The following is a 71,017-nucleotide window of genomic DNA, read 5'->3' as shown; positions in this document are numbered from 1 at the left end:
GGGTGATGGTCCCACCTTCTGGATGCTCTGGGGAGCATCCAGAGCTCAGATGGAGTCAGAGCTCCAGGGGAGTCTATCCCAAGGCTCTGGGTGGCTCTGCCCCCATGGCTTCTGTGGAAGCTGTCTGGTCTGTTTGAAACCGAGGTGGTAAACCCTGATCATCTCTGAATCACCTTCAGGGTTATTCTTCCTTTGTCTTGAAGAATAAGCACACTTTTGCAATCTGTCTTCATTTCTCGTTTTAGGACTTCAGATGCAGTCAAATTGGAGGTTAGGGCTTCAACATGTTAATTTAGGGGGGACACAATTTAGTCCGTAGCAATAACTTAATTCCCCTGCAATACATCGCCAGTGGTCGGCCTAGATCTGCAGCAAGCCCAGTTATCCCCAGAACTACTTTTCATCCACTGTGTTGACATCCTCATTGCTGGCCTGACCAAGAAACACCTTGACCAGTCCGTACCTAAGGTTGTAGATCTTATGACATGCAGGAAGGGCCGACAACACTGATGAGATGCAGGGACCTGCTCAAAAGTGCAGTTTCTGGGAGCCACCTGGGCCAGTAATCAGAGGAGTATTCCTGAGAAAGTCAGCCAAAAACTGCTGTCCTTGGCAGCCCCCGCCAACAAGAAAGAGCCTCCATAACTGGTAGGCCTTCTTGGCTGTCAGAGGCAACATGTATCACATCTGGGTATTCTTTTGGTCCCTTATGTCATGGTTACTCACAAGACAGACATCCTTGGATGGGATCGCCAACAGCAGCAGACTCTAGAGGCTGTGCAAGATGCATTGGCATGGACGCTGTCATTGGGACCAATGGTGCTTGCCAGTCCTCTGGAGCTCCACATCTTGGCGATTTACTTGTGAGGATTGGAGCCTATGGCAACAAGAGACTGCTACTTGGGTACATAGGCCCCTTGGGTTTTGGACTGGTGAATACTGAAGATAGCTGCCAGATACACCCCCTTCAAATGGCAACTCCTAGCTGGCCTTTGGCCCTAATGGAAACAGAGCTCCTGACCACCAAAGCCCTGTATGTGACCTTAAGACCTGAGCTGTCCATCCTCAAGTGAGTACTCACTTATGCTACTAATAAAATAGGACAGGCTCAGCAAAGTGCTATCATTAAATGGAAATATTACATCCAAGATCAAGCCTGAGTGGGATTCCAGGGGGTCAGCCAACTCCATGAAGTAGCTGTCTTTCCAGAAAAGGCTGAACAGGCTGTAGGCTCTCGCCACTCCCTTAGTGAAGTGCAGCCCATGGTTCAAAGATGTTCCAGCTGATGGTATAGTTTGTGTTTGCACTTTTTTTTAATGAGTTGGTCAGTCAGATGCAGCCAGAAGAGGAGACAGAGGAGAGGCACAGTAGAAAAAAAGACCCAAACTTTATTATACTCACTGATCCTAGAGACAGGAGGCATGGCATTCCACGCTGGACCACATGGGTAAGCCACCAGGGTGGGGAAGAGTCAGGGGTCAGGAGTGAGGGGAAGGTTTAGGTCATGGTCTTTACAGGGATTTTCAAGGGAAAGGCAAGGCAGTGTTTGATGGGTTTGGGGCTGAAGGGGTGGTTCCTAGTTGCCTAGCACCTGGCCCTGGGATGATAAAGGCAGAGGAATATTGTCTCCTGGGGTGTATGGGCCAGTAGAGGTGGTGAGGCTCTGGACTGGTTAGTTTGCATATCAAAGACATGCCTCTGGCTGGGACATTTGCTATCTCTAAGAATTGGCTAGCCCTAGGAAGGGCAGTCTCCCCAGCCAGAATGTTTTTTTGGGGGGGATGTCAAACATCATAGCATACAGAAAATTTAAAAAAAATTAAGTACAATAAGTCCTCTGAAGTTTTGGCATCATGTTAACGAAAGTTTGGGGTGATGATAATGGACATGTTTAGAGAGTAGGGCAAAGTTGCCCTAAACAGCATAGAAAAGATTTTATTACGAGAGTAAAATAGAGGAACATTCTGTTCTAGAATGTAGAATTATAAGGAATCTCTGCAGGCCAGCCCATAAATAAGTTTCCCATTTTTTATGGCATTAGCCAAGAAAAATAGATGTGAAATTTTGGGAGTCTAAGAGCCTCAAGGTTAAGAAAAACAACCAATCATAAACAAGTCACTGGGTTTTCCCAAATAAATGCAACCACTTCAGCTATAGCCAATCAAGCAATTTCCTTGCTTTTCTTCCTTGTCCTCTCTATAAAAACCTTGCATCTAGCTCCTGTTGGTGGAGTGGTCCTAACTACTTCCAGGTTGGTGCTGGTTTGAATTGATGTTTGCTCAAATAAACTCTTAAAAATTTTAATGTCTCAATTTATCTTTTAACAGTACCAACTGTTGGTGATGTTAAAGGGACATAGAAATTGTCATGACTCCTAGTGGAAGTCCCTCTCTATCAATTCTTACCTTTGCCTTCCTCTGATCCTAGAACTGGAATAATGCCTTTTGCTGATACAGATGGTTAATGGTCCCTGAGGAATAATGGTCATGAGTCCCCCAGGGGGAGGAGAAACCTCCGGTTCCGGTTGACATGAATGTGCTTCTTCATTAGTGGTCAGATTCTATCTCTGGCTTTGACTCAATGTTTTACCAAGGCTTTTGACCCAGAATCATACTCCTGCCCCTTCCTTGAATAGAAACCAATTATCTCAGTTTCAGAAGGAAGCTGCAAAGAGAAAAAAAACACGGACTTCTTAGAACCACCTAGGCCCAAGATGGTGGAAGATTTGACTTCCAGTAGATCTTGAGCCTCATTATACACTCATTGTAATACATTAGGATGCTAAAAGACACACCCGCCAGCACCGTGACAGTTGACAGTTGCCATAACAACCGAAAAAACCCATTCAAGGACTGAAAAGGCGTGTTGCCATCAGTTCCGCATCCAAACCACACCCCTGTTCTTAGATAAGTCGTAAATATTCCTCCCACTCTTTCCAATTCCCTACCTTTAACCTCCACCCTCCTATGTATTTGGCGTTTCTGCCCGAACTGGGTTGAGAAGTTGATTTGTGAACTAGGTTTCGGGTTCTCCATTCTTTGGCCATTGAATAAAGCTTGTGCTGTTCCGGTCTCAGCATCGGTTTCATAATTGGCTGTGTGAATCTAATCGGGAAAAGAACCTCCCTGGCTGAGACAAAAGGTCGCGGGTCCAGTCAACCAATTTGGTAATACTTTGAATCCCGCTGTACCTCTTTCAGCAGCACTGAGTACAGCTGCTAATGCCTCTGGATGGTCATCTGCCTGACCCTTCCTGTATGCAAATTACCTGCATCATTTCTTTGGTCTCAAACTTCCTTCTCAGTTCAGAGGTGTTATTGTGGAGCTTAACAGTAGAACAGCCATCTTAGGCTAGGGAGGTCATTTCAAGATAAGAGAATTGCACCCTCCCCCAGTGGAAAATTACCATCAGTCACAAGAAGTTGGCGGTCCTGGAAGAGTGAGTAACGACACACCCAGCCCTAACCACCACATGGGTGGAACATTAATCCGAGGGTGACCAGAAGGGACCATAAAAAACGTCCAGTTTCTCTCCCCCAGGGGCAGACCTCCTCTTGGTCTCACCCGCTGCTCCCTTGCAGTGTACTCAGTAAATCTCGCTTTCTACCCTTGCTTCTTTTTTTTTTTTTTTTTTTAACCCTTGCTTCTGACTCGGTAAATTCTTTTACAGCTGGAGTTGCTGGCCCCATCACTTCACCCTGCGGTGGTTATCATTACATACCCCTGCCATCCAACACTTGGAATACAGCAATAAACAAAAACAGATTCCATAGTCTTTCTTCCCCATGTCTATGGCCTGACACAAAGATAGACAGATCCCTTACCCATTACCAATAGAGTTTCAACTCCCCATGAGAGCCTTCCTGATGCTGTCTCTACCCCTGCATCCAGAGGCATACCATAATCTTTTTGGAGGAAGATAGAGGAGGACTTAGGGGGGTAAGGGATGGAAGTATGTGTGTGAATTCCTGGTAAGGGAAAAGGGGCTGAATTCCATTTTAAATCCTTTTTAGTACTACTTAAAGTATCAGTATTTCTTTGATACAAGTTAGAAAGTAGTTAAAAAATTCACTTACAAACATCACTTTGTAAAAGAGAACACATTGTTTGATTTCCTGTTTTTTCCCCACAAAGAGGGGCTCAGGGTTTGTGACCAGAAAGAGTGAAAATCCCACCAGGACAATTTTCTTTCTGTCACTTGGCTACAGCTGATTCTCAGTTGTACATTCTGATCTTTCTTCGGTCACAGTCCAGACCCCCATCCTCACTCACCATACCCAAACTTACCTCTTCACATTTCAAAATAGGAGGTAAAGGAAATTCCCTGGCAGTCCAGTGGTTAGGACTCCAAGCTTCCACTGTTGCGAGCCTGGGTTCCATCCCTGGTCAGGGAATTAAGAACCCCACAAGTCTCGTGGTGCAGCCAAAAATAAAAAACTAAACAAAATAGAAGGTAAAAATTAAGGGGGAACCTTTCCCCCTTCTTTGTCAAAGTCAGAAAGCTGATGCAATTTAAATTTGAAAACACGCAAATGAACAAAACCCTTCAGTCTGTGGCTTTTGCACACTGCAGGGAATCAGGGTAAAAGGAAGGATCCTGCACTCCCGGGTTGTCAACTTTGGCTACATGTTGGGATCACCTGGGGAGTTAAAGAAGTAGGAACGCTTGGGCCCCACCCACAAAGCTTTGCGCTTAGCTGATTGTAAGGTCGGATCCTAACAAACGGCACCGCGAAACAGAGGAAAGCTTCAAGTGAGCTTTATTAGGGAGCGCTCCCGGGCGAGGTTCACTGGTCCGAGAGAAAGGGGCCAGAGAAGGTGCACCCGGGCGAGGGTTGGGCAAGATTTTATAGGGGAAGAAGGGAAAGGCGTGTGGTGAATCTGGGGGGGTGCAGGGTATTCCTTATTTGATGGTCTTTTCGGGTATCCTGGGGGACGGTTAGTCCCGCCCCTCGAAAGGCGGGAAGGCTGGGCCGGGTGCAAAGTCCCCAGGTCAGTTTCTGGAACTGGGTGGTCCGGAGAATTTCGGTCTGATGCAACCTGTGAATCTGATTGTGTTCCCCTGCCTCGGGCCAGTTGGCCTTACATCCCAACATCTTTGGTGTAATGCGGCGGCGTTCTGATCTCTGGCTACTTCATGCTGAATGGGGGCGTCGAAAGGGGAGTCGGGCGACCAGAGGTCCGAGGCTTAGGGGAGACCAGTGGGGGGGTTCTGTAGGAAGCAAGGTGTAAGGACCGAGGCGCATTTGGTTTGTGGCCACCCGAGAGACTTCCTCCATGCGCCTGCGAAGGAACCTAAGAAAACAGGAAGCAAGCATGCTACGAAGAGGGTGCGGTCCGGGTTTGAAAGAGGGGTGTCAAAGAGTCCCTCTCTCGGCGGGCGGAGGGCCTCTACGACTTGGGGGTAGGAGTGGGAAGGGGAGGTCCCGGTATCGGAGATAGGCAAGAGGGAGGCCGGGTTTAGGCGGTGGGGAGTGGTCTAGGGAGATAGCAGGGTTTTCAATGAACAGCAGGTGGAACTCCTGGATGCGGGAGGGGCCCAGGAGGGAGAGAGACTTGTGGCCTAGGAGGTCGACCAGCCGGTGGGAGGAAAACACGGTTAGTGGGTGGGCCAGAGTCAGCTTGAGTGTTTGTTTGGTCAGTTCGGCTGCCGCTGCTAGGGCCCGAAGGCATGGTTGCCATCCCCGAATGGTTGGGTCTGGCTGTTTGGAGAGGTAGGCCACGGGGCGGTAGGAAGGCCCTACAGGCTGGGCAAGGAGTCCAGTGGCTATTCCGGCCCGTTCATCCACAAAAAGGTGAAAAGGTCGGTTTGGGTTGGGCAGAGAAAGGGGAGAAGATATCAGAGCGTTACGGAGGGTGAGAAAGACCTGTCGAACGACGGAAGGAGAGGTGAGGGGTCCTTGAGGGGTTTCTTTAGCGGCTAGATATAAGGGTTTAGCGAGGGGAGCAAAGTTAGGGATCCAGACTACTGGGTGGAGAGGAATTATGGCCTCATTGATTAGTCGAAGGTCCTGGACCAGGCGATAATCCCCAGAGGCCTTGCGGACAGGCAGGATGGGAGTGTTGCAGGGAGAGTCCGTGGGGATGAGGAGTCCCTGGTTTAGGAGTCTGGTGATAATAGGTTGTAGGCCCCTAAGGTGAGTCTCAGAGATGGGAAATTGGGGCCTTGATGGAAATTTGGAGGGGTCCTTTAGGCGGATGAGGACGGGGGAATGGTGTGTTGCTATTATGGGCTTAGAAGTATCCCAGACTTGGGGATTGATTGGGTTCGGTGTGATTGGAAGAGGGGGATAGGAGGGGGAGTGTTCTAGAGACAGGCCGAGAAGAGGAAGCAGGAGTTGGGAGGAGGGGACCTTAGGTCAAGTCTAACCAGCTGGAGGGAGGCCCGTAAGTGGAAAAAGACATCTTGGCCTAGCAAGGGAACTGGGCAGGATGGTATGACTAAGAAAGAATGAGTAAAAGGGAGTCCTTCGATATGACATGAGAGTGGACCGGTCTGGATGGTTTGCCATCAATACCCACGACCGAGATCTGGGAAGGAGAAACTGGCCCAGAATAAGTAGGCAGGACCGAATAGGTAGCCCCAGTGTCCACCAGAAATGAGATGGACTTACCCGCTACCTGTAGCGTTACCCTGGGCTCGGCGAGGGTGATGGGGGTCTTCGAGTCCGGGCGCCGTCAGTCGTCAGCCAATCCCAGCAGTTCGAGTGGTAATGCCGTTGGGTCGGCCTGCCCCCCGCGTGGAGACGCTGAGGGAGGGCCAGTCGTAGGGCAGTCACTCTTCCAGTGGCCCGTTAGCCCGCAGCTGGGACAGGGCTTAGAAGGAGGTTGGGGATTGGGACATTGGCGAGCCCAGTGGCCTTCTTTTCCGCATTTGAAGCAGGCCCCCGGCGGGGTTGCCTTTTGCGGACCCCGTGGATGCTGTGATCCATGGGAGATGGCCGGCCTTAAGGCGGCTACAAGAGCTTGGGTTTGGAAGGCCACCTTCTGGTGCATCCGAGCCTGTCGCCTGGATTCTGCCAAATCCTCACGACCATTATAGACTTTAAAGGCCATTTTTACCAGATCTCGAATAGGGGTTTTGAGGGCCATCTTCTGCCCGTCTTAATTTCTTTCGGATGTCCGGGGCTGATTGGGTGATAAAATGGGTGGCTAGGACCGCTGCCCCTGCCGGGGTGTCGGGATCCAGCCGGGTGTAGAGAGTTAAGGCCTCTGTAAGGCGATTGAGAAAGATAGCTGGATTTTCGTTAGGTTCTTGGGTTATCTCTTTTAGTTTTTCAAAATTGACCACCTTATGAGCGGCAGCCTGCATGCCAGCCAGGAGGCATTGGATCATGAGGTCGCGTTTACGACGGCCATCTTGGCCATCCTGATAAGTCCAGCCTGGATCGGTGCCAGGTACGGCAGTGGCTCCGACAGGCATGGAGTTGTCGGTAAGGTGAACCTGATCTGCATGGTTTCGGGCAGCAGTTTGAATTCTTTCCCTCTCGTCAGGGGTCAGAGTAGAAGATAGGATCACAAAGATATCGTGCCAGGTTAGATCGTAAGCTTGAGAGAGATAGCGAAATTTTTTGATGTAGTGGGAGGAGTCGGCAGAGAAGGAGCCTAATCGTTTTTCAATTTGAGAGAGGTCCTGGAGAGAGAAAGGGACATGGACTCTGACCAGTCCTTCCGCTCCTGCTACCTCCCTCAGAGGGCACAGGAGATTTGAATCTTGGGAGTCGTGAGACCGTGTGCACTAATTGGCGAAGCAAGGGGCGTGGGAGGAGAAACCGTTGAGGGAGGCGGGGGAGCGGTTGGAGGGGCCGGAGCGGGTTCGGGAAGAGGAGGGACCGCTTCAGGGTAGGGTGGAGGTTGAAGAGGAGTTCTGAAGGGGGGAGTGGTAAGAGATTCGGGAGGATCGGTTAGTGGGGAGGAATCCAAGGGGATTGAGGTTTTGGATGGAGGAGATGTTTGTTTGGCAAGGAGGATTTGAGAGGTAGAACAATTGACGCAAAGGGAGGGGCGGGAGCGCAAATACCAAAAAACCTGGACATGGGGCACCTCAGACCATTTGCCCGTCCTGCGGCAGTAATTATCGAGATCACGGAGGATGTTAAAATCAAAAGTCCCTTCAGGAAAATAGCCAGGGCTGTAAAATTGGCTAGGAGACACCCCAGGGGCGTCTTAGGATCTGGTTTCGATTGTGAGGTTCCCATGACCCCCAGTCTGTCCCTGGGTGAATGGAGAGGGAGAGAGGCGTCCCTGGTCTCAGTCTCCAATTCACGGCAGGTCGGAGGGCGGCCAGGCAATTGGGACGTGTCCACAGTTGCCCGAGGCCCGGAGAGAGGACGGAGGAATCCCTGACGCGGCCGCGATTAAGGACAGGGAGTCCGGTGGGCAGGGACTCTGGGGGTCGGAGGGAACAAGGGAGGGGGACTTACCCCGTTTTCTGCCGGATCGGGTGGATGAGTAGAGGTTCCCTGGTTGTCTCCTGGGGGAGGGGAGGAGCGGCCCGCGCGGTAACCCGCGGGCTTGGTACCCCTCCCGGGTTTCGGCACCAAATGTAAGGTCGGATCTTAACAAACGGCACCGCGAAACAGAGGAAAGCTTCAAGTGAGCTTTATTAGGGAGCGCTCCCGGGCGAGGTTCACTGGTCCGAGAGAAAGGGGCCAGAGAAGTCGCACCCTGGCGAGGGTTGGGCAAGATTTTATAGGGGAAGAAGGGAAAGGGGTGTGGTGAATCTGGGAGGGCGCAGGGTGTTCCTTATTTGGTGGTCTTTTCAGGTATCCTGGGGGACCGTTAGTCCCGCCCCACGAAAGGCGGGAAGGCTGGGCCGGGTGCAAAGTCCCCAGGTCAGTTTCTGGAACTGGGTGGTCCGGAGAATTTCGGTCTGATGCAACCTGTGAATCTGATTGTGTTCCCCTGCCTCGGGCCAGTTGGCCTTACACTGACGTGCAATATAAACGCTTTAAGAGCTCCCCAGGGGATTATACTGTGCAGCAGAATTAAGAGCCAGTGATTTACATTCACAGTTCTTTGCTACTCAAAGCCTGGTACAGGAACACAACACTGCTCACACCTGTGAGTTTGTCAGACATAGTCTTTGCCCCCGCCCTCGCCTCCCAAATTAGAATCTGCAGTTTAACCAGCTAAGCCTGTTTAACCTCAAGTGATTTGCATTCCTATGCACATTGAAGTTGGAGAAGCTATGCCCAGGGCTCCTGCCAAGCAAACTGGCCCAATGTGGAAGGAGGTAAAGCACTCAGGAAACAGAGCTCCAAGAATAGGTCCCCAACCGGAGGACGGAAGAGATCTCCTTGTTACAGGCTCTGTGTTGTGGCTCTCAGGGAAATCAGGTAGTGGCCGAGGTGGGCTGAGCCTCAGGGAGCTGCGCAGGACTTCAAAACAAAGCTGCTCTCTGAGCAGAGCAAAGAGACTGCTTCTGCAGCGGTGCAAACGCTGGAGGGGCCGATCTGCTGGATCTGTTTGACCACACCAGTCTGGGTGCTGTCCATGTTAGCTGCTGTCCCGTGACATAAGCACACCCCAAACACAGAACCTGCTCGAGCTCCTCTGTGATGGGAACATTGTGTTCTCAAACAGACAAAACAAACAACTCTTTACTTTGAGTGGTTATGAATTTTCATTTCCTACCCCACCACCCCCTTCAGCCCCACCCCTACGGAGACAAGTTATCTGGAACATTATTTGTCGAACAATAATTAGTACTAAGGCTGCAAAGAACTGTTGACTTATAGAAAGACACAAAGTTAGTGTTTGAGTTAGTCTGAGTTTTATCTGGGGTCTTGCTGAGGACTAAAGCCTAGGAGAGAGCCACTCAGGTCTGATGAACTGCTCTGAAGAGGTAGGGGAGAAGCCAGGTTATATATGGCTAGGAAATAAGTGTAGTCAAGCATACATCTTGGTACAGAATTTCAAATGCGTGCATCAAAAGAAAAAGATAATGCAAATCATAAAGAACAGAAATCTCAAGTTAATAGTTTTAGTGCTTTTCTATGTATAGGAAGTTTCAGAAATCCAGGGCCATTAAAATTTTCCCTGAGATATACATCTAACTATCTGTGGGCCTGCCTGTTCACGTGTATCCAAAGCACAAGGTGCCTCATCCTGTTTTTTTCTTTAAATTCCTTTTGGAGTGCAACTGTCAGGTCAGCAACTGCAGTGGGTTATGACTTAACCCTTGCAGAATCGGGTGGTGAGCGGCACTCTTTGGCTTAGCGATCCTAATTTTTCTGTGTCCATAGAACAAAGAGCTTTATTTGGGGTCTTGGGAATTGCAAATTGGGAGACACAGATTTGGGTAAAACCGAAAGAGTGTTCTGAAGAAGAGAAAGAATCAGAGACTTATAAAGGCAAAAGCCACAAGATTGTTAAAGTTGTCTTGCAAGGATTATGATTGGCTCTAATGCAAAAAGGAAATATTTGCCCTTAAGGGATAGGCTGTCATGATTTATTTAGGGTAAGGGTCTGTTAAGTATCTTAAGTTTCTGGAACATTGTGTAGATGTTCTGGATGCCTGCCTTTATAAGTCAATAAGTGGTCAAAAGTTCAGATTCCATCCTGGCTGAGATGTGTATAAGTCCCATTTCCTCAATTACCTCCTGGCTCCCTCTGAGAGAGCTCTCTTAGCAATACTGACTCCATTTTTATTTTCCTTTCACATAGTTCAAAAGGAAATTCATGGACACATTAGGCATAGACGAGCAGTCCCCATTTTCCTTTTTGGGTATTTTGGATATTTTCCAGTGGCACCTTCCCCCGCCCCCCTATATTAACTCTTGGTTCTTCTCAACCCTGCCTTAAGACTTGGAAAGATGACCTTCTTGGACTGCCTTCCAGCTTCCAGTTGGGTTGGACCAGTGGCAGGCTCTGGCAGAAGGCCAGAGGGAGAGTCAGGTTCAGGTACTTATTCCCCCAGCTCACTTTGTATTGGACCATGGGTTGAGTATGTCCCTAAACTGAAGGCCACAGCTTCTGTCAGGTAGCCTGCTCCTACAGGTGGTCAGAGCTTCCTATTAAAAAATGAAATTCAACTGAGCAAATTTTAAAGATCTTGTTGGCCATATTCAGCAATTCATGAATCAGGCAGCATCCAACCTAGCAGATAGAAAGGAGCTCTGAGGAGCTTTGCAAAATGAAAGACTTTTATAGGCAGAAGGGAGCAGGAACAACGAAGTTATACAAGGCAAAAAAGCGGGTTGGTTATAAGGTTACTTTCCTTTACGAGGGAATGGCAGGGGTCTATCAGGCAGATTACCTAACTAGTGCTGATCAAGAAATTCCTGATGGACTGGGGCTGGTTTAAAATTCCACTTCTGGAGGAGCCAAAACTTTTTTAAAAATTTTATTTATTTATTTTGTCTGCAGCAGGTGTTAGTTGCAGTATGCGGGTTCTTCATTGCAGCATGTGGGCTCTTCGTTGCGGCATGCATGTGGGATTTAGTTTCCCGATCAGGGATCGAACGTGGGCCCCCTGCGTTGGGAGCATGGAGTCTTACCCACTGCAGCACCGGGAAATTCCCCCCAAACTTTTAGTTAAGTTTTATTTTGGTGGCTTGGCCCTTAGCATGAGCTACTCCATTTTGGGCCTGTTGCTTTGTTTTTACTGTTTCAAATATTGTTAGCCTTGGCGTTTTGTACCACCTCATGGCCCATTTCCTTAACAGTTACAATTTTACATGTCACCCCTTGAACCCTCCTCATTTATGCTGTGCCGTTGGTTTCTCTTCCATCGCATCAATAGCTCTCTGGTGCCAGGATCCATTCTCTCTTTCCATCCTTGGTGGCTGGGGCATTGACAAAGAACCTGGGGTGGTTCAGACGACTGGAACAGAGCCTCAGCACACAGATGAGCATCCCTCCTACTGAAACATCAGTTGGCAACATGCTGAGGCCTGGCACTAGGATGCACGTACCACAGGGCAACCAGGACAGCTCCCTGGCCCCTTGACACAGCAGCTTGCACGTGTCCTCCAATGGCAGCAGGTGGTCTTTACGGCATTGGCTCCCCACCCTCCAGGTTCTCTGATGCTGTCAATAGAAGACATTTGCTCCTACAGGGACTGGGCAGTCTCCTGATGTGACTTCAGCCCTTCTTCAAGCAGCCTCTCTACCCACAAACTTACCCCTCTAGAATTCTACATACTGGCAGATAGCACCATTGTTCACCCACTAGGTGAACCCTGTTAGAACTCACCTATAGGAGTTTTAAAGATGAGACAACAGGCCCAAAATGGAGTAGCTCATGCTAAGCTCCATGTGACCAAAATCAAACTTAATTTAAAGTTTTGGCCCTCCCAGAAATGGAATTTTAAACCAGTCCCATTCCCTCAGGAATTTCCTGATCAGCACTAGATAGGTAATCTGCCTGATAGAGCCCTGCCATTCCCTTGTAAAGGAGAGTAACCTTGCAATGGCCAATATCCTTTTTGTCTAGTATAACTTCCTTTTTCCTGCTCCCTTTTGCCTATGAAATCTCTTGCATTGCATAGCTCTTTGGAGCTCATGTCTATCTCCTAAATTGTGTGCTGTCTGATTCATGAGTTGCTGAATTAAGGCCAATAAGATCTTTATTTATTTTTTTAATTTTTAAAATATTTTTTTGGCTGTGTTGGGTATTCGTTGCTACGCTCGAGCTTTCTCTAGTTGCGGCGAGTGGGAGCTACTCTTCGTTGCGGTGCACGGGTGTCTCATTGTGGTGGCTTCTCTTGTTGCAGAGCACGGGCTCTAGGTGCGCGGGCTTTGGTAGTTGTGGTGCACATGCTCAGTAGTTGTGGCTCGCAGGCTCTAGAGGGCAGGCTCAGTAATTGTGGTGCACGGGCTCAGTTGCTCCACAGCATGTGGGATCTTCCCAGACCAGGGATCGAACCCGTGTCCCCTGCACTGGCAGGCAGATTCTTAACCACTGCGCCACCAGGGAAGTCCCAAGGCCAATAAAATTAATTTACTTCATTGAATTTTGTTCTTTAACAGTTTTGGTGATGACAGTGGGATCCAAGGGAGTCTACTAACATCCTCAAGGACAATGGGAAACATAGGCATTGGTACCTGCTGAACCCTTTGTTCTCTTTCTCGCTGCTTCTGAAGGCCATGGGTAAGTTTCTCTTGGATCTGAGCTCTGCTCCCTTTGCATCTGAGCTTGCTGCTCTCATTGGTTTTCCAGTCCAGGGTTAGCAGGGCAGTCTGGACTGACAGGAGGCTTTAACAGAGCACAAGTCCCTAGCTCCTGGTCAGTCCACAATACCATTTCTTTGGTTACTGCTGACATCCACAGGTCTATTTCCTGCTCAGTTATTATTGGTTTCTGCTGATATACACACAAGGTAAAAGAATGATCGATCTATTGTTAAAGGGAATCTTGGAAGGCAAATTTGCAAAAGATGCATTCAGGTTGAGCACCTAAAAGCTGTTTGAGCTCACCATCTAATCTAAGACCCCCATTCTAGGATAAATTGGTTAGGGAATGGGTTAGATCAGTACTAGGTCACCTGCCAACCTCAAGAAAATTTTTGTGCAATGAGATGCCCTGTAAAACATAAAACATCACAGAATCTCCAACCCAGTGGCACATTCCTGTTAGGGATTAATTTGGTTCCAGGAGACCAAAGGCTTCACTGAAGAAATAGGGTCCTCAAGTTCCAAAGAACTGAGTGTTCTATCTTCTGGCACACCTGCTTATTTTACGTCTAAGAACTATGGTCCTGGAAGCTATAGTTACATACAAAAATGTCAAAATCTTACTAAAGACAACCTAGATTTACAATGACCATTATGGGGAACATTCCAGTTAGACAAGGCCATTCATTCAAAAAGTACAATTGTAATCGAGTGTTCCCAAATCAAACCGACAGAATGGGATACCTGTTATTTTAACTGATATGCAGAAGCCTCCAAAAGGCTTCAAGATTCCAAAATAGCTTCATTGAAAGATTCATTGCAAAAGGCTAATGAAGGGACTTCCCTGGCGGTCCAGTGGTTAAGACTCTAAGCTGCCAATGCAGAGGACATGGGTTTGATCCCTGGTCGGGGAACTAAGATCCCACATACCGCAGGGCCAAAAATTTTTTTTAATAAAAGGACTAATGAAAAGTTAAAGACACAAGAGTTACCCAAAACCAAAGGCTGTAAGACTGACGTGACTCTTACCACTCCCATCTATCTTCTTTTACCTGAGTACTCCCAGTCTACGAATCCTCTATCTGAATCGCCTTTCCACTCTGAAGGGACTATTAGTTACCCTTTATTTTATTTTTATTTTGTGTTTATAGTAAACTTTATTTTCATTGATTTCATTTAACATAATTTCAAAGTAGGTCTGTGCTTTAAGATAAGCAAAAGAACAGATATCCTAAATCTCATTAAGAGATCTTTTTCACACTGTTCCTCTGAGCAGGACACGGGGTTTCAGGGGCCCCAGTGGTGATACCTAACATTTTATCCCTGGAGATATTACCTGTAGATACAGAAAGAACAGATAACACCAACACACAAGAATCAAACTATATGAGGGTACTACAGGAAGAAGCTCTTATGTTATACTTTATCTACCTCTTTAGGGTTGTAATGATAATGACTGACTTTTTTCTCTGCAAAGTTCAGTGTTGTTTTTTGTTGTTGTTGTTTGTTTTTGTTCAGTGTTGTTTTAAATAAAATGTCAGAATATGTGCGAATGCTGTACTCATTTATCTTAATACACTAAAAATAGTGGAAGTTTAAAAATTCTTCATGAGACCAATCTGGGCCATGACTACCACTGATGGGGTTTACCCAGCACACTAATTCCAAGTTTGGCGACCAACAGCAAACTGGCTCCCGCAATTAAGCCTGCAGGCATAAATTTTCCAGTGCGGTAGAATCTCATTCCCATAATGCCAGCCAAGGTTCCAGATGTAACGAAGAAAACCTAAATGTTCCTTGGGTCTTGAGACCCCTGATAGGCACCCGGGCCCGCTAAACCATCGAAGAGGAGCCCGGCAGCCAGAGACGGGACACTGCCTGCTTTTGCATAGCCAGTGATCCCACTTATCCCACCCGAAGCAACCAGTGCTGTGTAGCCAAAACCAATACAGTATAAAGGCACTAGTGGGCTGGAGTCCTTCTGCATTGTTCTCTTTCACTCTGTCCAGACAGATTACACCAGGCCTGCACCTCCTTCCTGAAGGTCTGCACTGGCCGACAAGGGCGCACATGCCTTGGGGTGGAGAGTTGCCAAAGTTAACTTTTAACATTTTTAAAAAATAATTAATTAATTTTTTGGCTGCGTTGGGTCTTCGTTGCTGCACACGGGCTTTCTCTTGTGGCGCTGAGCGGGGGTTACTCTTTGTTGCGGTGCGCGGGCTTCTTATTGCGGTGGCTTCTCTTGGCGCGGAAGACAGGCTTTAGTGCGCGGGCTTCAGTAGTTGTGGCATTCAGACTCAGTAGTTGTGGCTCTCGGGGGTCTAGAGCTCAGGCTCAGTAGTTACGGCGCACGGGCTTAGTTACTCCGCGGCATGTGGGATCTTCCCGGATCAGGGCTCGAACCCATGTCCCCTGCATTGGCAGGTGGATTCTTAACCCCTGCGCCACCAGGGAAGCCTTTAACTTTTAATGATCTCCTTTGGGTATCTTTAAGTCCTTTGTCACAGACTAAGGGCCACAGTTAAAGAATTTTTCCTAAACACAGGGAGCATCCCCCAAAGTATTTTGAAGAATTGAGTCCTCATCTGGGCTGTCAGATCTTCACCAGCTTGTGCACATGTAGGAAAGCCCCAGAATGGATGCAGGAGGCAGAATGGTGTAACTCTGAGAATGATACTCAAGATCCTGGATCTCCAACATGGTCCCCTTGTGGACCAGAAAAAGCTCGCAAAATAGCAGTGGATCTTTTAAAAGCTCTTCTCAAGGTTTTCCCTGCCTGAAGTGGTTGCTCTATTATTCACACCTGCAAACAAAAGAAAGATGAATTTAGGGCAGACTTTAAAGCCCATCTGGAAGCTCTCTTCCTATGGCATTCTGATTTCCATACAATAGATGATGCTGCCCAACCTGCTCTAACTGCCTTATTGGTAAATGTATTTTCTCCCCTGAGGTAAGTGGATTGATTAAAAGGCAGAAAATAGATGGGAAGTCACAGGTCTGACCAAATTTTGAGTTGTTTGTATATTTTGGAAATTAAGCCCTATTGGTCGCATCGTTTGCAAATACTTTCTCACAGTCCTTAGGTTGTGTTTTCCTTTTGCTTATGGTTTCCTTTGCTGTGCAAAAGCCTATAAGTTTAATTAGGTCCCATTTGTTAGCTGAGCACTTTGAAAGGATAACTCTCTCTCTCTTTTTTTTTTTTTTTGGCCGCGCAGCTTGCGGGATCTTAGTTATCTGACCAGAGGTCGAACCCAGGCCCCTGGCAATGGAAACATGGAGTCCTAACCACTGGAAAGGATATCTTTTTATGTGCCCTACAATCTGTCCTTGGTATAGAGAGGAAGAATTCCAGCCAAAAATCCCTAATTTAATCAGTTACCCTAATATCTGCGGGCTACCTCTAATACTGACATTGGGAGATTAAAAAGTGCAGAACCTATAAATATTCAGATAGATGTAACTAAACCTCTTCCCAAATTATCTCAATATCCATTAAAATCCGAGGCCACACAAGGCCTCACGTTAGACCAAATCACCCAGGGGCTAACCGTTCCCTGTACCAGACCCGGTGTGTTGCTGTTAGCATAACTGATGCCATCTTGGGCCCTTACAATTTCTACTGTTTTTCACTGACCCTACTCAGGACTGTACTGTGCAGTGAATCACTTCTGTACTGTACCGTGCAGTGAATCACTTCTCTGTCATCAAGGGCTTTTTAGTTAATAAATATCGTTTAATAATCATTAGGTCCAGGAAGCCTCTATGCTCTGTTAGTCCCCAAACAATGATGAAAACCTTCCCTGACGTATTCCCAGCACCCATGAGACTAGTTACCCGTTCATAAATCTTAACTTACGAATGCACCTACCGTCATATCCTAGGTTAACTATAAAGAATTGTCCCAATGGTCCTTCATTTCTATTCCCTTCTGCCTATAAAACCTCTTGCTTTGTATACTCTTCAGAGCTCCTCTCTACCTGCTAAATTGGATGCAGTCTGAATCAGGAATGTCATGGTCCCAACGCGGGTTGGGAAAGAATTTCCAGATACAAGGCAGAATGTAAAGATAGAATTTATTAAAGGGAAGGGTCGCTGCCAGAAGAGCAGGCCGGCTTCCCGATAATCAGGGAGAGCCGACCGGGAGCAAATGTTACTGGTCTGTTTTTATATCCAGGGAACAAAGGAAGTTACGAGTCACCTGCTGATTGGGCAGGGTATGCATACTAACAGTGTGGCAGAGCAGGAGAAGAACGGGGCAAATACCTTTCCTTATATGGGTTGGGAAAGGGACAGGGCATGACACTTGGGAGGAATCAGGGATATTGTAATGGTTGCTACATGACAGTGATAAGAGCCCGGTAACTCCCTGTCCCTCGATGTTGGCCCTTTGAGTTTATCTTGTCCGTTGTCCTTGGAGCACCACAATGAATTGCTAATTAAAGCCAAAAGGGCTTTAAAATTTACTCAGTTGAATTTTGTTAACGGGAGAAAACAGCTGAAAGCTGTGGCCAGGAAAAATTTTGTGTGCCTGTGGACTGGGAATGAGCAAGTGTCCCTGGTTGTGGTGGTGATGGGGGAAGGGACGGTCCTGAACGGAGTCTTCCTTAGGATTTGGTTCCCCTCCTTGAACGGGGCCCCAGAGGGTAATGAGTGGCCCCCTTTACACTCCTCCTGGCCAGCCTGGTCATCTAGATCTTGCTGGTCCCTGATTTGACCCCTGGCTTTGATCCTGTTCTTCCCTGGGGGGAGGGAGCCCTGTTGGGATGACCTGCACACAAATGGGGAGGGGTGTAGGAAAACAGGATAAGACGGATGGAGCTCTGGGGTAACAAGAGAAGGCAGGCGCCCAGTGGGTTAGGTGGGGTGTGTGGGGACCACCTCCTGGGTTGGGCTCAGAGGTCGTCCAGCAGGGCACTTGGTCCCGGGAGAAGCCGAGACGTCGGCCCTCCCAGCTTCCTAGAGAGGCCGAGAGGCCCGGGGCGGTGACGCGCTTGCGCGATACGGGCCAGCGGAGAGCCGGGCGCGGGGCTACTGGCGCGGCCTGGGCCGTGTGGTCAGGGCACCTAGGAGCTCGCGGCCGCGGGAGTCGGTGAGTGGGGCGGCAGGGCGGCGGGGCGGCGGGGCGGCGTTGGGGGGAGCGGGGCGGCGGGGGTTGTCTTGGGGGCGCGGGGTTCCCGGCGGGCGGCCGGTGAGGCTCGGCCTGGAGGCTGCGCCCGGGCTGGGGTCTGGCCTGGGAGCCCAGCCGCCGCGGTGAGGGCGTATCTGCCTGCGCTTCGCTGCCCGGGGCGGGAATCTGGAGTAATGGTTTCTGTGTTTTATCACTTCTTCCAATTATGCAAACAAAGCGTATTCATAACATGTAATTAGATGACGCGGGTGAGCGTTAGAAAAGTGAAAGTACCCGCAATCCGTTGTTTTCGTTCGGAGGCTTCCTGACCTTTTAAAATTTGTGCACGATTATGCAAACTCTTATACATGTACAAATATATATTTTTAAGAAGTGGGATTATTTTACTGGTTTTTAAAGATATATAATCCATATATTTTATTTTTAATTAAAAAAATTGAGGTGTAATCCACATAGAACAACATAGTGGTTTTAGGTGTACAACATGATTCCGTATTTGTATACTGTTGCTTTTAAAAAGCTTTTTTTAGTAGTATTGTGATAAAATGCACATAACATTTACCACACGATACATAAAAATTGATCATTTAAGCCATTTAAAAATGTATAATTCAGTGGCATTATGTACATTCATATTATTGCTTTTTGAAAATTATATCGTCTTCAACTTGTGGAATGCATTTGTTCATATATTGGTTAAATTTGGGGCCAGCAGTGTGACACCACTGAGACATATTTTTGCAAGTATAATTAAAAAAAAACATTTTGTTTTCCATAGTACACATTACATGAGCTGTAAATGCTCAACAAGTGATGTGTATTAGGTTGATTGTTTTCAGAATGAAAGAGTACTATATAAAATACAGTTTTTAAACACAAGGTAAAGCTGTAACCTAAAACCACTCTACTGTCTTCTCACTTATATTGGCCTAAGAAATCAGAGAATGTTCACCTTCTTAAAAGTGTGGCGCAGTGGTTGAGAGCCCGCCTGCCAATGCAGGGGACACGGGTTCGTGCCCCGGTCCGGGAAGATCCCACATGCCGCAGAGCGGCTGGGCCCGTGAGCCATGGCCGCCGAGCCTGCGCATCCGGAGCCTGTGCTCCGCAACGGGAGAGGCCACAACAGTGAGAGGCCCTCGTACCACACACACACACACACACACACACACACAAACCCTTTTTATTTTGAATAATTGCAGACACAAGAGGGTGTCAGGAGTTCCCTTATATCTTTACTTGGTTTACCTAAGGTAATGTCTTGCATAACTACAGTACAGTCATCAAACTTAAAAAATTTGCAGGGATCCAATACTATTAATTAAACTGCTGATTTATCCAGAGTTCATCACTGTCTCGCTAATGTTCTTTTTCTGTTCCAGGATCCAGTCTACAATCCCTTATTCCATTTAGTTATCACGTCTTCTAGTCTCCTTCAGTCTGTGACAGTTCCTCAGTTTTACTTGTTTTTCATGATTTTGAAGTATTTTGTATTTGTAATTTTAGAGTGACCCTCTCGATTTGGTTTTGTCAGATGTTCTGCTTAGATTGAGGATGATATCGATAGGTCTTCTTACTGGTATACTACTCTCTTTGTTTTTGGTTGTGTGGGGTCTTAGTTGCGGCTCGTGGGCTCCTTAGTTGTGGCAGGCGGGCTCCTTAGTTGCAACTCGCCAGCTCCTTAGTTGTGGCATGTGAACTCTTAGTTGTGGCATGCATGTGGGATCTAGTTCCCTGACCAGGGATCGAGCCCCAACCCCCTGCATTGGGAGCGCGGAGTCTTATCCACTGCGCCACTAGGGCAGTCACTAAATTATTCTAACTTTGGCCATTGGGAACTCTTTCAAGTTGGCTCCTGTTTCCCCTTACATGCTCCTTTCCTTTTTTGTGTCTTTCTCTGATTTTCAGGCACCACAAGCTATTCATCTTGTATTTTCACCTCCCCCAGCCCTGGAATCAACCATTTCTGCAAGGATTCCTGGTTTCGTTTATTGTAGAATGGTATTGAGAAACCAAATTTTGGGCACTAGGTTGAGTTCATTTCTTAATTGGCAAATTGGTATAAATATTATTTTAACATTTTAAATGTGTACTAGAAGCAATCTTTCTTTAGTGGCAATTGTCTTAGAAACTTGTTTGTTTATTATTAGTGTATAAAATAAACCTTATGTACCCTCTCACTGGCAGGAAAAAGATGAAAACAAGAGATTACTTAATGGGGATTTTAAAAGGAAATCAAAATTACATTGCATATTGCTTTGCAATGTTGTGTTGCTTTCTGCTGTGTAACAGGGTGAATCAGCTGTATGTATACATGTGTGCCCATATCCCCTCCCTCTTGCGTGAGCAAATATTTATTGATTACCTATTGTGTGTCAGGTAATGGGGACCTATTGTAATAAATATGGCAGTTCAGAATCCTAATCTTATGAAGTTTACACTGTAATTGGGGAAAAAGGGAACAATAGGCACATCATTGAAATTTCTGAATATATTACCTAAAAGGTATGTAACCTAAAAGGTATGTAAGAAAGAAAACAGAAATTCATAGAACACCAATGACTTAGATATAATTTAAAAATAATCCTTCTTTGACATATCTGTTGACATAGCATTTCTTAAAGATGTGTCATACTGAAAAATGGGGAATACTATAGTGCCATTCTATTGGCAGATACTCCTGGAGATTCCCAATTAATATATTACCAGGCTCTGAAAAGTTCTGAAAGTAAGATATGTTTCATTTTCTTTAAGCTTTCCAAAGCTTGTATTTTTTTTTAACAAATGCAGCTCTGTAGTTTTTACCAGATCATATAAAAATGTATTTGAAATACTATCATAAAGAACAGTATAAAGAAGCAAATATAAATCATCTGAAGTCACACCATCCTGAGATAACCACATAAACATTTTGCTGCTGCCGTTCCTTTCTTTCATCCCTCCACATCTGTATAACGACACAGTCAAATGTGTATTTAGAGATTGTTCTAAAATACTGTCCTTATTGTATATGCACTTTTCTCTTTTTTCCTTTTCTCTCACCTCTCCATCCTCCATCCTCCATCCTGAAAATCACTATTAAGGATCTGGCTGTTACTTTGTTCCATATTCATATTATCATGTACAAGTTTTTTGTGTAAGAAGATGTTAAATGGGATTGGTCCTGTACTCGGAGTGGGCTGAAACCCTAAACAGAAATGGTGAATGATAAGTGTCAAAACATTCTAACCATTTTTAGAGAGAGGCCCCAGACGCATTTTCACGTGACTTATTAAAAGGTGAACAAAATTGGGCCTGTGAATCTTAGTCACCCCCCAACTTGAGCCTATGTGTGAATACTTATTTATATGAAGAGTGTTGGTTGGCCTGACAGTGAGCCAGCATTTCCTCTTCCTCATATAGCAGGGGATGCTCTCTTCCCAGGTGCCAATCCAAGTGCAAGAGTAGGGAGTGAGGAAGGCAGTAATAAAGTCCTTTGAGAAGATTAAAGGAGGCTTGCATAAGAAGATTCTGCCATGTTATTTTCTGACTGGATGCTTGTTGACCTAAGGAAACTAACTCATCAGCCCAGCCAGCACCACATCCACTTCTATTTACAAAAGAATTCTGAGAATATTATATAGTCCTACAAGAGTTTGGGGAATATGCCATAAAATCAGAGGCTGCTAAAATTCCCCTGACATCAGCATAAGAAGAGAAGATTGTGATGGGAGTAAAGTACACTTCCACAGATGTGGGGCAAGAGGGTAAGTTTTCCGTAAGTCAAATGATACCATAGATGTAAGTAGGCTGAAGCTGCCTTAAAAGAATCCCCTTTCAGGGTACCTGGCAGAAGGAAACGACCCCAAATATAAATCCTTTGAAAAGGAGGTAAGAGAAAAATTTAAAAGGATAAACCAAAAGTGCATCACGCGGGCTTCCCTGGTGGCTCAGTGGTTGAGCGTCTGCCTGCCGATGCAGGGGACGCGGGTTCGTGCCCCGGTCCGGGAAGATCCCACATGCCGCGGAGTGGCTGGGCCCGTGAGCCATGGCAGCTGAGCCTGCGCGTCCGGAGCCTGTGCTCTGCAGCGGGAGAGGCCACAACAGTGAGAGGCCCGCGTACCGCAAAAACAAAACAAAACAAAAGTGCATCACTCAAATTAGGAAAAGGTGGACTATAAAAGGCCACTTCATCAAGGTGCCTGGGGTAGGGGTGCCAACGAAGAATCTACAAATGCATTCTCAAGAGGAGCTAGCAGCAGTTGGATGTCTGCCATAACAGACAGCATATAAGAGCCAAGAAAGAACTCCAGACAGCATCAGATTTTGCCTGGTTGCCTCTCATTTCTTTTCCCTGCTCTGACACTGGAAGAATCAGCAAGAAAGTGAGGAAGGCAAGCAGAACAAGATAGAAAAACAGTGAAAGAATAGATGATACTGCATCACTACTCACCCTGTCCCTTCTCATCTTCCTCACTGCCGCTTTGCAGAAGTAAGAATCCAGCCTGAGCTAGGGGTAAGGGAGAAGATTTGAATTGGTTGAGAGATTGAAGTTTTGGTATTAAGTTAGACTGGGTTTTTTATCTTTTTAAAGAAATATTTATTTATTTATTTGGCTGCCTCAGGTCTTAGTTGCAGCACACAGGATCTTTGTTGCCGCACCTTTTTAGTTGCAGAATGCAGGATCTTTAGTTGCGGCATGCAGGATCTAGTTCCCTGACCAGGGATCGAACTTGGGCCCCTTGCGTTGGGAGTGCAGAGTCTTAGCTACTGGCCCGTCAGGGAAGTCCCGGTTTTTTATTATCTTAAAAAATGGGTGGAACTGCCAAGAGATCTGAGATCAAGATTAATTCAGGGACAAGGAATATCCCAGAAAGTCTGTTTGGTCATCAGTGGAGAAAAGTAAGTTATTTCCTTTTTCATTCCCTTGAGACTATCACATTTAATAAATAATATATAGATAGATACATATAGATATCTTGTATGTATATATCGTGTGTGTATCACTATTAAATATATAAAATGCAAAAAAAATTACATTGCATATAAGATGGTAGAGCAAAATGACAGAAAGAAGAAAATGTCCCTGAAAAATGCCCATATGCTTGCTTGGGATTTCCCCTGTTCTTTTTTTTATACATTTATTTATTTACTTTTGGCTGCGTTGAGTCTTCGTTGCTTCGCGCAGGCTTTCTCTAGTTGCGGTGAGCGGGGGCTACTCTTCGTTGCAGTGGGCGGGCCTCTCATCTCACTGGGGTCTCTTGTTGTGGAGCACGGGCTCTAGGCGCGTGGGCTCAGTAGTTGTGGTGCACAGGCCTAGTTGCTCCGCGGCATGTGGGATCTTCCCGGACCAGGGCTCGAACCTGTGTCTCCTGCATTGGCAGGCAGATTCTTAACTACTGTGCCACCAGGGAAGTCCTCCCCTGTTCTTTTGAAAGCCATTTTCATTTGGGAATGAAACTGGGCGGAGGGATGAAGCTCGGGGGGAGAAGAGGCCTGCTCCATCTCAGGTTGCTCCCCAGGCCTGGGGGCTCCCATTTGTGGTATAATCTTAACAAGTTGATGAATGAACCTTTTCTTCTGTCCTCAGAAGCTAGTTGGGACCTGGAAGGAACCCTGAGGCATTAGGATACCTGAATTTAATTGGGCAGTTTCAGCTCATTGGCCCCATCTCTTTACTATGCTGTGGGGCTTTCATTCAGACTTCGAAAGGCCCAGGAGGTCATTAACTATTTTTTTTCTTTTAAAGGAATGGTTTTCTTTTTTTTTTTTTTTTAATTTTTTTTGGCTGTGTCGGGTCTTAGTTGTGACATGTGGGATCTTTGTCTCAGCATGTAGGAATTGTGGTGCACGGGCTTCTCTCTAGTTGTGGCGCTCGGGCTCCATGGCGCGTGGGCTCTCTAGTTGTGGCGTGTGGGCTTAGTTGCCCCGCGGCATGTGAGATCTTAGTTCCTTGACCAGGGATTGAACCATCGTCCCCTGCATTGGAAGGCGGATTCTTTAACACTGGACCACCGGGGAAGTCCCAGGAAGTCACTAATTTTATCCATGTTCATGGTTGCAGGGGCTGGGCTCAGAGGGCTGGAATCTTTTGCCACATTCACAGACAGTTGCCCTCATTTTTCTGTTGGTCCGTCTTCTCATCACCTCTTTACAAATACTTCACTGACCTCTTCGGACATTTCTGCAGCAGCTGCTTCAGAACAGGTCAGCTTGGAGGCTTATGTTTGGTGCTGATTTTCCCGTGGGTCTCAATTTCCTGAGATAGGTCAGTGCCATTTACATTTCCCGCTGGGTGCGTTTCTTCAAAATATTTCTCTCTGGTCTCCAGTTCATTCTGTTGCGTCTCACTCCCGGATTTCTCTGCACCTGAGTGTCTTTCTCTTCCCCAGTCTTTCTGCAAGTTTGGCTGGAAAGTCTCTCGCCTCTTTCTCTGACTCTCAGCTCCCTCCTGAGCAGCTCCCGTTGGTGCTGCTGCGGCTCAGCAAGGCTGGAGCCTGCCCCTGCCGCTCCGGAGGCACCTTTCCTCTTCAGCTTCCCCTTGTTGTGTCTTCAAGTCTCTTTTTATAGGCCTTCAGTTATGTACCTTATCACTTCTCAGTTTTTCTTTGCTTTTGTTTTCTCTGTGTACTTATTTTCCTTACCCCATCCCCTTCTTTCGCAGCAAAGCTTCATTTCTCTGCCAAAACTTCAGCAGCTTCGTCAGCACGCATGATCCCAAAGTAGTTCTTCAATTGATTCTCCATCCCCTTGTAGCAGCACTGCAGTTTCTTTTATCTGGATGATGGTGGTGATATTGAATAATAGCCTCCGAACTGAGAAGAAACTTTTGAGACCAAAACGTGAAGCAGGCAACTCCATGAAGTATAATTATGATGTTTATTGTGGGTACTTACATAGGGGCAGTACGGGCGGACAACCACCAGAGGCATTTGTAGCTGAACTCTATGCTGCCAGAAGGGGCGTGGGGGAATTCATTTATTTATTTTTAAAAAATGTTTTCTTATTTATTTATTTTTGGCTGCACTGGGTCTTTGTTGCTGTGCGCAGGCTTACTCTAGTTGCGGAGAGCCAGGGCTACTCTTCGTTGTGGTGTGCTGGCTTCTCATTGCGGTGGCTTCTCTTGTTGCAGAGCACGGGCTCTAGAGCACAGGCTCAGTAGTTGTGGCACACAGGCTTAGTTGCTTTGCGGCATGTGGGATCTTCCTGGCCCATGGCTCGAACCCGTGTCCCCTGTATTGGCAGGCGGATTCTTAACCACTGCACCACCAGGGAAGCTCTGGCATGGGGGAATTTAAAGGGACCAAAGCTAAAGATAGAATCTGACTACTAAGCGAGAATCACATTCGTGCCAGTGGGAACTGGGGGTTTCTCCTCCCTTCTGAGGTCTCATGAACATTATTCCTCATGGACCATTAACCATCTGGACTAGCAAAATGCATTCTTCCAGTTTTCGTATCAGATAAAGGCAAGAATAAGAGTTCATAGGGAACTTACCTGGCTTTGGGTGCATTCCTTGTGAGTAGGCTAAAGCTCAGCAAGGGGACTGTGGGCCTAAGATGGAGCTGACAAAGTGAAGTCAGTGTGGTCCAGCCACATAGATGGCATGCTTTCTTCATCCCATCTCAGTTTACAGTCATCTGTTTGGAGAGTCCTAGCAGTACTTGCTGAGTTCAGGAGATGTTTGTAGGTGATGATGGCTTCTGGTTGAAGTAACGGTTTCTTTAAATTTTCTTAACAGTGGTGGGAGGTGGAAGGTTCCACCCTTTCAGGGGAAGATGACCATCATCTGTGACTTGGTGCACTGAGTAGTGGGGCCACTTTACAACAGGTGCCAAGGTCTGCAGTCTACCTCATACTTCAGTTGGAGGACGGAGGGAATGAAAAGTGCCCATTGAACTGAGAAGATAGCTTAAGACTGAAAAAGAAGGCAGGCAGCTCCATATAATCAATGGATCAGTTTATTAGAGGGTAATTTACTCACATGGTGAGATCAGGTGGGTGAACTAGAAGCATTTGCAGCTGCACTCCGCACCACTGAGGGGCCTCTGGGACAGTTTTATTGTTAACCTAGGTATGGGGGGGGGGTATGTGCTTGGAAATAGGAAGTGCATTTCTTTTTTCTTTTTTTTTCCGGGAAGTGCATTTCTAAGTCAAGTTTTATGAATGGGTAACTCGTCTGGTGGGCGATGGGAATGTGTCAGTGAAGGTCTTCATCGCTGTTTGGAGACTGTTAGAGCATAGAGGCCACCTGGAACTAAGGATCCTAAAACGATATCTATTAACTACAAAGCCCTTGATGACAGAAAAGTGATTTTACCTCATAGTACAGTCACAGGAAGGGTCACTGGAGGGGCAGGAGGAATTGAATGGGCCCCTGATGGTGGCAGTTATGCTAACAGCCATATATACTTCTTTGTAGACTCTTGGTTTGATTTGTTTTAATATGCTCTTTCTTGCTTTTTTCTTTTGCATGTTGTGGTTTTGGGCAGCATTTTACTCTCTTTTGTTCTCTACCTCAGTTGTCAACTTTTGTCTTACTTTGTTCTCAGTTCAACCAGCCTTCTTTGGTTTGGTTGTTGACTCAGTGGCTAAAACAGAAGAAGGGTCAGCAGGGTTTCTTTTCCCTTTTGCAGTTACTTGAGCTGCAGCCACCATCTACATACAACTGCCCTTCAAGGACATGTAACCTATTCTGCTGAGTGCCCACCTTTTCAGTCCTGGGAGCTGGTACTCAGTACCTTTTTTTTTTTTAATTGGCTGCACCCCGTGGCATGCGGGATCTTAGTTCCTTAGTTTCCTGACCAGGGATTGAACCTGGTCAGTGAAAGCGTCCAGTCCTAACCACTGGACCTCCAGGGAATTCCAGTTGCTTTGTTTTTTAAGCAGAATTATTTATCACTTTGCTGATTATAAAAATAATGTACAATTCAGGGAACATAGACAAATAGGAATGGAAAGCCCTCTAGTCCCACTTGCCAGAGGAGATTAACTGCTGAAAACACTTTGGTGGCCAAGGCTTAGGAACTTTTTTGTGCCTATGCAAACTGTGCTTTATTTTTATTTTGTTTAAGACATAAGTGAGCTCATAAGTATAATTTCTAAAACTTGCCTCTTAATTTACTTTTTTGGGGGGGAAATTGGGAAAAGACAAAAAATACAAAGAAGAAAATAACAGGCAGGCGTATTTCCAACACACAGGAGTAACCTCTTCTAACATTTCGGCATATTTGCAGTCATCATTGTACAATCTTAAAAGAAAAAGAGACCTTGAACATAAATGTTGTGTTAAAAAAATCAAATCACTACAAATAAAGTCTCCCTTTAACTGTTATTTCCAACCTCTCCACTTCCACAATCAGTAGGAGTTTTTGTAAATCTTTTTAGGCCATTTAAAAACCTTTCGAAAAAAATAAAAAATAAAAACCTTTCGAGTGCTTTTATGTACATCAGATCTAAGAAATTTAAACATAAATATGATTTTAGGTTTTTTCTCCAATTATACCTAAGTTCTTTTTAACTTAGCATACGTTTTTGATACTGTTGGGAAAAGCAGTCAGGCGCAGCTGCTTCTCTCTAGCATAACTCTGCAAGAGTAGCCCTGGCTGAGGACATTTTCTTGCAAAGAAATCAAGAGCCCTCATAGCCTGTGCTGTGCTTAGCCTTTTGAGGGACTATCTTTACCTGTTCAGTGCTTAATGTGTACCCCTTTTTTCTTCTTTTTTTTTGGAGAATTATGTTTTTTAAAAAAAATTATTTTATTTTATTTTTGGCTGCGTTGGGTCTTTGTTGCTGCGCGCAGGCTTTTCTCTGGTTGCGGTGAGTGGGGGATACTCTTCGTTGTGGTGCGTGGGCTTCTCTTGTTGCTGAGCACGGGCCCTAGGCATGTGGGCTTCAGTAGTTGTGGCATGTGGGCCCAGTAGTTGTGGCTCGCAGGCTCTAGAGTGCAGGCTCAGTAGTTGTGGCGCACGGGCTTAGTTGCTTTGCGGCATGTGGGATCTTCCCAGACCAGGGCTCGAACCCGTGTCCCCTGCATTGGTAGGTGGGTTGTTAACTACTGTGCCACAAGGGAAGCCCCCCTTTTTTCTTCTTAGGTGCATGTGTCAGTGGCCCCCAGGCCCTCCCTTGCTTTCTGTATTTCAGACCCCATGGGTAAGGGGCCAAGGTCCTTCTACTGTATCATGAAGGGTGGTGCTGCTATCTGTTCCACCTGCATGGCTTTGGCTGCGAAGTGGATCCGTTGGTCATGGGGGACCAATGGTTTGCAGGGGGTTGAATCATGTACACTTTGTTTTCTTCTCTTGCTCTAAGCGAACACTGTATCACTTGAGCCTCGTGTGTGTGTTGTCTGTTCTCAGGAACTTAGAATTACGCTCTGTCTCTTCTGTGGGTGGCATTGATCTGCTTTTTAACCTTGGCTGCATAGCTTGACCACCCAGTGAACAGTGAAACAATTGTATTGTTTCTTAAAGGTCTTGTACAGTCTTTTAAATTGTTGTATGGTATTTCATCCTATAAAGTGCTACACTTTTATTTAGTTGTATTGATGGGCAAGTAGGTCATTTCCAATATTGTGTTATTACAAAGAGTACTCTAGTGAACACCTGTGTAAATGCCTCAATACCTGTGCAAGTGTTTTTCCAGGGAGCTTCCTAGAACTGAAATTTCAGGGGCAGAGGTAATATGACTTTTTAGCTTCACTGTAGACTTTCAAACTACTTTTCCTAGTGGCTGTAAACATTTACACTTCTGTCCAGTGGTTTGTGCTTTTGTTCTTTTTTTTTGGACAAGAGGTTTTAAAATACTGACATAGTCATATATCACCCTTTTTCCTTTGTTTCCTTAAGAAATCCTTGCTTACCCCAGGGCTCTTACTCCTTTTTGTTTGTTTTAATATTAATTTATTTATTTATTTGGCTGCATCAGGTCTTTGTTGCGGCACACAGGATCTTTAGTCGCGGTATGCGAACTCTTAGTTGTGGCATGTGGGATCTAATTTCCTGACCAGGGATCGAACCCAGACCCCCTGCATTGGGAGCATGGAGTTTTAGCCATTGGACTGCCAGGGAAGTCCCTGTTTGTTTTTGAAGTTAAATCTTTAGCTAGAACTCGTTTTTTGTGTGATCCCCTGCAGGTACTGAAGGATGGCTGTATCCGTCTATCTGGGAATGGAGTTGCAAGTAGTAACTGTACGTTTAACTTAATGATGCGTGACTGTTTTCCAGTGTGGCTGCACAATTTACATTTCCACCAGCAGTGTATGAGTGTTCCAGTGTTTATCTCTACATCCTTACCAACATGTTATTTTCTGACTGTTTGATTCTAGCCATCCTAGTGGATGTGAAGTGGTATCTTATTGTGGTGTTGATGTGCTTTTTCCCTGATGACTAATGTTGTTGAGGATCCTCTGTGTTTTTCAGCCATCTTTATATTTTCTTTGGAGAAATGTCTGTTAAGATGCTTTGTCTAATTTTAATTGTGTTGTCTTTTCATTATTGAATTTTAAGTTATTTATATTTTCTAGTGACAAGTCCCTTATAAGATATGTGATTTGTAAATTTTTTTTTCCCACTCTGTGGGTTGTCTTTTCACTTTCTTCATGAGACCTTTGAAGCACAAGAATTTTAATTTAGGTGAAGTCCAATTTATCTATTTTTTCTTTTTTTTGCATGTGGGATGCATTTGGTAGAATCCATTGACTAATCCATTGTCACAAAGTATTACACTTACATTTTATTATAAGAATATTATAGTTTTAGCTTCTTACATTTGGGTCTTTGATCCATTTTGAGTTAATTTTTGTATATTGTATTATGTAGGGGTCCAACTTCATTCTTATTCATATAGACATATAGTTGTCCATGTACCACTTGTTGAAAAGACTATTCTTCCTCCCTTTGTGTGGTCTTGGCACACTCGTTAAAAATAAATTGACCATAGACAATTTGTGGACTCTTAATTCTGTTTCATTGATCTTTATGTCTTTCCTTATGCCAGAACCACACTGTCTTGATGACTGCTGCTTTTTTATAAAGTAAGTTATGAAATCTATTCTCCCAGCTTACGCTTTTTAGTTTTAGTGTTTCATTTTTTTAATAGATTATACTCACTCAAAGTTATTATAAAATATTGCTGTAGTCCCTGTGCTGGACAATATATGCTTGTAGCTTATTTATTTCATACATAGTAGTTTGTACCTCTTAATCCTCTACCCCTGTCGTGCCCCTCCTCCCTTCCCTCTCCCCATTGGTAACCACAAATGTTTTCTCTGTTTCTGTTTTGTTATATTCATTTGTTTGTTTCATGTTAAATTTTAATTAATTAATTTATTTGGCCATGCCACACGGCATGTGGGATCTTAGTTCCCTTACCAGGGATCGAACCCACGCCCCCTGCATTGGAAGCTCGGAGTCTTAACCACTGGACTGCCAGGGAAGTCCCTGTTTCATTTTTTAGATTGCATATTTAAGTGATAACATACAGTATTTGTCTTTCTTTTTCTGATTTATTTCACTAAGCATAATACCCTCCAGGTCCAACCATGTTGCAAATGGCAAAATTTCATTCTTATTTATGGCTGAGCAATATTCCACATCTTCTTTATCCATTCATTTGTTGATGGACACTTAGGTTGCTTCCATGTCTTGGCTATTGTACATAATGCTTTTATAAGCACGGAGGTGCATGTATCTTTTCAAATTAGTGTTTTTGTTTTCTTTGGGTATATACCCAGGAGTGGAATTGCTGGATTATATGATGGTTCTATTTTTAGTTTTCTGAGGAACCTTCATACTGTTTTCCATGGTGGCTGCACGAATTTACATTCGCACTAACAGTGTACTAGGGTTCCACATCCTCACCAACATTTGTTATTTGTGATCTTTTTGATGATAACCATTCTGACATGTGAGGTGATATCTCATTGTGGCTTTGATTTGCCTTTTTCTGATGATTAGCAGTGTTGAACATCTTTTCATGGGCCTGTTGGCTGTCTATATGTCTTCTTTGGAAAAATGCCTATTCAGGGTTTCTGCCCATTTTTTAGTTTGGTTGTTTGTTTTTTTGACATTGAGTTGTGTGAGCTGTTTATATATTTTGGATTTTAACCCTTTATCGGTAATATCGTTTGCAAATATTTTCTTCCATTCAGTAGATTCTCTTTTCATTTTGTCAGTGGTTTCCTTTGCTGTGCAAAAGCTTCTATGTTTAATTAGGTACCATTTGTTTATTTTTGCTTTTGTTTCCTTTGCCTTAGGAGACAGATCCAAAAAAATATTGCAATGATTTATGTCAAAGAGTGTTCTTCCTATGTTTTCTTCAAGGAGATTTATGGTTTCTGATCTTAACATTTAGGTCTTTAATCCATTTTGAGTTTAATCTTTACTTCATTTTGAGTTTATTATTGTGTATGGTGTGAGAAAATGTTCTAATTTTCATTCTTCTACATGTAGCTGTCCAGTTTTCCCAGCACCACTTATTGAAGAGACTGTCTTTTTTTACATTGTATATTCTTGCCTCCTTTGCCGTAGATTATTTGATCATAAATGTGTGGGTTTATTTTTGGACTCTCTATTCTGTTCCACTGATTTATGTGTCTTGTATGTGTATGTGTGTGCACACATGTGCAGCACCATACTGTTTTGATTACTGTAGCTTTGTAGTGTACTCTTAAGTCAAGGAGCATATCTCCAACTTTGTTCTTTTTTCTCAAGATCACCTTAGCTATTTGGGATCTTCTGTGGTTTCATATAAATTTTAGGATTATTTGTTTTAGTTCTCTGAAAAATGCTGTGGGTTTTTTGATAGGGATTGCATTAAATCTGTAGCTTGCTTTAGGTAGTATGGACATTTTAATAATATTAATTCTTCCAATCCATAACCACAGGATTTCTTTCCATTCTTTGTTTCATCTTCAGTTTTCTTCAATAATGTTTTTTTTCATTAATTAATTTACTGGCTGTGTTGGGTCTTTGTTGCTGTGTGCAGGCTTTCTCTAGTTGTGGCGAGTGGGGGCTACTCTTTGTTGTGGTGCACGGACTTCTCATTGCAGTGGCTTCTCTTGTTGTGGAGCATGGGCTCTAGGCACGCAGGGCTTCAGTAGTTGTGGCATGCGGGCTCTAGAGTGCAGGCTCAGTAGTTGTGTTGCATGGGCTTAGTTGCTTCACAGCATGTGGGATCTTCCCGGACCAGGGCTTGAACCCGTGTCACCTGCATTGGCAGGCGGATTCTTAATCACTGCACCACCAGGGAAGTTCCTCAATAATGTTTTATAGTTTTCAGAGTATATAGGTCTTTCACCTCCTTGGATAAGTTTATTCCTAGGTATTTTATTCCTTTTGATGCAATTTTAAGTAAGGTTGTTTTCTTGCATTTTCTTTCTGATTCTTCATTACAAGTAAATAGAAAAGCAATAGATTTGTATATATTAATCTTGTATCCTGCAACCTTACTGAATTAATTTAGTCTAACAGTTTTTTGGTAGAAGCTTGGAGACTTTAGGGTTTTCTATATATAGTATTATGTCATCTGCAAATAGGGACATTTTTACTTCTTCCCTTCCAGTTTGGTTGCCTTTTATTTTTTTTTCTTGTCTGATTACTGTGGCTAGGATTTCCAATACTATGTTAAGTAAAAGTGGCAAGAGTGGGCATCCTTGTCTTGTTCCTGATTTTCGAGGGAAAACTTTGAGCTTTTTATCCTATGGCGTTAGCTCTGGGTATGTCATAAATGGCCTTTGTTATGTTGAGATATTTCCCTGTAAGCCAACTTTGAAGGGAATTTTTATCATGAATGGATTTAAATTTTGTCAGATGCTGTTTCTGCATCTATTGAGATCATGTGGTTTTTATTCTTTATTTTGTTAATGTGGTGTACCTCATTTATTGATTTACGGATGTTGAGCCATCCTTGCATCCCTGGAATAAATCCCATTTGATCATGGTGTGTGATCCTTTTTATATATTGTTGAATTTGGTTTGCTCATATTTTGTTGAGGATTTTTGTGTCTAGGTTCATCAGAGATACTGGCCTGTAATTTTCCTTTTTTGGTAGTGTCTCTGTCTGGTTTTGGTATCAGGGTAATGTTGGCATTGTACAATGAATTTGGGAGTGTTCTCTCCTCTTCAAAAGTTTGAGAGGAATAGGTATTAGCTCTTCTTTATATGTTTGGTAGAATTCCCCTGTGAAGCCATCCAGTCCCAAGATTTTGTTTGTTGGGAGTTTTTTGATTTCTAATTTAATTTCACTACTAGCGATTGGTTTGTTCAGATTGTCTGTTTATGATTCAGCCTTGGAAGAGTGTAGGTTTCTAGAAATTTATCCATTTCTTCTAGGTTGTCCAGTTTGTTGGCATGTAACTTTTTGTAGTATTCTCTTAGGATTTTTTTGCATCTCTGTGATATCGGTTGTAGTTTCTCCTCTTTCATTTATTATTTTGTTTTCTTGGGTCTTTTCCCTTTTTTTGTTAAAGAGCCTGGTTAAAGGCTTATCAGTTTTGTTTATCTTTTCAAAAAAAAACCCAGACAGTTCTTAGTTTTATTGATCTTTTCTGTTGTTTTAAATCTCAATTTTATTTATTTTCTCTCTGGTCTTTATTATTATTTCTTTTCTTCTGCTGATTTTGGGCTTCATTTATTCTTCTTTTTCTAATTCCTTTAGATGGTAAGTTTGGTTGTTTGAGATTTTTCTTGTTTCTTGAGATAGGCCTGTATTGCTGTAAACAACTGCTTTATCTGTGTCTCATAGATTTCGGAAAGTTGTGTTTTTATTTTTATTTGTCTCAAGGTACTTTCAGATGTTCTCTTTGATTTCTTCTTTGACCCATTGGTTTTTTAGTAGCATGTTTAGTCTCCACATGTTTGTATTTTTCCCATTTTTCTTCTTGTAATTGATTTCTAGTTTCATATCATTGTGATTGGAAAAAATGCTTGATATACTTTCTGTCCTCTTAAATTTGTTAAGAGTGTTTTGTGGTTTAGCATGTGATCCATCCTGGAGAATGTTCCATGTACACTTGAAAAGAATGTGTATTGTGTTGGTTTTGATGGAATGTACTATAGATATCTATTAAGTCCAGTTGGTCTAATGTGTCATTTAATACCACTCTTTGTTGATTTTATGTCTAGGTGATCTGCCCATTGATGTAAGTGGGGTGTTAAAGTCCCCTACTGTTATTGTATTACTGTCAATTTCTCCCTTTATGTCTGTTAATATTTGCTTTTTGTATTTAGGTGGTCATATATTGGGTACATATATGTTAACGAATGAATGTTATATCTTTTTTTTTTTTTGGCTGCGCCGTGTGGCTTGCGTGATTGTAGTTTCCTGACCAGGGATTGAACCCACGCCATCGGCAGTGAAAGTCCTAACCACTGGACTGCCAGGGAATTCCCACATATCTTCTTCTTGTATTGATTCCTTTATTATTGTGTAATGTCCGTCTTTGTCATTCGTTATAGACATTGTTTTAAAGTCTACTTTGTCTGATATGAGTATAGCTGCCTCAGCTTTCTTGTCGTCTCCACTTGCTTGAAATATCTTTTTCCATCCCCTCATTTTCAGTCTGTGGTGTCTTTAGCTGTGAAATGAGTCTCTTATAGGCAGCATATAGATGGATCTTGTTTTTATATTCAATTAGCCACCTTTTGTCTTTCGATTGGAGCATTTAGTCCATTGACATTTAAAGTGATTATTGATAAGTATATACTTTTTGCCATTTTGTTAACTTGTTTTCTTGTTTTTTGTAGTTCTTCTTTGTTCTATTCTTCTGTTCATTTCTTTCTTTGTGGTTTGATGATTTTCTTTAGTAGTATTCTTGTGTTCCTTTCTTTCTAGTATTTGTATATCTATTATAGGTTATTGATTTGTGGTTATCATGGGGTTCATATATGTTGACCTGTAACTATATCTACTTGTTTTAAACTGATAATCATTTAAGTTCAAAATACATTCTAAACGATTTATATTTTTCATTCCCCTCCCCCACATTTTGTTTTTGATTTCATATTTTACATCCATGTTTCTCCCTTAACTGTTTACTGTAGTTACAGTTGATTTTACAATTTTTGTCTTTTAATCTTTGTGCTAGCTTATTTAAGTGGTTGATCCTCAGCCTTTACTATATATTTGCCTTTACTAGTGGGGTTTTTCCTTTCCTATATATGTATTTTAAAATTTATTTATTTTTGGCTGCATTGGGTCTTCGTTGCTGCGCACAGCCTTTCTCTAGTTGTGGTGAATGGGGACTACTCTTTGTTGCAGTGCCCGGGCTTCTCATTGCTGTAACTTCTCTTGTTGTGGGGCACGGGCTCTAGGCATGTGGGCTTCAGTAGTTGTAGCACATGGGCTCAGTGGTTGTGGTTCATGGGCTCTAGAGCACAGGCTCAGTAATTGTGGCGCACGGGCTTAGTTGCTCCGCGGCATGTGGAATCTTCCTGGGCCAGGGCTCGAACCCATGTCCCCTGCATTGGCAGGTGGATTCTTAACCACTGCACCACCAGGGAAGTCCCCTTTCCTATAAATTTTTACTTTTTATTGTAGCCTATTCTTTTCCACTTAGAGAAGACTCTTTAACATTTCTTTTAGGGCCTGTTTAGTATTGATGAACTCTTTTAGTTTTTTGCTTGTGTGAGAAGTTCTTTATCTTTCCATCAATTCTGAATGATAACCTTGTTGGTTAAAGTGTACTAGGTTGTAGGTTTTTCCCCTTTAATACTGTAAATATATCATGCCACTCCCCTCTGGCATGCAAAGTTTCTGCAGAAAAATTTGCTGATAGCCTTATAGGGGTTCCTGTATATATGACTCTTTATTTTTCTCTTGCTGCCTTTAGAATTCTCTTTATCCTTCATTTTTGCCATTTTAATTATAACATTTCTTGGTGTGGGTCTCTTTGGGTTCATCTTGTTTGGGACTCTCTGAACTTCCTGTACCTGGATATCTGCTTCCTTCTTCAGGTTCGGGAAGTTTTCAGTCATAATTTCATCAGATACCTTTTCAATCCTTTTTTCTGTCTCTTCTCCTGGAACCCCTATAATGTGAATGTTGATATGCTTGATATTGTTTCAGAGGTCTCTAAAACTGTTCTCATTTTTTTAAAAAATCTGGTTTTTTCTTTGCTGTTCTGATTGGGTGATTTCTATTATTCTACCTTCCAGATCACTTGTGCATTCCTTTCTATCAGCTAGTCTGCTGTTAATTCCTCCTAGTGTGTTTTTCATTTCAGTTATTGTATTTTTCATTACTGACTGGTTCTTTTGTACATTTTCTAGTTCCTTTTTAAAATTCTCACTGTGTTTATCTATTCTTTTCCCTAATTTAGTTACCATTCTTATTACTGATGCTTAGAACTCTCTATCTGCTAAATTACTTATTTCTCTTTCATTAGTTCTTTTTTTCAGGGGATTTATCTGGTTCTTTCATGTGAGACAGACTCTTCTGTCTTCTCATTTTACTTAACTTTTTGTGTTTCTGTGAAATTAGGTGAAACAAGTTACCTGTCCCAATCTTGAAGGGATGTCCTTGCGTGAGAGCATTCCTATACAATCTGCGTGTGCCCAGTGGCTTTGGTGCGAGAACTGGATCTGACGTGAGCATGAGTCACACCTTCCCCCAGGGTGTGCTCACAGTTCTCACCTTAGTGGGAGGTGGAGCTGGAGATGGAGGGGTTAGAGCTAGAGCCAGGTGTGAGCCAGAGCTTCTCCTATGCTCAATAGCCAACACCACCCTATTGGGAGCAAGGGTGTGTCTCAAGTTGCTGGAGCAAAAGCCCTGAGGGTCGGGTCCAGGCCTGTTCTGTTTCTTTTAAGTATGTGCTCTCCTCCCTCCCAGGACTGGCACCCTTGCCACCCTTGCCCAGTCTGCTGCCTCTGCATCTCCAGCAATAGCCACCCTCAGATGCAGTGTCAGGTCTGTTGCCCAAGTGTGCACTCTCCTTAGCAATGGCAGCCTTCACCCTAGTGGGGAGCTACACCAGAGTTAGAGGGACTGGAGTGGGTGCTTGCTGTGGGCCAGGTTGCTTGCTGGGGTGGTCGCAGGAAACCAGCCAGTGCCCCGGGTGGTTTCAGTCTGCTTCCTTTACTTCCTTTACTTTGTTTCCGGTAGTGTGCGTGCTGTTCACGAGTGGAGCCCTCCTGTAAGTCCCACTGGTTTTCAAAGCAGCCAAGGGGACTCGTCTTCCTGGTGTTGGACTCCAGATCTGGGGTGCCCAATATGTGGTTTGAACCCCTCATTCCCCAGTGAGGATCTGTGAGCCCATGATTATCGCCCTCTTCTGTGTCCCCTCCTCTCGGCTTAGGTCCCAACATAATTTCTTCTCCTCTCTTCCTGCCCTACTCCTTGTGGATCTTTCTTTATAGCCTTGGTTGTAGAAGAGTTTTTCTGCCCATCTCCAGCTTGTTTTTAGTAAGAATTGCTCCACATGGAGATGTGTTTTTAAAAAAAATATTTATTTATTTATTTGGCTGTACCAGGTCTTAATTGCCTAGTGTGGGATCTTCGATTGTGGCATGTGGGATCTTTTAGTTGCAGCAAGTGAACTCTTGGTTGCAGCAGGTGGTATCTAGTTCCCTGACCAGGGATTGAACCTGGGCCCCCTGCATTGAGAGCTCAGAGTCTTAGCCACTTGACCACCAGGGAAGTCCCATAGATGTATTTTTGATGTGTTCTTGGCGATGTGAGCTCATTGTCCTCCTACTCTGCCATCTTTTTTCTACTCTGCCATTTTGATCTCTTCTCTCTCTTCCAGCTTATTCTTTTTCAAGATTGTGTTGTGTATTATGTGGGTCTCTTGAGTTTCCATATGTTAGGATCAGCTTTTCAATTTCTACAAAGAAGCCAGCTGGGATTCTGATAGGGATTTTTTTGAATCTATGGATAAATTTGGACAGTATTGTCATCTTAACAATGTTTTGTCTTCTGATCCGTGAACAACGAATGTCTTTCCATTTATTTAAAGTTTTAATTTCTTCTAACAATGTTTTGTAGTTTTCATAGTATAAGTTTTGTTCTTATTTTGTTAAATTCATTCCTAAGTATTTTATTCTTTTTCATGTGATTGTAGATGGAATTGTTTTCTTAATTTTATTTTTGGTTTGTTCATTTTTACTATGTAGAAATACCACTGATTTTTTTTTAAAGTAAAAAAAATTTTCTTCTAGTTTTTTTGAGATATAATTGGTATACAACACTGTATAAGTTTAATGTGGACAGCATAATGATTTGACTTACATACATCATGAAATGATTATCACAATAAGTTTAGTGAACATCCATCTCATTTAGATATAAAATTAAAGAAATAGAAAAAAATTTTTTCTTGTAAAAAGAAATTTTTTTCTTGTGATGAAAATTCTTAGGATTTTCATCTTTACAATTTTTATATATAATGTACAACAGTGTTAATTATATTTATCAAGTTGTACATTACATCCCTAGTACTTATTTATCTTATAACTGGAATTTTGTACCTTTGACTGCCTTCATCTAGTACCCGCGACCCCTGCCTCTGGTAACCACAAATATGATCCCTTTTCCTGGTCTGCTTGATCCTGACAGGCTCCACTGTGCAAATGTTCATGAGTCCTTTTCTCAGAAATCTAAAGATGATCCTAACTAACAGCATCTACTTTGCACCATCCTTCTCACATCCCTCCTGAACAGTAATGTTGGTTATTTCAGTCTCTTGCCAGCGACTTCTGATGTCCCAGCAAATGGCATTGTCCCCAGCAGTGCTGAAAAGATACTCCCGAGGGCCCAGCAGTGATACATACAACTAACGCAGACTTGCTTGCACTCTGGTGGGTAGACCTTGATCAGGAGTGATGCCTCCAGGCAGGTGGTATGCTGTCCATCCAGCTCAGGCCAAGGCTTCAAGGGAGCGAGGACGCCTTCAGATGATAAAGAAGGAAGAAGAGGATGAAAGCTACACTTCAGTGCCAGCTGCCAGACCACAGACACTCAATCGTCCTGGCCAGGAGCTGTTCCGCCAGCTCTTCAGACAGCTTCGCTACCATGAGTCTTCTGGGCCTCTAGAGACTCTGAGCCGGCTCCAGGAGCTCTGCCGCTGGTGGCTGAGGCCAGATGTTCTTTCAAAGGCCCAGATTCTGGAGCTGCTGGTCCTGGAGCAGTTCCTGAGCATCCTGCCAGGGGAGCTTCGGACCTGGGTGCAGCTGCATCACCCTGAGAGTGGTGGGGACGTTGTGGCCTTGCTGGAAGAGCTACAGAGGGACTTCTATGGGACACCATGGAGGGTGAGTGTGAGCAAGCGTGCGGTGCCCAGTGAACTCTGCCTGCTCGTGAGCCTGCTTGTGGGTGGGCGGGGTGGGCCTCTGAACCTTCAACTCGGAAGAATTCAGGGGAGGTCTTCCCTTCTCATTCCCATGGCACCTGAGCAGCTAAGAACTCGACCCTAAGCAAAGGGCCATTTAGCAGGCAGCCCTTCCCTCTTTCCCAGAGGAATATAAGCTCCAGGAAGAAGAGGGTCTGCAAGTATCCATAAACAGTAATGAGGTTTTGGACACATTGACTTAACAGTGCATAAAGTACATCTCCACATACCTAACTTGACTTGTACTAACCTGTAAAGTGGGGGTGGTATCTCTTGCTCGTACACGGGGGAATTAGTGTCAGGATCCTTGGCTTCTAAGTACATCTTGAGACCTAGAAGAGCAGTCTACACAAACCATGTTACTTCTTTCTCAGTAAACTTTTGAGGATTTGTTCTTTGCGGGGGAGATGGGGAAGAAGAGTGGTGAGGGGCAGCCCAGGGCTAGGAAATTGGAAGATCACAATTTTAGACTGCATTCCACAACCTTGGTGTTCTTGCCAACATTGTGGTACCTTCAGAGCCTCAGTTTTTGAAAACAAAATGGAAAACTGATCTAACGGTGAGAATTTGTTCGTTACATATTTGAGTGCCTACCATGTGCCCAGCCCTGGGCTTGGTGCTAGGAAACAGAGCTGACAGTCCCAGTGCAGGCAGTAGAGCAGTGGGTCAGTTAAAGTGCACTCTGCGTGCCCCTCTGCCCCACTCAGGCCAGCCTCTCAATACTTCTCCGTACCTTTGAGGTTTTTTTTTTTTTAAAGAGCATTTATCATTTTTGTAGGCTTTTAAAAAATTTTATAAAGTATGTGTAATTCTACATGTATGATTCATGCATAAATGAAAGTTACTTTTAAGATTTCTGAAACATATTTGACATACTTCTCCCCTAAATTTAATATAAAAATTAGATCAATTAAAACATTGAACATTGTCTACCAGCAATAAATGATAACAAATATTAAACAAGAAAACCTTTTGCCCAACATTGGGTACTATTTTTTAAAATCTAAAAGAACATTTATAATTTTTACCAAAACCATGAGTTGTTCAAAATGACCTAAAGATAACTTTTAAAGCAAATAAGGTACATAGTAGGTACAAAATTGTGGCTTGGGTATATTCAAGTCAGTCGAGAGCTAGGTGTGTGGTTTAAAAATCCATGAAAACATTGCCAAACGAGCGGAAAGGGCCTACCTGGTTGAAAGCTAGTTAGAAATTAGAAAACAAAAAACAGAGCCTGGAAAAAAGCCTACCAGATTCTAAAAAATGAACAGAAATGCTCAAGATACATATAAATTATAGTTTATCAAAATTACCAAAATTTGAGAAACAGGGGCCTGAGAAAGTTTGTCCTTAAACTCATTTGTCTATGCTTCCATATTGTTATTTTTTCTTTATTCTCCCTTTGGTAGGATTTGGGAGGAACAGGAGATAAATTGCTGTGATCACTTTATCTTCTTCAGTCTATAGCTCGGTATTAGGTACTTAATGGCCTCAGGCTAAGATTCGTCCATATCAGTGTAGAGAATGTCTTGGCCACAGGGCCAGAAAAACCTGAAGTTCACTGGCTGTAGCTTCCTATACTCACTTTTGCATCAGGGATAGCCTTGCCTCCAGAGACCAGGACTATTTGAAGTCCCAGCACAGAGACCACCTTTCTCCAGGTCTCTGCTTGGATGGGTACCTCCCTGTTTTTGCACCTGAGACTTTTTCTTCTGTGATTCCATAGCTGACCCTCACAGTTAGCATTGTCTCTCCAGTGGTGTTGCTATTTTAGTCAGGTTTATAGTCTGGGAGCCTTCCTGCCTCTTCGAGGTCACTTTGCATATCATTACCTAGAGCAGTGCCCGAAACTTGATAGATGTTATCTGACTGCATCTCTGCTGTGAACCATTATCAGTTTAACTCTCAGGGATAAATTTCTTATTTCTAAGTTCCTGGCCAGGGGTGGGGACTGAGGGCTAGTGGGGAGGTATCCTGCAGCACCTGAGGCCTGACAGCAGTGCTGTCACTGACTTGCCATTTGCTTTCCTATGTCAGGCAGGAATCTGGCTTCACCTGTCTCCCCATGGCCCGCATTAGAGCCCAGGGAGGTGGAGGGGTGAGGGGATCCTCCCTGGGCTTTCTATTCCTCCTTTTCCCTCTACCTGTAGGTAATAAAGGACCTAGCTCACCGCTCCCTGGGCCTCTACCTTTTAGAGATTGGCCATGTGGCCAGTTCTGTGAGTTTGCTTTCTGATTCCCACGAGGATCCTCTCACAACATTTTCTTCTTGCCAGGACCCAGCCCTTGCCCAGAGCCCAGATGTGCATTGGATGGGCACAGGAGCCCTGCAAGCCGCACAGATATGGCCCCCTGCTTCACCTCTCAGGAGCGGCTCGGCTCTGGGGGACCACCTGCAGCCTCCCTATGAAATAGGAGTGCGTGACTTCCTGGCTGGGCAACCCGGTACTTGCCGCCTGGCTCTAAGACCCCAGCCTATGGCACACTTCCCAAATTTCCTATAACGTTGTCTTTTCACCCTCTGTCCTCTCAGGAGAATCCCTTCTGTCCTGGCCTTGAGCTCTGTGTCCTTTCTATCCTGTGACCCATGTCTACCTACCTTCTCCTCCCATTGTACCCCCCACTTCCTGACCCCAGCAGACACCGGGGAAATGTGAAATGGGTGTTTAAAACAGTCCATACCTGCCTGTGGGCCCGGGAGTCCTCCACGTGGGGGGAAGAGTGGGCTTCTCAGTGGGATACCAGAGCTGGGCTGCCCTCTCTCATGACTCTTTCTTCTTCAGATCCTCCTGCTGCACAGGTTTCTGCCCTTTCCCAGAGAGAGGGATGTTCAGGAGACCTGGTGACAGTCCAGCCTCAGGTGAGCCACAGAACCTTGGGTCCTTCCTGATGTCCCACCGTTGCTGCCTCATGGGGTAGCTGTAGCTCCCGTCTGTCCTGTGTCTTTCTGTCCAGTGACCTCACATCCCGAGACGCATGTCCCAGAGACCAGATTATCCCCCAGGAGCCCAGAGCTCTTCTGCTGGGTGATGATCTTCTCTTTCCCCTTTATCAGATCCATCCTGTACTCAACTCAGAGCCAGCCTCATTCCCCTGCCCCCTCCTAAAAGCTGGGAGTTGTGGACTGGCTCTAAGGCATAGGACCGTGTTTTTTCAGGAGGCTGTGACTTTCAAGGATGTGGAGGTGACCTTTTCCCAGGATGAGTGGGGATGGCTGGACGCTTCTCAGAGGAACCTATACAGGGATGTGATGCTAGAGAATTATGGGAACGTGACTTCTTTGGGTAAGGCATTGATATCCCCATGCTTCTACCTACCTCTACTTCTGCCTTCTTAGTTTTCATTATGGTGCATAGAAAGGGGCCTGACCTGGGTTTAGGTCCTGTCTCTCTAACTACTAACCAAATCACTTAATCTTAATGCCTGTCATGCTAAGTTAATATAAAGATTAAAAGTCATATGTGTCAAGTTCCTAGTCCATTTAGGCATCCAAAATAAGTTGGCTGATTTAACTAGTTGACTTGTCATGTGGCTCTGGAGAATGCTAGCGATCCTTTTGTCTGTGGTTTCTCTCAGCCTCTCTTGTCTCTGCTCAGAGCTGTCAGAAATTCCTGTCTAGGCCTCCTGTCCTAACTTCCTCCACCTGCCTCCCTGGCTTTCCCTCCTCCCTACCAGGAGCTCAGGCCTGAGAGGGTCCTGGAGAGTAGTTCTGTATGATTCATTTACCTTCCATTCACATCCCATTTTCTTCTCTTCTGCAGTGGGGCCATTCACCAAACCTGCTCTGATCTCCTGGTTGGAGGCAAGGGAGCCGTGGGGCTTGAATGTCCAGGGAGCTCATCCTAAGGGGAGTCCAAGTGCTGCCCCTGCAGGTGAGTTCCAGAGAACTGACCAGGTCTTGCTCCTCCCGCATCTACTCTCCTCTTTCTTAAGGTCTTTTATACTAAGAAAATCATGGGGAACTTACTCCATTGTTTACTGGAAGGAAGATCCTTAGCAGTGTTGCTAAGAAGTACTGGGTGCCTGGGCTTCTCCCCTCCAGACTGGCCTATTAGACATTGGTTTCTGGTCCTGCCCCTTCCCCAGCAGCGCTCTCAGTAACAGCTCTTGCCCACTGAGGGCTTCACTGTCCTTGTCAGTTCACTGATGCTCCTCCTCAGCCCTGTGCTGCTCTCCCCTTCCCGCTCCTGGGAACCCTCATCCCACTCCTGCTGCTCCTCTTTGCTTGGTCCTTCCCCCGTGGTAGGCTTGACCTCTAGCCCTTGCAGCCAGTCCTCCTAGGAGCCCCACCTCTCAGCTCTTGGAGACCTTCCTATCATGCTCTGTGTCATGATTCCTCTCCCCTCTCTTGCTGTTTAACACCTGCTTCTCAACCCTTTTTGTTTTTCACTGGATGTGTACAGCTAGCTGCTGTACCCGTCTTGCTTCTCCTCTCCCTTTCCTGTCGTCTGGAATACTCTTCCATATTTTGCCTTATCCCTGACTATTTTGTAAAGGTATTGGCAGTCAGGCAAAAGCCTCACCACCTAAGTTCATGACATTTTTTGGTTCCTTGGTGCTTTCTGCAGTTCCAAGTATGGGAAAAGAGAACATTCTCTTTCCCTTTTTTTTTTTTTTGGCCACACCTAGTGGCTTCTGGGATCTCAGTTCCCTGAACAGGGATTGAACCCAGGCCACGGCAGTGAAAGCCCAGAATCCTAACCACTAGGCCACCAGGGAACTCCCAAGAGTACATTCTCTTCTGTTTTATTTGTGTCAGGAAATGAGCTCCATGTGAAAACAGACAAGTTCATCTTAAAACATGAACCTTTGGAAGAAGCTATGCCATCAGGATGTCATGGTGCAGCAAATATTTCTGAGGGAACAGGGCTCAGAGAATCTTTTGCACAGAAGAGCAGGTTAAAGGAGCAATGTGGAAACCCCATACAAGTGACAGTTAAGAAAGAAGAGACCAATTCCAGCTACGGGACAGGAAAAGACTGTGAAGAATCGGGAAGAAGTAATAGTCTTCATCTAAAACATATTACATGTTTGAGAGGACCCAGAAAAAAGCAGTCCCTTAAACATGGCTATGGCAAACACTTCAGAGGGAGTTCATACCACTGTGATTACAAGGAATATGGGAAAGGGCTCAGACGCGTGATTGGGGGGTTTAGCCTACATCAGAGAATTCACGCTGGACTGAAAGGGAAGGCAAAGGATGCGCACGGGAAGGACTTCAGCCTTAGTCCTCATCACCAAAACGGGCAGAATCTTCACATGGTGGGGACATTGTATACGTGCAGTGACTGTGGGAAGACCTTCAGTCATAGCTCCCATCTTGCATGTCATCAGCGACTTCACACTCAAGAGAAGCCGTTTAAATGTAGGGCCTGTGGGAAAGCCTTCAGGTGGAGCTCGAACCGTGTGCGACATGAGAAAATTCACACTGGATTGAAACCTTATAAATGCAGTTTATGTGACAAAGCTTTCCGACGCATGTCTGCCTACCGCCTGCACCAGGAAATTCATGCTAAGCAGAAATTTCTTGAATCTTATCAGCACGAGGAAGCTCTCTCTTGTGGCTCAGGGTTTGATCATCATTTGAGAGACCAAAATGGGGAGAAACTCTTTGACTGTAGCCAGTGTAGGAAATTCTTCCACTGTAAGTCATATATTCTTGAACATCAAAGGATTCACACCCAGGAGAAACCCTATAAATGCATCAAATGTAGGAAAACATTTAGGTGGAGGTCAAACTTCACTCGTCACATGAGACTGCACCAGGAAGAGGAGGTCTGTGATCCAGACAAATGTAGAGAAGACTTTAGGCAGACCTCCAACTACAGTCAGCCCCAGAGTGCCCCCACTGTGGAGAAAGCTCTTTTGTGTCAGCAGTGTGGGAAGACCTTTAATCAAAAGAAAGCTCTCATTGATCATCAGAGAATTCACACAGGCGAGAAACCATACCAATGCAGTGAATGTGCAGAAGAGTTTCCTCATAAGTCGGCCTTTATCGTTCATAAGAGGCAGCATGCCGTCGAAATAAAGCCTGAGGACGTGCCATCGTTTAGTCAGGACGGAGCATTCCAAGTTCCTCAGAGCAGTCACACCACAGAGGAACCCTACAAATGCAGCCAGTGTGGCAAAGCCTTCCGTAATCACTCATTCCTCCTTATCCATCAGAGGGTTCATACCAGAGAGAAGCCTTATAAGTGCAGGGAGTGCGGGAAGTCTTTCAGATGGAGTTCTAACCTCTCCCGACATCAGAGGGTTCACTCTTTGGGGAAACCGTATGAGTACCATGAAAGTGAAGATGCTCCGAATCTGCAGTCACAAATACTCACTGGTGCAAAACCTTTTTGGTGCCAAGAATGTGGGAAAAGCTTTACACGTAAAAGAAGTCTTTTAGATCATAAGGGAATACACAGTGGAGAGAAACGCTATAAATGTAATCTGTGTGGGAAATCTTACGACAGAAATTATCGCCTTGTTAATCATCAGAGAAACCACACGAAAGAGAGACCATTTAAATGTCAGTGGTGTGGGAAAGATTTCATTGGAAGACATACTCTCTGTATTCACCAGAGAAAACACACCAGAGTGGCCCAGTCTGAATGCAGTGTGGCTGGGTTGTCTTCTCGCCAGGATACAGGGGTGAGTTTACAGGAATTAAAACCAAGTGAGGAGAAGAAACCTCTTGAAGATTGTGAGAAAACTTGTGATCAGAACTCCGGACTCACTGGGCTCCAGGATATACCCACTGGGGGAAAGTGCCACAAATGTACCACGTGTGGGAAAACTTTTAGCAAGAGCTCACAACTCATTAGCCACAAGAGATTTCATACTCGAGAGAGGCCCTTCAAATGCAAAGAGTGTGGGAAGACCTTCAGGTGGTCTTCAAATTTGGCTCGGCATATGAAAAACCATACTAGAGATTAGCTTGGGGTCTGACAGTGTGGGGAGGGGGTCCTGGCTACCCTGCTAGAGAACCCCTGATTGTAGGCAGTGTGGGGCAGACCTTCATAGAGGGCCCAGCCCTTTCTATTTTGGAAGCTAGTGGCAGAGAATCCTGAGGATTCAAAAATGCAGGGCAGGCACCCCCATCCTACTGCTGGAAAATGAGGTGCTGGGGAAGAGCAGCAACGTGTTGCAGAAGGAGGCTTGGACCCCTAGGAGTGGTCTTTGCACAATGGCCTGGAGCTCCCCCAGCCAGATCTCCTTCTATAACTCTAAAGGGAGAGACCATTGCCCTTCTTGGTTCAACAAAATGTCCGCGGCATGGTGGGCTGTGGCTGCTGGGAAGGGGCCAGTTGGATCCTAAGTTTCCCTTTTGAGTTTGGCTTGTGATGGTGCCTAGTCTGTTTGACCTTAAAAGCACCAGCAGCAGTAAGAACTAGTCTCTTCTGATGCCTCCAGGGGAGTTCTGGCTGCGGCTTCAGTCTTCACAGCTGACTTTGGATATTTGCCATGGGCGTAGAGTTGTCTCAGCTGCGAGTGGAGAACAGGGTACTGGGCTTGATCACCTGGAGAATGAAGCTCGACCAGTGCCCCATCGCCATCTCCGTCCCACAGGCCTGTATGGGCAGCAGCCGTTCATCTGCTAAACAGAAATGTGCTGAGCATCTCTCATGTGCCAGGCACTGTCGTGTGTGCCAGAGACCCAGCAGTGAGTGGAACAAAAAAGTCTGCCATCTTGGATCTTTACAGACGATAAACAAATGAGATATATATAGTATTTCGGATGATGATATGTGTTGTGGACAAAATGAATCAGAGTAGAGTGAGAGGGAGTGCTGGATTGGGAGGTAGGTTGAGATTTTAAATGGGCTGGTCAGAGAGGGCCTCAACTGAGAAGGTGAGATTTGAATAAAGACCCAAAGGAGATCATGGAGGAAGCCCTGTAGGTCCCTAGATGCTACATAGGACCCTTCACAGGAGGTAGGGTCTTGTCTGGTCTCCTAGGGAATGGCAAGTAGGCCCCTGAGCCAGAGTGGAGTGAGCCAGCTGGAAGTGAGGAAGCCAGAAAGGTGGAGGGCCAAGGCACATGAGCATCGTGGGTCCTCACTGGGGCTTGGCTACCTCAAAGGGAGGTAGGGGGCTTTTGGACAGTTTTGAGTTGAGGATTATTGTGGTCTGAATCTGAACCCTTATAGAATGTAATTCAGATTCAGAGTCCCATGTGTTGAGGGCCCAGGGTCATGGCAAGGGCCTTGGAGTCATCAGATCTGCATTCCAGGCTTGGTTTGTCTTTTCTTGGCAGGATGATCTTGAGTAAGTCACTGAGCATCAGCGTCTATTTCCTTGTGTGTGAAATTAGAGTAGCTGGCTCTGCTACCTGGCTATTGGGATTGGTGAAAAGAAGGCTTGGTTTACTAAGATTCTGGGTTAGGGGTCTGATCTCTAGACCAGAGCCTTCACAGAGCTGCAGCTCCCATGTCAGTTGATGCTACAAGCACAGAAATACCCCTTTACTGTCCAAATTTTTCATCCTCCCACTCCTTGTGTGCCACCTGGTACCTCATAGAGTTCCTGCCCCAATAGGGGTGTTTCTACTGCCATTTTTATAAATTGATATATATTTATTTTTAAACATTCAAATCAAATTTTAAAAAATGTATATGTAGTAAAAATCAACAAAAATCTCTCTGTATTGAGGTAAGCCTTGAATATTTGGGGATAGTGCTGATGCAGTCTGTTCAGTAACCTGAGTTTTAAAATAATTTTAATTATATAAGTAGTATGTGATTATTATAGAAATATTAGTAAATACAGATCAGCTGAAAGGAAAAGTCTGACTACTTGGAGCTAACTACTAAACATTTTGGTGTAATCAGTGTTGGGTTTAACTTCATTGCCCTTGCCTGAATGCCCCTGGGCGGACCTGCCTTGTGCTGTCTCCCTTCACCTTCACGCAGAGTGCCACACTCCTGTCCAAGCTGGCCCAGGTCCTTACTCTTTTAAGTCCCAGCCTTCCCTGACCTGTGTGCCTCTAAGCCCTCTCCCCAGGTCCCACCTCTCCTAATGCCTGTATGTTGCTCTGTTAGGTGTTGTCTGGGTTTCCAAAAGTTATTCCCACTACTGCAGCCGGACCAAGTACTTTGGAAGCCAGGTTTGGGTGCTTATTTATCCTTTGGCTGGGCAGAGTAGATTTTGCACAAAGTTGACTCTTTTAAGGAATATAGAACTGGATTTATTATTTCAGCTAAGTCAGGATTGGAAGTTTTTGAAGGGGTCTGTGAGTGAAATGTTGACTAGAGACCGCCCACAAGCACGCCTGCTACTTGGGAGCCCAACCATGGGTGGTTCCGAGTCATAGGACGCTCAGACGGTTTCTGACTGCCCCAGCTATCAGTGCTCACCTCACACCCCATCCTGGCCTGGAGAACATACCCCTTATTCCAGCCCTGCCCCGCCTTCTCTCCTCTTCCTAGGAAGAACTGAAGTTAGGGCCGGCGGGAGCCAGATGGGCTGGGACTCCATGGAGAGGAGTGGGTATCAGGAGGTCTTTCAGGCAGGTGTCCAGTATGGTTGGTCTCACCCTTGCTGACAGAGACTGTCAGCCCAGACAGAGGCATGTGCAGAGAAGAAAGCGCAGGAAATGTAAATTGATATGGACCATCTTACACTCATAAAGTTGGCAAATTTTTAAAAGCCATTGTGTGGGTAAGTGTATGGCACATGGGAGCTCACTGCCATGGGTGTGCCAAGCAATTTGCAACATCTTGTAAAATTGTGTGTACTCTACCACTTAGAATTCTAGTCTTGGATAAACCCTAGAATAACTCCATGTGAAGAAGGAAATGTGCATATGACTGTTCATTGCAGCACTGTGTAGATAGTAAGACTGGGAGAAGCCTAAATTTCCATCAACAGAAGAACGGGTAAATACATGGGTTGTTTGGTACTTTGGGAACCAAAGTGAACATGAAAGAGCTAGAGTTACATCTGTCAACACAGATGAATCAAGAATGATGCTGAGAAAGTTGCAGAAGCTACGAATACCATTTATGTAAAGTTAAACATACTGTGTATCTGTGGGCGCATTATTTAAACTTACTTGTGTTTCACTTTTTCTGTAAAATGAGATAGTAGTGCCAACCTCACAGGGTGATGGGGGGAGGGGGACAGTTAATGAATTAATGCATGTAAAGTGCTTAGAATAGTGGCTGGCATGTAAACCTTGTTGGCATATAGTAAACAGTGTTACTCTTTTATACAATAATATATTTCCTATGGATTCAAATTATATGAAGAGTGTAAAATCATGTGTTAGAATGAGGTGTGAAAGCCATGCTCTGCTTTCCCAGAGCAGGAGTTGCTGATGGAATCACGGAGGGTACGTGGAGGCTTCAGTTGTGTTTTATTTCTTTTAAGAAGTTGATGTAGATGGGTCAGCATGTTGATTTAATGGGATAAGTGGTGGGTTCTTTTTTAACTGTTTGTTTAAAACATCTCAAAATAAAAATATTTTTGAGCATGGGCTCTGCCATTCTATGATTTTATAGAAATCCTGGCTCTGCCATTTATGTGATGTCTCTTAGAGCGAGCCACTCCATCTCTCAAGGCTTCAGGTTCTCACCTGCAAAAATCGGGAGCAACACAGATGGCTCTTAGTAAAGGAGTGGTTGAACAGGTCTGATACATCCATGATAGAGAACTGGGCAGCAGTTAAAAAGAATGGGAATGTTCTCCATGTATTGACAGATGATCCCGGAGGCCTGCAGTTTATAGGAAATTATAAGCTCCATTTCCTTTCATTCCTCCTTGCCTAAAAATAACAAGTGATGCCAGAAGCTGTAGCCTTATAATTTTAATGAAGAAGTGGGAGCCTGTGAATGGAAGATGCCGAGTCATCCATTCCACTTTTTTAGGTTGGTGAATAAATAGGTTTACATACCAACTACCCCACCTTTTATGTTAATGCTAACCCAGCTAAGAAGAGCAAAGAGGTTTTGTGTCAGCAGGTTCTAGTCAGGAGCCAGAAACCATATTAGTTAATTTAACAAAAAACTTGTAAAGAATTGTTCACTAGATCTGTCTAAGTAACTGTAAAGGCAAAAAGAGAAGGCTAGGGTATCATGGAGGAAGTAACTGTGAGAAGGAGCTACCACCCAGGACTGGAGGAGCTGTGATAGAATCTGGCCTCATTTTGGATGTTTGACCACTGACAGCTTTCAAGCCCTGTCCCCATGTTGCCTCGCATCTGGGCAAGCTGATAAGAAATCCCAAGCACACCCTCTCAGCTCTGAAGGGGAAGTTTATGCAAATCCTGGCCTTTTTTTGTTGCACTGGAATCCTCACCCCTAACCACAATAAAAACCAGAGCCACTCACCCCTCCTTTATCAAGGCAAACCACCTGGCTTTGGTACCTGTCCTGCTGTCTCCACAGAGCCTCATTATACGAATAATAAACTTTTTCATAACCTCTTGATGTGTGTGTGGTCATTATAGTTTCAACATCTGAACCAGTTTGGGGTGGTGGTATCACAGTGATCCCGCCTCCACAGGGCAAGATCCAAAGCAGAAACAAGGAGAAACGGTTAGAATCGTTAAAACGTTAGACATTGGAAGAGAGCCCCTGTGGAACTGAGCTCAGACCTATGAGCAGGAGAGCACTGCTGGGCTGGTGCTAGTGTCTGAGCTCGGGGGAAGGGCCCCATGTAGGCAAAACCTGTAAGCTGGACTCTGCTGCTACCAGAAGGAATTGCCACTGCTGGGGTGAAGAAGCATTGGGAACAGGAAGCAATGCCCACAAAACCCAGGAAGGAACAAGCCCCCTCTTCCTCCTTGTATTAGGATTCTCCAGAGAATCAATCAATAGAAAAAATATATAGGAAGAGAGAAAGAGAGAACAAGGAATTGGCTCATGATTATAGAGGCTGGCAAGTCCAAAATCTGCAGTGGACCAGCAGGTTGGAGACCCAGGAGAGCCCATGTTCCAGTTCCACCCAAAGGCTTTTTGCTGTAGAACCTTTAAGAGCTGATGTTGCAGGTGAAGTCAGAAGGCAAGTCTGCTGGAGAATTCTTTCTTGCCTGGGTTGGCCAGTCTTTCTGTTCTATTCTGGCTGATTAGAAGAGGCCTGCCCTCATTATGGAGAGTAATCTATTTCACTCACAGTCCACCAGTTTAAATGTTAATCTCATCCAAAAAACAACCTCACAGGAATACCCAGAGTAACATCTGACCAAATGTCAGTGGCTCAGACAAGTTGACACACAAAATTAATCATTACACTCCAACACTGCAGCTTTCCTCTTGCATTCCTTAATTGCAGAACCTAATGGAACCAGGGAGCAAAGCAGAGATGTGGATCGCAGAATTCAACCCCGTCATCACAAAACATCTATAGGAGGGCAGCTTTGAAGCAGAGAGACAATAAGCTAAATAAATGGTGCAGCGTTCCTGAATTATTTATTTTTAAAATTCCTAGGATATTTGACTTAAAAATTTGAGACCAATAATATTTGTTGAGGAAATCATGTGGTGACTGGTGACTTAAAGGTATAAATTATGTCATAAGCAGTTGATTTTACCCACTGACCTTGTAATAACTAGCTGTTCACTGTGACCTTACTCCTCTTGCTGTAATGAACTCAAAGCCGCAAGAAGAGTCTCTCAAAATTAAGAACACAGTTAAAGGTATTCCACTTTATAAACATTATTTTACAACAAATTTCAATAAATTAATAAATTTAATAAAGCAAATTTGTGACTTTAACAAAACATAGCAGAATCCCAATTTACCTCAAATGGAGCAGTGACTTGGATAAACCCCCAGCAGAGCACAGAGGAAACCAGACAGCGAAGTCCTATAGCCCTGAATTTGAAAAGGATCTTCCAATTAAAAAGACATGCCTCCATTTGAATCCATGGTTGAGCTGTCTTTGTTGCCCAAATGACGTGGGAGCACATCAGTTCGTGCCTTTCACAATTAAATCTGTATAAGTTAGGTAAGGCAAGGAGAATGTATGCATCTAGTTCTACTGGTTAAGATTCATAGGCTATTAATGTGGTTTCAACAGATGGGTTACTATTTGTGTGAATCAAAGAATCTGATAAATATACTGGGTAGAGGTAGAAAAAAAATTGTCTAAGTATGGATGTTTTCCCTCTGCAACTTTAGGTTTGAATGAGAGTAGAAAACAGACTGCCTGCCCTCAGATACATCATTGTGGTTTACTTGAAATGGCTGTGGAAGATTCTCCCTTGGTGAGAAAGAGTCCGAGGAGTCATTATGTACATAAACCAATACTAAATATTGAAGTCAGCAACCCAAGAGAAGTATACTTTTAGACTAGTGCAAACATTTCCACATACTAGTTGTACACATGAATCTTATTCATATAGAAATATAAAGTTGTTGGGAAAATCCACAAGTTTTCCTTCTTTTTGGGCCATTTACAATTAAAATAATTATGTACATTTAAGGTTCTATCATCAGATCCACAACTGAGAAGCTCATTCTACCAAGATGCAGTCTAATGTGAACATAAGCAGAAACTTTTATATGTTAAAAAAGAGAAACAAGTAGCAGTTATACATAAGAAGAAAGTCTGGTTGGAGTCCTAAGAGCAAGCATGGTGGCTACAATGTCATCAGAAGGAGCTATGTTAGGTAAGTAGAAAGTCTTACTACTATGATTTTAATTGTATGAGGTGGATTGAAGAAGGTTCCAATTGGTAAGCCTTGGCCACTAGTACTAGAGTAATCCAATGTCCAATAACAAGTGGTGTTTTCCTGTCCTCAAATGTGTCATTCACACGCTATGAAGCTTCAACTGTAGGATGACTTTTAACTTACAACTGGTCACATTAGTTGGAGCTGGCAATCATTCATTCATGGGAATCATTTTTTTTTTTTTGGCCACATGTGGCTTGTGGGATCTTAGTTCCCTGACCAGGGATCGAACCTGGGCCCTCGGCAATGAAAGTGCAGAGTCCTAACCACTGGACCACCAGGGAATTCCTGGGAATCTTTTTTTTTTAAATTGAGGCAACATTGGTTTATAACACTATATAAGGTTCATGTGTACAACACTATAATTCTGTACATACTGCATTGTGCTCACCACCAAAAGTCTAGTTTCTATCCATCACCATACAGTTGACCCCCTTTACCCTTTTTGCCCTTCTCCCCAGCCCCCTTACCCTCTGATAACCTCCAACCTGTTCTTTGTGTCTATTTTTGTTTGGTTTGGTTTTATTTTTGTTTTTTTTATATTCCACATATGAGTGAAGTCGTACAGTAGTTTATTTTTCTCCATTTGACTTATTTCCCTTAGTATAATACCCTTAAGGTCCATTCATGGTGTTGCAAATGGCAAGATTTCATCTTTTTATGGCTGAGTAGTATTCCATTGTATATATATACATCTTTATTCTTCTGTTGATGGGCACGTAGGTTGTTTTCATATCGTAAATACTGCTGCAATGAACATAGGGTGCATATATCTTTTCAAATTCATGTTTTCATATTCTTTGGATAAATACTCAGAATAGCTGGATCATATGGTAGTTCTATTAACGTACTGAGGAATCTCCGTATTGTTTTCCATAGTAGCTGCACCAACTTAACTTTCCCATCAACAGTGTATGAGGGTTCCTTCTCCACATTCTCTCCAACACTTGCTTTTTCTTTTCTTTTTTATAATAGCCATTCTAATGGGCATGAGGTGATAGCTCATTGTGTTTGATTTGCATTTCCCTGATAGTGATATTGAACATCTTTTCATGTGCCTGTTGGCCATCTGTATGTCTTTGGGAAAATGTCTATTCAGATCCTCTGCCCATTTTTCTTTTTTCTTTTGGCTACCCTGTGCAGCTTATGGGATCTCAGTTCCCTGACCAGGGATGAACCCGGGCCATGGCAGTGAAAGCACTGAATCCTAACTACTAGACCACTAGGCAATTCCCCTACCCATTTTTCAATAGGGTTTTCTTTTCTTTTTTTTGGGGGGGGGGGGGTTATTGTTGAGTTGTATGATTTCCTTACATATTGATATTTTGGATATTAACCCCTTACTGGGTATATGATTTGCACATATCTTCTCCTATTCGGTAGGTTGTCTTTTTGTTTACTGTGCAGAAGCTTTTTAGTTTGATGTAGTCCTATTTGTTTATTTTTGCTTTTTTTTTCCCTTTCCTGAGAAGACATATCCGAAAAGATACTAAGGCCAATGTCAAAGAGCATGCTGCCTATGGTTTTGTGGTTTCAGGTCTTACATTCAAATATGTAATCCTTTTTGAGTTAATTTTTGTGTATAGTGTAAGATAGTAGTCTGGTCTCATTATTTTGCATGTGGCTGTCCAGTTTTCCCAATACCATTTATTGAAAAGACTTTCCCTTTTCCATTATATGTTCTTGGCTCCTTTGTCATAAATTGGTTGTCCATATATGTGTGGGTTTATTTCTGGGCTCTCAATTCTGTTCCATTGATGTGTGTGTCTGTCTTTCTGCCAATACCATGCTGTTTTGCCTACTAGCTTTGTAGTATAATTTGACTTCAGGGAGTGTGAAACCTCCATCTTTGTTCTTTTGGCTCAGGATTGCTTTGGCTAACTAGGATATTTTGTGGTTTCATACAAATTTTAGGATTTTTTGTTCCATTTCTGTGAAAAACATCATTGGGATTTTGATAGGGATTGAATTGAATCTGTAGACTGCTTTAGGTCATATGAACATTTTAACAATGTTAATTCTTCCAATCCATGAGCATGGAATACTTTCCATTTCTTTGTGTCTTCTTCAATTTCTTTCAACAGTATCTTATAGTTTTCAGTGTATAGGTCTTTTTACTCCTTGGTTAAATTTATTCCTAGGTATTTTATTCTTTTTGTTGTGATTGTAAATGGGATTGTTTTCTTAATGTCTCTTTCTGCTAGTTCACTGTTAGTGTAAAGAAATGCAACAGATTTTTGTATGTTGGTTTTGTACCCTGCAAATTTACTATATTTATTTATTATTTTTAATAGTTTTTTTGTGTGGAGTCTTTAGGATTTTCTATATATAAAATCATTTTAGGCTTCCCTGGTGGTGCAGCGGTTAAGAATCTGCCTGCCAGGGCTTCCCTGGTGGCGCAGTGGTTGAGAGTCCGCCTGCCGATCTAGGGGACATGGGTTCGTGCCCCAGTCCGGGAAGATCCCACATGCTGCGGAGCGGCTGGGCCCGTGAGCCATGGCCACTGAGCCTGTGTGTTCCAAGCCTGTGCTCCGCCATGGGAGAGGCCACAACATTGAGAGGCCCGCATACGGCCAAAAAAAAAAAAAAAAAAAAAAGAATCCGCCTGCCAATGCAGGGGACACGGGTTTGAGCCCTGGCCCGGGAAGATCCCACATGCTGCAGAGCAACTGAGCCCGTGCACCACAACTACTGAGCCTGTGCTCTAGAGCCCGTGATCCACAACTACTGAAGCCCGTGCGCCTAGAGCCCATGCCCTGCAACAATAGAAGCCACTGCAATGAGAAACCCGCGCACCACATCGAAGAGTAGCCCCTGCTCACTGCAACTAGAGAAAGCCCGCACCCAGCAACAAAGACCCAACTCAGCCATAAATAAATAAATAAATAAATAAATAAATAAATAATAAATAAAATTTACAAATCATGTCATCAGCAAATAATAAAAGTTTATTTATTTATTTATTTTGCAACACTGCATGGCTTGTGGGATCTTAGCTCCCTGACTAGGGATTGAACCCGGGGCCATGGCAGTGAAAGTGCCGAGTCCTAACCACTGGACTGCCAGGGAACGCCCAAAAGTTTACTTCTTCCTTTCCAATTTGGGTGCCTTTTATTTCTTTTTCTTGCCTAATTGCTCTGGCTAGGACTTCCAATGCCAATGTTGAATAAGAGTGGTGAGAGTGGGCCCTTGTCTTGTTCCTGATCTTAGCGGGATAACTTTCAGTTTTTCACCATTGAGTATGATGTTAGCTGTGGGTTCATCATATATGGCCTTTATTATGTTGAGGTATTTTCCTTCTGTACATATTTTATTGAGAATTTTTTTTTATCATAAATGGATGTTGAATCTTGTTAAATGCTTTTTCTGTGTCTATTGAGTTGATCATATGATTTTTATCCTTCATTTTATTAATGTGATATATCATGGTGATCAATTTGCAGATGTTGAACCATCTTGCACCTCTGGAATAAAATCCCTCTTGATCATGGTGTATGATCTTTTTAATGTATTGTTGTATTTGGTTTGCTAATATTTTGCTGAGGATTTTTTCCATCTGTATTCATCAGAGATTTTGCCCTGTAATGTTTTTTCATGTGTGTTGTCCTTAGCTGGTTCTGGTATCAGGGTACTGTTGGCCTCATAAAGTGAGTTAGGAAGTGTTCCCTTCTCTTCAATTTTTTCAGAGAGTTGGGGAAGGATAGGTATTATGTCCTTTCTTATTTTTTTCTCATTAAGAGCTTTAATTCCAATAAAATTTCTTTCTGTTTAACAATTATTTATATAAATTTACAATATTTTTTGTTTTGATTGATTATAATAAGTGCAATTATAATTCAATCCAGGAGAAAAATTCCTCCTCCCCACCCCCACTGGATACTTTTTTTTTTTTTAAGTCCTTTTTAAAAAATGTTTGGTTGAATTCACCAGTGAAGGCATCTGGTCCTGGACTTTTGTTTTTTGGGAGTTTTTTGATTACTGTTTAAAATCTCCTTGCTAGTGATAAGTCTATTCAGATTTTCTATTTTTTCATGATTCAGTCTTAGAAAGTTATAATATTTAAGAATTTATCCATTTCTTCTAGGTTGTCCAATTTGTTGTTGTATAGCTGTTCAAACTAGTCTCATAATCCCTTGTATTTCTGTGGTATCTGTTGTACTTCTCCTCCTTTGTTTCTGATTTATTGAACCTTTTTTTTTGTGAGTCTAGCTAAATGTTAATTTTGTTTATCTTTTCAAAGAACCAGCTCTTAGTGTCATTGATCTTTTCATTCTCTTTTTAACTCTATTTCATTTATTTCCACCCTGATTTTTATCATTTCCTTCCTTCTACTGACTTTGGGCTTCATTTATTCTTCTTTTTCTAGTTCCTTTAGGTGTAAGGTTAGATTGAGATTTTTCTCGTTTCTTGAGGTAGGCCTGTATTGCTATAAACTTCCCTGTTAGTGCTGCTTTTGCTGCATCCCATAGATTTTGGTATGTCATATTTTTATTTTCATTTGTCTTGCCATTTTTTAAAAACATAAATTTATTTATTTATTTTTGGCTATGTCAGGTCTTCATTGCTGCATGTGGGCTTTCTCTAGTTGCAGCAAGTGGGGGCTAGTCTTCGTTGCAGTGCACAGGCTTCTCATTGTAGTGGCTTCTCTTGTTGCACAGCACGGTCTCTAGGCATGTGGGCTTCAGTAGTTGTGGCACTCAGGCTCAGTAGTTGTGGCTCGTGGGCTCTAGAGCACAGGCTCAGTAGTTGTGGCGCACGGGCTTCATTGCTTTGTGGCATGTGGGATCTTCCTGGACCAGGGCTCGAACCCATGTACCCTGCATTGGCAGGCAGATTCTTAACCACTGCACCACCAGGGAAGTCCCTGTCTTGGCATTTTTTGATTTCTTCTTTGATTTCTTTGTTGACCCAACAGGTGTTCAGTGGCATGTTATTTAGTCTCCACATATTTTGATTTTTCCAGCTTTCTTCTTGTAGTTGATTTCTAGTTTCATACTGTTGTGGTCAGAAAAGATGCTTGATATGATTTTAATTTTCTTAAGTTTATTGAGATTTGTGTTCTAACACATGGTCTATCCTTGAGAATGTTCCACATGCACTTGAGAAGAAAGTGTATTCTGCAGCTTTTGGATGGAATGTTTTATATATATATATATATATATATATATATATATATATATACACACATATATGTATATATACTTATATATATACATGTACATGTATATATATACGTGTGTGTGTGTGTGTGTGTGTGTGTGTATGTATGTGTGTGTCTACTAAGTCAATCTGGTGCAATGTTTCACTTAAGGCCAGTTGGATGATCTGTCCATTGATGTAAGTGGGGTGTTTAAGTCCCTTACACTTATTGTGTTGATGTCAATTTCTCCCTTTAGGTCTGTTAATAATTGTTTCATATTTTTTGGTGCTTCCAGGTTAGGTACCTATATATTAATAAATGTTATGTCTTCTTGATGAATTATCCCTTTTGTCATTATATATTGTCTTTGTCTCTTTTTAATCTTTTGTGGCTTGAAGTCTGTTTTGTCTGATATGAGTATGTCTGAACTCTTCCTTTTGGCTGCCGTTTGCTCAGAGTATCATCTTCCATCCCTTCACATTGAGCCTACATTTGTCTTTACTTTATTTATTATATTTATTTATTTGGCTGTGCTGGGTCTTAGTTGCAGCAGGCGGAATATTTTAGTTGTGACATGCGACCTCTTAGTTGTAGCATGCGAACACTTAGTTGAAGCATGTGAACTTAGTTACGGCATGTGGGATCTAGTTCCCTGACCAGGGATCGAATCTAGGCCCTCTGCACTGGGAGCGTGGAGCCTTAGCCACTGGACCAGCAGGGAAGTCCCTACCTTGTCTTTACATCTGAGTTTTGGGAGGCACCATATAATCGCATCTTGTTTTTTAATCCATCTAGCCACTCTGTCTTTTGATTGGTGAATTTAATTCACTTACATTTGGGGTAATTATGAAGACTTATGACTGCCATTTTTTTTTACATCTTTATTGGAGTATAATTGCTTTACAGTGGTGTGTTAGTTTCTGCTTTATAACAAAGTGAATCACTTATACATATACATATGTTCCCATATCTCTTCCCTCTTACGTCTCCCTCCCTCCCACCCTCCCTATCCCACCCCTCCAGGCGGTCACAAAGCACCGAGCTGATCTCCCTGTGCTATGTGGCTGCTTCCCACTAGCTATCTACCTTACGTTTGGTAGTGTATATATGTCCATGCCTCTCTCTCGCTCTGTCACAGCTTACCCTTCTGCCGCTCCATATCCTCAAGTCCATTCTCTAATAGGTCTTTGTCTTTATTCCTGTCTTACCCCTAGGTTCTTCATGACATTTATTTTTCTTAAATTCCATATATATGTGTTAGCATACGGTATTTGTCTTTCTCTTTCTGACTTACTTCACTCTGTATGACAGACTCTAGGTCTATCCACCTCATTACAAATAGCTCAATCTCATTTCTTTTTATGGCTGAGTAATATTCCATTGTATATATGTGCCACATCTTCTTTATCCATTCATCCAACGATGGACACTTAGGTTGTTTCCATCTGTGGGCTATTGTAAATAGAGCTGCAATGAACATTTTGGTACATGACTCTTTTTGAATTATGGTTTTCTCAGGGTATATGCCCAGTAGTGGGATTGCTGGGTCATATTGTAGTTCTATTTGTAGTTTTTTAAGGAACCTCCATACTGTTCTCCACAGTGGCTGTATCAATTTACATTCCCACCAACAGTGCAAGAGGGTTCCCTTTTCTCCACACCCTCTCCAGCATTTATTGTTTCTAGATTTTTTGATGATGGCCATTCTGACTGGTGTGAGATGATATCTCATTGTAGTTTTGATTTGCATTTCTCTAATGATTAATGAAGTTGAGCATTCTTTCATGTGTTTGTTGGCAGTCTGTATATCTTCTTTGGAGAAATGTCTATTTAGGTCTTCTGCCCATTTTTGGATTGGGTTGTTTGTTTTTTTGTTATTGAGCTGCATGAGCTGCTTATAAATTTTGGAGATTAATGCTTTGTCAGTTGCTTCATTTGCAAATATTTTCTCCCATTCTGAGGGTTGTCTTTTGGTCTTGTTTATGGTTTCCTTTGCTGTGCAAAAGTTTTGAAATTTCATTAGGTCCCATTTGTTTATTTTTGTTTTTATTTCCATTTCTCTAGGAGGTGGGTCAGAAAGGATCTTGCTGTGATTTATGTCATAGAGTGTTCTGCCTATGTTTTCCTCTAAGAGTTTGATAGTGTCTGGTCTTACATTTAGGTCTTTAATCTATTTTGAGCTTATTTTTGTGTATGGTGTTAGGGAGTGATCTAATCTCATACTTTTACATGTACCTGTCCAGTTTTCCCAGCACCACTTATTGAAGAGGCTGTCCTTTCTCCACTGTACATTCCTGCCTCCTTTATCAAAGATAAGGCGACCATATGTGCATGGGTTTATCTCTGGGCTTTCTATCCTGTTCCATTGATCTATCTTTCTGTTTTTGTGCCAGTACCATACTGTCTTGATTACTGTAGGTTTGTAGTATAGTCTGAAGTCAGGGAGCCTGATTCCTCCAGCTCCGTTTTTCATTCTCAAGATTGCTTTGGTTGTTCGGGGTCTTTTGTGTTTCCATACAAATTGTGAAATTTTTTGTTCTAGTTCTGTGAAAAATACCAGTGGTAGTTTGATAGGGATTGCACTGAATCTGTAGATTGCTTTGGGTAGTAGAGTCATTTTCACAATGTTGATTCTTCCAATCCAAGAACATGGTATATCTCTCCACCTATTTGTATCATCTTTAATTTCTTTCATTAGTGTCTTATAATTTTCTGCCTACAGGTCTTTTGTCTCCTTAGGTAGGTTTATTCCTAGATATTTTATTCTTTTTGTTGCAGTGGTAAATGGGAGTGTTTTCTTGATTTCACTTTCAGATTTTTCATCCTTAGTGTATAGGAATGCCAGAGATTTCTGTGCATTAATTTTGTATCCTGCTACTTTACCAAATTCATTGATTAGCTCTAGTAGTTTTCTGGTAGTATCTTTAGGATTCTCTATGTATAGTATCATGTCATCTGCAAACAGTGACAGCTTTACTTCTTCTTTTCCGATTTGGATTCCTTTTATTTCCTTTTCTTCTCTGATTGCTGTGGCTAAACCTTCCAAAACTATGTTGAATAAGAGTGGTGAGAGTGGGCAACCTTGTCTTGTTCCTGATCTTAGTGGAAATGCTTTCAGTTTTTCACCATTGAGGACGATGTTGGCTGTGGGTTTGTCATATATGGCCTTTATTATGTTGAGGAAAGTTCCCTCTATGCCTACTTTCTGCAGGGTTTTTATCATAAATGGGTGATGAATTTTGTCGAAAGCTTTCTCTGCATCAATTGAGATGATCATATGGTTTTTCTCCTTCAATTTGTTAATATGGTGTATCACATTAATTGTTTTGCGTATATTGAAGAATCCTTGCATTCCTGGAATAAACCCCACTTGATCATAGTGTATGATCCGTTTAATGTGCTGTTGGATTCTGTTTGCTAGTATTTTGTTGAGGATTTTTGCATCTATGTTCATCAGTGATATTGGCCTGTAGTTTTCTTTCTTTGTGACATCCTTGTCTGGTTTTGGTATCAGGGTGATGGTGGCCTTGTGGAATGAGTTTGGGAGTGTTCCTCCCTCTGCTCTGTTTTAGAAGAGTTTGAGAGGGATAGGTGTTAGCTCTTCTCTAAATGTTTGATAGAATTCGCCTGTGAAGCCATCTGGTGCTGGGCTTTTGTTTGTTGGAAGCTTTTAAATCACAGTTTCAATTTCAGTGCTTGTGATTGGTCTGTTCATATTTTCTATTTCTTCCTGATTCAGTCTTGGCAGGTTGTACATTTCTAAGAATTTGTCCATTTCTTCCAGGTTGTCCATTTTATTGGCATAGAGTTGCTTGTAGTAATCTCTCATGATCTTTTGTATTTCTGCAGTGTCAGTTGTTACTTCTCCTTTTTCATTTCTAATTCTATTGATTTGAGTCTTCTCCCTTTTTTTCTTGATGAGTCTGGCTAATGGTTTATCAATTTTGTTTATCTTCTCAAAGAACCAGCTTTTAGTGTTATTGATCTTTGCTATCGTTTCCTTCATTTCTTTTTCATTTATTTCTGATCTAAATTTTATGATTTCTTTCCTTCTGCTAACTTTGGGGTTTTTTTTGTTCTTCTTTCTCTAATTGCTTTATGTGCAAGGTTAGGTTGTTTATTCGAGATGTTTCCTGTTTCTTAAGGTAGGATTGTATTGCTATAAACTTCCCTCTTAGAACTGCTTTTGCTGCATCCCATAGATTTTGGGTCGTCGTGTCTCCATTGTCATTTGTTTCTAGGTATTTTTTGATTTCCTCTTTGATTTCTTCAGTGATCACTTCGTTATTAAGTAGTGTATTTTTTAGCCTCCATGTGTTTTTTGTTTGTTTGTTTGTTTGTTTGTTTTATTTGTGGTATGTGGGCCTCTCACTGTTGTGGCCTCTCCTGTTGCGGAGCAGAGGCTCTGGATGCGCAGGCTTAGCGGCCATGGCTTACGGGCCTAGCCGCTCCGTGGCATGTGGGATCTCCCCAGACTGGGGCATGAACCCGTGTCCCCTGCATCAGCAGGCATACTCTCAACCACTGCACCACCAGGGAAGCCCAATGTGTTTGTATTTTTTACAGATCTTTTCCTGTAATTGATATCTAGTCTCATAGTGTTGTGGTCGGAAAAGATACTTGAAACAATTTCAGTTTTCTTAAATTTACCAAGGGTTGACTTGTGACCCAGGATATGATCTATCCTGGAGAACGTGCCATGAGCACTTGAGAAAAATGTGTATTCTGTTGTTTTTGGATGGAATGTCCTATAAATATCAATTAAGTCCATCTCGTTTAATGTATCATTTAAAGCTTGTGTTTCCTTATTTATTTTCATTTTGGATGATCTGTCCATTGGTGAAAGTGGGGTGTTACAGTTCCCTACTATGAATGTGTTACTGTCGATTTCCCCTTTTATGGCTGTTACTACTTGCCTTATGTATTGAGGTGCTCCTATGTTGGGTGCATAAATATTTACAGTTGTTATATCTTCTTCTTGGATGGATCCCTTGGTCATTATGTAGTGTCCTTCTTTGTCTCTTCTAATAGTCTTTTATTTTAAAGTCTATTTTGTCTGACATGAGAATTGCTACTCCAGCTTTCTTTTGGTTTCCATTTGCATGAAATATCTTTTTCCATCCCCTTACTTTCAGTCTGTATGTGTCTCTAGGTCTGAAGTGGGTCTCTTGTAGACAGCAAATATGTGGGTCTTGTTTTTGTATCCATTCAGCCAATCTGTGTCTTTTGGTGGGAGCATTTAGTCCATTTACATTTAAGGTAATTATCAATATGTATGTTCCTATTCCCATTTTCTTAATTTTTTTGGGTTCGTTATTGTAGGTCTTTTCTTTCTCTTGTGTTTCTTGCCTAGAGAAGTTCCTTCAGCAGTTGCTGTAAAGCTGGTATGGTGGTGCTGAACTCTCTCAGCTTTTGCTTGTCTGTAAAGGCTTTAATTTCTCCATCAAATCTGAATGAGATCCTTGCTGGGTAGAGTAATCTTGGTTGCAGGTTTTTCTCCTTCATCACTTTAAATATGTCCTGCCAGTCCCTTCTGGCTTGCAGAGTTTCTGCTGAAAGATCAGCTGTTAACCTTATAGGGATTCCCCTGTGTGTTATTTTTCCCTTGCTTGCTTTTAATATGTTTTCTTTGTATTTAATATTTGACAGTTTGATTAATATGTGTCTTGGCATATTTCTCCTTGGATTTATCCTGTATGGGACTCTCTGTGCTTCCTGGACTTGATTAACTATTTCCTTTCCTATATTAGGGAAGTTTTCAACTATAATCTCTTAAAATATTTTCTCAGTCCCTTTCTTTTTCTCTTCTTCTTCTGGAACCCCTATAATTCGAATGTTGGTGCGTTTAATGTTGTCCCAGAGGTCTCTGCGACTGTCCTCAGTTCTTTTCATTCTTTTTCTTTATTCTGCTCTGTAGTAGTTATTTCCACTATTTTATCTTCCAGGTCACTTATCCGTTCTTCTGCCTCAGTTATTCTGCTATCGATCCCATCTAGAGTGTTTTTAATTTCATTTATTGTGTTGTTCATTGTTGTTTGTTTCATCTATAGTTCTTCTAGGTCCTTGTTAAATGTTTCTTGCATTTTGTCCATTCTATTTCCAAGATTTTGGATCATCTTTACTATCATTATTCTGAATTCTTTTTCAGGTAGACTGCCTATTTCCTCTTCATTTGTTAGGTCTGGTGGGTTTTTATCTTGGTCCTTCATCTGCTGTGTGTTTTTCTGTCTTCTCATGTTGCTTATCTTACTGTGTTTTGGGTCTCCTTTTTGCAGGCTGCAGGTTCGTAGTTTCTATTGCTTTTGGTGTCTGTCCCCAGTGGCTAAAGTTGGTTCAGTCGGTCGTGTAGGCTTCCTGGTGGAGGGGGCTAGTGCCTGTGTTCTGGTAGATGAGGCTGGATCTTGTTTTTCTGGTGGGCAAGTCCACGTCTGGTGGTGTGTTTTCGGGTGTCTGTGGGCTTATTATGATTTTAGGCAGCCTCTCTGCTAATGGGTGGGGTTGTGTTCCTGTCTTGCTAGTTGTTTGGCATAGGATGTTCAGCACTGTAGCTTGCTGGTCGTTGAGTGAAGCTGGGTGCTGGTGTTGAGATGGAGATCTCTGGGAGATTTTCACCGTTTGATATTATGTGGAGCTGGGAGGTCTCCTGTGGACCAGTGTCCTGAAGTTGGCTCTCCCACCTCAGAGGCACAGCACTGACTCCTGACTGCAGCATCAAGAGCCTTTCATCCACACGGCTCAGAATAAAAGTGAGAAAAAGCAGAAAGAAAGAATTAGTAGAAGTAGAAAGAAAGAAAGAAAGAAAGGAGGGAGGAAGGAAGGAAGGAAGGAGGGAAGGAAGGAAAAAAGGAAAGAAAGAAGATAAAGTAAAATAAAATATAATAAAGTTATTAAAATAAAAAAATAATTATTAAGAAAAAAAAACGGATGAATAGAACCCTAGGACAAATGATGGAAGCAAAGCTATACAGATATAATCTCACACAGAAGCATACACATACACACTCAGAAAAAGAGGAAAAGGGGAAAAAATCATAAATCTTGCTCTCAAAGTCCACCTCCTGAATTTGGGATGATTCGTTGTCTAAAGGAGGGAAGGAAGGAAAGAAAGAAAGAAGATAAAGTAAAATAAAATAAAGTTATTAAAATAAAAATAATTATTAATAAAAAAAATTTAAAAAAAAACAACAACAAAAAAGGAAGGATAGTACCCTAGGACAAATGATGGAAGCAAAGCTATACAGACAAAATCTCACACAGAAGCATACACATACACACTCACAAAAAGAGGAAAAGGGGAAAAAATCATAAATCTTGCTCTGAAAGGCCACCTCCTCAATTTGGAATGATTCGCTGTCTATTCATGTATTCCACAGATAAAGGGTACATCAAGTTGATTGTGGAGCTTTAATCCGCTGCTCCTGAGGCTGCTGGGAGAGATTTCCCTTTCTCTTCTTTGTTCTCACAGCTCCCAGGGGCTCAGCTTTGGATTTGGCCCCGCCTCTGCGTGTAGGTCGCCGGAGGGCGTCTGTTCTTCGCTCAGACAGGACGGGGTTAAAGGAGCCGCTGATTCGGCGGCTCTGGCTCACTCAGGCCTGGGGGGAGGGAGGGGCACGGAGTGCGGGGCGAGCCTGCAGCGGCAGAGGCCAGCATGACGTTGCACCAGCCTGAGGCGCGCCGTGCGTTCTCCTGGGTGAGTTGGCCCTGGCAGTGGCGGGCTGCACAGGCTCCCCGTAAGATGGGTGTGGATAGTAACCTGTGCTCACACACAGGCTTCTTGGTGGCGGCAGCAGCAGCCTTAGCGTCTCATGCCCGCCTCTGGGCTCCGCGCTTTTAGCCGCAGCTCGCGCCCGTCTCTGGAGCTCCTTTAAGCAGCGCTCTCCTCGCGCACCAGGAAACAAAGAGGGAAGAAAAAGTCTCTTGCCTCTAAGGCAGGTCCAGACTTTTCCGCGGACTCCCTCCCGGCTAGTCGTGGTGCACTAACCCCCTGCAGGCTGTGTTCACACCGCCAACCCCAGTCCTCTCCCCGTGCTCCTACCGACCGAGCCTCAGCTCCCAACCCCGCCCGCCCCAGCGGGTGAGCAGACAAGCCTCTCGGGCTGGCGAGTGCCGGTCGGCTCTGATCCTCTGTGCGGGAATCTCTCTGCTTTGCCCTCCGCACCCCTGTTGTTGAGTTCTCCTCCGCGGCTCGGAAGCTTCCCCCTGCACCACCCGCAGTCTCCGCCCGCGAAGGGGCTTCCTAGTGTGTGGGAACTTTTCCTCCTTAACAGCTTCCTCCCACTGGTGCAGGTCCCGTCCCTATCCTTTTGTCTCTGTTTATTCTTTTTTCTTTTGCCCTACTGAGGTACGTGGGGGGTTTCTTGCCTTTTGGGAGGTCTGAGGTATTCTGCCAGCGTTCAGTAGGTGTTCTGTAGGAGTTGTTCCAAGTGTAGATGTATTTCTGGTGTATCTGTGGGGAGGAAGGTGATCTCCGCGTCTTACTCTTCCGCCATCTTCCTGGAAGCCCCCCTCTTCTGAATAACTAGGCTTTAAAATGCTTAGGCCCTGGATTCTACCTCAGCAAGTTTCTGCCTAAAATGGAATGGATTTAGGCCCTAACCGGCTCCTGAATAACTAGGCTTTAAATGCTTGGGCCCTGAATTGTACCTCTGCCACTTTCTGACTAAAACTGAAGTGGATTTAGACCCTACCTTGCTTCTGAATAACTAGGCTTTAAGATGCTTAGGCCCTGGTTTCTACGTCAGCCAGTTTCTGCCTAAAACTCTATGACTGCCGTTTTATCTTTTGTTTTCTGGTTGCTTTATGTTTCCATTGTTCTTTTCCCTTGTGTTTCTGTCTGCCATTTTAGTTTGATGGTTTTTCTATGATGTTTTTCTCATTTTTTTTTCTCATGTTTCATGTCTCTGCTCTAGATTTTTGTTTTGTGGTTATCATGTGGTTTGTCTAAAATGTCTCATAGATAAAATAGTCCTTTTTCTGCTGATAGCATCTTATCTTCATTTGCCTCTACAGGTTCCATCCTTTTCCTCTTACTCTTTTATGTTTCTGTTGTAATAAATTATTCCTTTTTATGATGTGACCTCTTTACCAAATTGAAGTATCTGTAGTTATTTTAAATGTTTTTCCCCCATTAACGTTTATGCTATAATTAAGTGCTCAACAACCTATTCTGATATAGAGTTGGAATTTTCTGATTCTATTTGTCCGTTTATCACCTTTCTCAACATTTTGTGTACTTTTGCCTTTTTGTTTCAGGTAGAAGAGCTCCTTTCAACATTTTTTTGGTAAGACAGGTCTAGCGGTGATGAACCCCTTCAGCTTTTGTTCATCTGGGAAAGCCTTTATTTATTCTTCATATCTGAAGGATAACTTTGCTAGCTAGAATATTCTTGGCTGACAGTTTTTAATCTTTCAATATTTTGAGTATGTCATTCTCCTCTCTTCTGGCCTGTAGAGTTTCCTCTCAGAAATCTGCTGATAGCCTAATGGAGGTACCTTTGTAGATTACTGTCATTTTTTTTCCCCCTGCTGTCTTTAAAATCCTTTCTTTATCATTGACTTTTGACAGTTTTAATATAGTGTGTCTTGGAGCAGGTCTTTTTATGTTAAGATAATTGGTGGTTCTATTAGTGTTGTGGACTTGTATATCCAGTTCCTTTCCCACGTTTGGGAAGTTCTCAGCTATTATTTATTTAAATAAACTCTGCTCCCTTCTCCCTCTTCTCCTTCTGGAATACTCATTATTTTAATGTTGCATTTTCTAATGGAGTTGGATAGTTTTTGTAGAGTTTCTTCATTTAAAAAAAATCTTAGTTCTCTCTCCTCTTCTACCTGAATCATTTCTAGATTCTGTTTTCAACTTGCTAATTCTCTCTTTCATTTGGTCTACTCTATTTCCAATGCTTTGTAATGTATTCTTTGTCTCATGTATTGAGTTGTGCAGCTCCAGAATTTCTACCTGGTTCTTTTTTAGCGTTTCAGTCTCTTTGGTAAAGTATTCCTTAGGTTCATTAATTTTATTCCTGAGCTCATTGAACTGCCTTTCTGAGTTTTCTTGTAGCTCATTGAATTTCTTCATGACAGATATTTTGAATTCTCTGTCAGTTAGATCACAGTCTTCCATGACTTTAAGTTTGGTTTCTGGAGAACTGTTATTTTCTTTTTGTGATACCGTGTTACTGTGGCTTTTCATGGTGCTCGATGAGTTTTCCCTCTGCCAGTGCATTGGAAGTAGTGAACACCTTTCTTATTTAGGTAAAGCTTTGTTTAATTTGATTCTAACAGTTCAACAGATTGGTAATTAAAGGCATTTATTTTATTTGTCAGTAGGTTTCCCTATAGCACAAGTTTTTGGTTTCATTTACCTGAGCTGCCTCTGGCTACATTTGGAAATTGGCACTTTCCACCCTCTGCTGCCTGTGCCAGAGGTGTTGCTGGTGCCCTTGTTGTTGCTGCTTGTGCCTCTGGGTTTGCTGGTACCTTGCTGCTGCCGGTGTCACGGCTGTCACTGGTGTCATTATGGGGGCACGAGGATGGCGGGCACCTCTGCTGCTCCCTAGGATCACCTAGGGCATGGGCACCACTGTTGCAGTGGGGGGAGGGGGAAAATGGAGGGGGAAGGCAGGATCTCCAGCACCTACACCACATTTGGGGTTGCTGGGCTTTTGAGCTCTGCTGCTGCAGGTGGGGTGGGGTGCAGAGTCACGTGGGTAGAGGGTTTGGGCCCTGCCACTGCTGCTGTTCACTTCCTTGTGGCCATGGGCACGGCTGCAGTCAGGAGGCGGGTTCATGTGCGCTGCCTCCACTGCTGCTACTAGGTCCTCTGGGCTGTGGGACTCAATCACTTCAGCAGGGGAGCCAGGATCGTAGGTACCGGTTTCACTCTTTCCCTGGTTCTGCCTCCTTTATGTGTTCCAGTCCACCCACCTTCAGAGGTGCAGATGTACAGATCTTTCCGGGGTCCTGGTGTGTTGGGCAGGGGAAACTTTGTTGAGTTATAGTTGTTTTAGATGGAAGGGGAGAGACAAAGAGAGTGTCTCATGCCACCATGATGCTGACATCACTCGGCAATCTTTTCAAAATCATTTTAAATATAAAAGTAACGCAGATGGTCTGGTCTCATATTGGCTGGACACTGATAAGAGACATACCTGATTCATATTTTTGGGCACTGAACAAATTCAGTAATTAAAACTTGCTTTCTTATGTGGTGGTGGTGGTCTGAGTCAAGTTGAGAACAGATTCCTTTCCTATCCTCTTTGTTTTTTAACAAAGTTGGGAAGAATGTGAGAACTATCAGTGAGTTTATAATTTAGTTTGGATTATTTGACTGAGTTCCTATTTTAAGTTTGATAAAAATTAACTGCAAAGCAGAATTAAATCCAAATAGTTTTGAACAGGGAATTAATTTTTACAATGGTAAGAGGCCTTAAGATTGTAAATGACTTGACTTAGAGAACTACAGTTGACCCTTGAACAACACAGGGGTTAGGGGCACAGACCCTTTGTGCAGTCAAAAGTCCAAGTATAATTTATAGGTCCTCTGTATTGCAGTTCTGCGTCTGCAGTTTCAGCCAGCCATGGATCGTGTACTACTATAGTATTTACTATTGAAAAAAAAATCCTTGTATAAGTGGACCTGCACAGTTCAAACCTGTGTTGTTCAGTGGTCAACTCTACTTCTAGTTTTGGAGGGCCTACTCAAAGGAAAATCATGACGCTTAAAAGCTCTGGGTAATATTCAACTCTGGAAGTACAGTGTAAGTAACAATATTTAAAAAATATTTCTATCATGAAATGTAGTAGTATATGAAATTAAAAATGTACAACCTAGTGAAGTTTCATAAGATAAGCTCCCCTGGAATCACGAGCCAGACTCAGAACTAGAACTTTGTGGGAAACTCAGAAGTCCCCTCCTGCCATTCTCGATCAATTCCTCTTCCTTCCCTTTCCTACAAAGCAAACCATATTCTGATGTATTGTAACAATTTCCTTGCATTTCTATCTTTTTACCACCTAAACACACTCCCCTAAACATTATAGTTTTGCTGTTCTTTGTTTTGTGTGTGTTTTTACTTTAAATAAATGGGACCGTATGTATTCCTTTGTGTCTGGTTCCTTTTCATCCAAACTTATGTTTGTGGGATTCATTTCTGTTGTGTACCCCTGGCTGGTTCATTTTTGCATGAAAATGTAGGCAGCGCAAGTGGTCACAGAAGATCTCAGCAGGTGAGCTTTTCAAAGTCCTGACATGAAGACTGGAAAGTAAAGTTCCATAGGAAAGGAATAGATACTCTTTTTTTTTCCCCCGGTACGCGGGCCTCTCACTGTTGCAGCCTCTCCCGTTGCGGAGCACAGGCTCCGGACGTGCAGGCTCAGCGGCCATGGCTCACGGGCCTAGCCGCTCCGCAGCATGTGGGATCTTCCCGGGTCATGAACCCGTGTCCCCTGCATTGGCAGGCGGACTCTCAACCAGTGCGCCACCAGGGAAGCCCAGGAATAGATACTCTTGATCTCTCACCACCCTAAAATTTCCTGGAAGCTAAGCCTTAGTTGTTTTTATCTTTCCAGCTGAGATGAAAGGAAGTTTTGGATGTGGAAATTTTGCTGAAGAAAGGAAGTCGAACAGACAACCCGGTGGAATCTTAGGAGCTATTCTCAGGACCCATATCT

General features: G+C 43.4%; 1 protein-coding gene and 1 pseudogene across 5 annotated transcripts; one reads left to right on the top strand and one right to left on the bottom strand.

Moving 5' to 3' along the window:
- Nucleotides 1-14,724: 14,724 nt before the first annotated feature.
- Nucleotides 14,725-15,105, bottom strand: LOC309966937 (transmembrane protein 14C-like; annotated as a pseudogene). The gene has a single exon. The product of its transcript is annotated as a transmembrane protein 14C-like (transcript).
- Nucleotides 15,106-18,128: 3,023 nt separating this feature from the next.
- Nucleotides 18,129-47,070, top strand: ZNF445 (zinc finger protein 445). 4 transcript variants are annotated; one of them, XM_082848555.1, is made up of 8 exons: nucleotides 18,129-18,207; nucleotides 38,899-39,470; nucleotides 41,824-41,992; nucleotides 42,331-42,407; nucleotides 42,705-42,831; nucleotides 43,309-43,419; nucleotides 44,307-46,183; nucleotides 46,946-47,070. In XM_082848555.1, the coding sequence occupies exons 2-8, from the start codon at nucleotides 39,042-39,044 to the stop codon at nucleotides 46,979-46,981; spliced, it is 2,826 nt and encodes a 941-aa protein (XP_082704681.1). In that variant the 5' UTR covers nucleotides 18,129-18,207; nucleotides 38,899-39,041; the 3' UTR covers nucleotides 46,982-47,070. The 4 variants fall into 4 exon arrangements, with proteins under 4 accessions (XP_082704681.1, XP_082704680.1, XP_082704682.1 ...); XM_082848554.1 differs by having other exon boundaries at nucleotides 44,307-47,052; XM_082848556.1 differs by lacking the exon at nucleotides 18,129-18,207 and having other exon boundaries at nucleotides 39,040-39,183; nucleotides 39,348-39,470; nucleotides 44,307-47,052.
- Nucleotides 47,071-71,017: the final 23,947 nt, after the last annotated feature.

This window comes from Leucopleurus acutus, assembly GCF_964270905.1.
Source record: "Leucopleurus acutus genome assembly, chromosome: 10".
NCBI classification, from domain to species: domain Eukaryota; kingdom Metazoa; phylum Chordata; class Mammalia; order Artiodactyla; family Delphinidae; genus Leucopleurus; species Leucopleurus acutus.
The sequence above is the reverse complement of the archived record's forward strand: the minus strand, read 5'-3'. Positions and strand labels throughout refer to the sequence as shown.

Coding starts and splice junctions, on each gene's coding strand:
- ZNF445 (XM_082848554.1), top strand. CDS start 39,042: ATGCCTCCAGGCAGGTGGTATGCTGTCCATCCAGCTCAGGCCAAGGCT. Junction 41,993..42,330: donor CTTCCTGGCTGGGCAACCCG/GTACTTGCCGCC, acceptor TTTCTTCTTCAG/ATCCTCCTGCTGCACAGGTT. Junction 42,832..43,308: donor TGGGAACGTGACTTCTTTGG/GTAAGGCATTGA, acceptor TCTCTTCTGCAG/TGGGGCCATTCACCAAACCT.